The sequence below is a fragment of the Mustela putorius genome, unplaced genomic scaffold (genome assembly GCF_011764305.1).
Source record: "Mustela putorius furo isolate JIRA1106 unplaced genomic scaffold, ASM1176430v1.1 tig00000430_pilon_pilon_pilon, whole genome shotgun sequence".
NCBI classification, from domain to species: Eukaryota; Metazoa; Chordata; class Mammalia; order Carnivora; family Mustelidae; genus Mustela; species Mustela putorius.
Genome location: NW_025421377.1, coordinates 20,030,315 through 20,102,403, shown reverse-complemented (window position 1 = coordinate 20,102,403; position 72,089 = coordinate 20,030,315). Strand labels below are relative to the sequence as shown.

General features: G+C 36.5%; 2 protein-coding genes across 2 annotated transcripts; both read right to left on the bottom strand.

Annotated features, from left to right (window-relative positions):
• Positions 1-41,080: 41,080 nt before the first annotated feature.
• Positions 41,081-56,987, bottom strand: CSN3 (casein kappa). The gene is made up of 4 exons (XM_045079928.1): positions 56,972-56,987; positions 47,183-47,244; positions 42,956-42,991; positions 41,081-41,558 (listed from the first exon to the last, which is right to left on the bottom strand). The coding sequence occupies exons 1-4, from the start codon at positions 56,985-56,987 to the stop codon at positions 41,097-41,099; spliced, it is 576 nt and encodes a 191-aa protein (XP_044935863.1). The 3' UTR covers positions 41,081-41,096.
• Positions 56,988-59,830: 2,843 nt separating this feature from the next.
• Positions 59,831-64,089, bottom strand: LOC123392058 (follicular dendritic cell secreted protein). Its single transcript, XM_045079940.1, has 5 exons — positions 64,026-64,089; positions 62,484-62,553; positions 62,038-62,070; positions 60,849-61,032; positions 59,831-60,039 (listed from the first exon to the last, which is right to left on the bottom strand). Exons 2-4 carry the CDS (start codon positions 62,550-62,552, stop codon positions 60,889-60,891), a joined length of 246 nt encoding a protein of 81 aa, XP_044935875.1. The 5' UTR covers position 62,553; positions 64,026-64,089; the 3' UTR covers positions 59,831-60,039; positions 60,849-60,888.
• Between the last annotated feature and the right edge of the window lie 8,000 nt (positions 64,090-72,089).

Here is a 72,089-nt window from a genome sequence, read left to right as displayed (position 1 = left end):
TTCCAGTTAACATACAGTGTAATATTAGTTTCAGGTGCAGAATTTAGTGATTCATCACTTACATCCAATATCCAATATTCATTTGATGAATATGTAAAATGCTTAGGACCTATTTTTGCTCAGTAGTTGTCAGCTATTGTTGTTACTGTTTTGGAATGTAAATGATAACCTCAAGGGTACTTTACATACATAGGCACGATGGGCAATACTAAAGCCTCCGGGATGGCCATTGCTGGGCTGTTGGTCTATTTGTGAAGAGGATGTCCCTGGGTCAGGCCTAATTTAATGGATTCACTAGAGTCATTAGCATACATGGTCTTTGACTTGTGATGTTCTACTTATGGTTGTTCAATTTCATGGTGGTACAAAACTGACACATATTCAGTAGAATCTGTACTTAAATTTTGATCTTTCCCTGGATTAGCACGATACTCTCTCTTGATGCTGGGCGGCGGCAGGGGGCGGGGGCAGGGGGCGGCGGCAGGGGGCCTCAGCAGGGGGCCGCAGCTCCGAGTCAGCTGTCCAATCACAAGGGTAAACAACGGATGCACTTAAACCCATTCTGTGTTTCACTTTCCTTTTCAATAAATTATGTGAGCTGTTCAACTCTATTATCAGCTAGGCTTTGTTTAGATGATTTTGCCCAGCAGTGGGCCACTGTCGGAGCTGTGCACACCTTTCAGGTCATCTAGGCTAAGCTCTGATGTCTGGTGGGTTTGGTGTATTAAACGATTTTTCAACTTAATGAGATTTTCAACTTAAGATGGTTTTATCAGAACATAACCCTGTCCTAAGTCAAGGAAAATCTGTACTAGATGGTGCTCAAGGGGAAGAGTAGCTCCAGATTTATGCATGTTCTTTGTTTTATTAAAATATCTACGTGTTTGTTATTTTGATAAAACTGCAAATGATCTGACTGATTCTCAGTCCTTGTGTCTTTGAATATTGCCTCTGTTCCTTTGTCTTTAGTATGTTATTGGAAGGGAAATAGGTAATTTCAGACTATGTCCACTGTCCTTTAAATTCTCTCTAATCTTTTAGACTCAGGAGGGTACAGCGGATTTTCAATTCCCTCTACCACTGATCAAAATGTTTTGAATCCATTTAAAGGACGTGGCTTCCTGAGAGTCCCAGGTTTACATGGAGAGACTTCTTTCCAACTATTGGTCTGGAGTGGGCTCAATGCCCATTCTTTTGTCTTCATCTAGTTTTCAAAATTCAAGCCCTTGGGTTACCAAGACCAGCCACATCCTTGAGGGCATCTTCAGAGTCTGTGCACATCTCCTCCCTGGATTTTATTTTCATTTTATTTTTGTATTGTAAGGGTTTCCCTTATTATTACTTTCTTTCAAAATCAGCTACACATTTAAAAGTATATTTATTATACTTACAAATTCAGAATTTCTCGGTCTCTAAAATTTAATATATATTTTTTGATGGTCTTAAAAGTAGGCATAATGTGAAAAGACATTTCAGATTATGTTAGTGGGCCTGACCCTGTTTTTCACTCCTTTTATGTCTTGTGGAGTTTGAATGATGGAAGTTTTAACCCAAACTATGTTTATAGTTTCTGCATTCTACACTTTTACCTTGTCAAAGCAAAAACTGCAGGACAATGTCAAACAGGCAAGGAAGTCTTCATTCAATACTATTTAAATATTGAACTCTGCAGAAACAAAAGGTGAGCGGTTTTTTAGGGCTGGGATGAGCTAGTGGATGTTATAAGGATGTTGATAAATGGAATGTGTAGAGCAAATTATGTAATTCTCGAGTTTGCACATGTTTACTGTGATTTAGCCACTATGTATGTGCTAGTTGGTGCTTATTGAAATAGGATCCTAGCCTCCCACAGAGACTGGGAGATAGAGGCAGTATCTTCCTTGGCTCCTAGGTCCTGAAGAAAGGTATTTCTGGGTTGTAAGGTTGGAAAGAGGCTTTTAAAGACATTTACATCTTAAAGAGAAAGAGAAAGAATTTACAATTGCATGGTTTCTAAAGAGATGTTCTACGACTCCAGGGGCCTGAAGTCAGGAAGAAGCCTGTCTAAAATTTAGTCAAGCTGAGGGGAACATTAAGGTCTTGATCAACCTTATATTTTATCATTGCTCGTTATTGGAATCTTTCTTAGAAGGACAGGCATATTAATGTTTTCATTCATTTCCAAACATGTGAGAGTGATACAAATATGTGCAGGGAACAGATGATTTTCAAAATGATTTATTGAACAAAAGCTGAGAAGTAGACATGAACACACAGAAGTGAGAGAGTGAAACAAGCAGAATTTCTAGAATGGTCTCATTTCTGAAGTGTGACTGCAGTCCATTCTTGAGGCGATATTGGTAAAAATTAAGATGAGAAGTTTAATATTAGGGAAATTATGACCTAGAAAAAATGTTGAGAAATATAAAATTAATTTCTATAATCCTATAAACATTATCTAGTTGGCTTAAAACTGCTGTTTTCCATTAATTACATGAAATATATTTAGTCTATATACCCTTCCCTGCCCCAGTACTACTCTTGTTTTCATGACAGCTCATGATTCTGTTGTAAAATAAAATGTAACTAGTCAGATATTCTGTTTAAAGCATAGCTAGTTGCTATGTTTAAAGCTTATTTCATCATTATAACAACCTAGAATGCTTTCATCCACCTTTAAAAAAAATTGTAAACACCCCCCCAATCAAAAACCTTTATACAAAAATTTGATATTATGTGTTTCAGCAATTCTTTCTCTGAGATAGTCTTAGATAGGCCCCTTGTATCTTAGAGTTTTAGATCATCTAATCTAGACTAGTTGTTTCACTGTTATATTTTGATAAAAGTTTATTTTATAAATTTTTCTAATTTTTTTCTTCTCCATGGATTTTCCTTATTAATCATAGCAGTATTTCCTCATTTCCATCTGAACTTAACTGAGGTGACACCGAAGTTCATGTATTTACAGTAAATTGATTGTGATACTCATTCTTGTGTTTGAGCTTATATACTTGTCAGTTTTCCTTCCTGAAATACTGTTTGGGTCTTTTTACATTATAACCTCATCAGGCTCCCTTTCACTCCCCAAGAATTTTATTTAAAAATGTATAGTTCTAGAATGTTAGAACTGAGTAATTTTTAGTTTGAAAAAGAAACAAAGTGACTGTGATTCAGCTCCCTACTAAACTGTCTGTTGGGATTAATTCTAGAGTTCTAAGCTTTCTGACTATTGGTTTAAGTATTAAGATATGTGGATTCTATTCCTGGTTTTGCCACCATGTGTTCTGCATTTGAACCAGTTCATACTTCTGTATCCTGTATGCAAAATGAGAGACTGTCTGCTCTCTTTCATAGAATTGCAAAAATTCAAAACTTATACATATCAAGAGTAACTAGTTATTAAGTAAGGTGTTTAAAGATATATAGAGCACTATTGAATTTTTGCCTGCAGTGATTTACCTGTTATCAAGATGCTTGAGATGTACCACGGCATTGCTTTCATTATGGGGAAGGATTGGTAAGGCTGGTTGTAGGTATACTGGCTGTAGTCATAGTAGCAGATGGTGGCTGTGTGCTGCTGTCAACAGCAGAGGTGGTTCCAGCTGAGGCTGCAAATGTGGAAGCCTCAGGGGGTTGTGTGGATTGTGCAGAAGGAGTCGTGGCAGCAGTAGTATCATCTGCTGTGGTATCAGTGACCTCCTCAGTGGGGGCAGTTGTTGCAGGTTCTGGGGTGGTAGGGTCCAGTACAGTGGTTAAATCTTCAGATACAGTGGTGGAAGTGGAACCCAATGGAGTTGTAGTGGCAGCTGTCTCTAAAGATTCAGTAGTGCCCTCCTCCCCTGGAGATGCAGCTTCAGTGGTTGAAGAAGTAGGTTCAGCAGGGGTAGTGGTGGCTGCTACACTCATACTAGCAGTAGTTGTGGCATCTGTGGCATCTGAAGCTGCTATAGGAGTTGTGGTTGTAGATGATATAACTGTTGCAGTAGTAGCAACAGATGTAGTGCTGGCTTCTAAGGTTGTGGAGTCACCTGAACCGGTTGTGGCACCTTCAGTTGTAGCGGTGGTAGCTGTAGTGGTTCTATCTGCTGACTCAGTGGTGGTCTTATCCCCCGGAGTTGTAGCATCAGGAGTCTGGGTGGTAGCTTCACTGTTGGTCAGGGCACCAGAGTCAGTAGTAGAGGGAGCACTTGGTACAGCTGTGGTGGCACCAGAAGGAGATGTGGTACCAGTGACTGAAGGTGAGGTGGTGGCACTTGTGGTGGCATCAACGCCTGGAATTGTGGAGGCTGCTATGGTTGTGCTGGTTGCTTCTCCAGTTATTGTGGTTGTAGCTGAAGCAGTTGTACTCACAGCTGGAGATGTGGACTCCGCTGGTGAGGATGTAGGGTTAGCTGTTGGGGTTGTGGCATCAGCAGGTGCAGTTGTGGCAGCTTCAGTGGTTGTGTCTTCTGTCGGTTCAGTGGTAGCTTCTTCCCCTGGTGTTGTAGCATCAAGCGTCTGGGTGGTGGCTTCACTGTTAGTCAGGGCACCAGATTCAGTAGTAGAGGGAGCACTTGGTACAGTTGTGGTGGCACCAGAAGGAGATGTGGTACCAGTGACTGAAGGTGAGGTGGTAGCACTTGTGGTGGCATCAACTCCTGGAGTTGTGGAGGCTGCTATGGTTGTGCTGGTTGCTTCTCCAGTTATTGTGGTTGTAGCTGAAGCAGTTGTACTCACAGCTGGAGATGTGGACTCCGCTGGTGAGGATGTAGGGTTAGCTGTTGGGGTTGTGGCATCAGCAGGTGCAGTTGTGGCAGCTTTAGTGGTTGTGTCTTCTGTTGGTTCAGTAGTAGCTTCTTCCCCTGGTGTTGTAGCATCAGGCGTCTGGGTGGTGGCTTCACTGTTAGTCAGGGCACCAGATTCAGTAGTAGAAGGAGCACTTGGTACAGTTGTGGTAGCACCAGAAGGAGATGTGGTACCAGTGACTAAAAGTGAGGTGGTGGCACTTGTGGTGGCATCAACTCCTGGAGTTGTGGAGGCTGCTATGGTTGTGCTGGTTGCTTCTCCAGTTATTGTGGTTGTAGCTGAAGCAGTTGTACTCACAGCTGGAGATGTGGACTCCGCTGGTGAGGATGTCGGGTTAGCTGTTGGGGTTGTGGCATCAGCAGGTACAGTTGTGGCAGCTTCAGTGGTTGTGTCTTCTGTTGGTTCAGTGGTAGCCTCATCCTCTGGGGTTGTAGCTCCAGTGGTAGCCTCATCCTCTGGGGTTGTTGCTCCAGAAGCCTGAGTGGTTGTTTCACCCACACTGGTCAGCACAGCTGGTTCAGCAGTGGAGGCTGAAGTCACAGGGGTGGAAGTAGTAGCACCTGCTATGGTTGTGCCAGCAGCAGCAGTTGTAACACTGGTGGCTGAGGTTGTGATTGGACCATTGGTGGTCACATCCAGTCCTGGGGTTGAAGAGGCTGCTGCAGTTGTGGTGGTGATTGTTCCCCCAGATGTTGGGTTTGAGGATCCAGCAGTTGTAGTAGCAGTGAGTGAAAAGTTTGTTTCTGGGGTTGTGGAGTCCGTTGCCCCAGTTGTTACCCCGCTCGGTGAAGTTGTGGTGGCAGCTGCAGTGGTTGTGTCATCAGCTGTTTCAGTGACTTCCTCACTCACCGGGGAAGTAGCTTCAGTGGTTATGTCATCGGCTTGTTCAGTGGTCGTCTCAGCCACTGGTGGGGTGGCAGAACTTGAGGCAGCTACGGTGGCAGTACCAGGTGCACTGGTGGTTGTAGAACTTGGTGCAACTGTGGTTGCAGAACTTGGTGCAGCTGTGTTTGTGGCACCAGGTGAAGCTGTCATTGTGACAGAACTAGAAGCAGTGGTAGAAGTTCCGAGTATTTCTGTGGTAGCAGAAGCAAGAGTTGTGGTAGCACTGGGTGATGATGCGGTGGCACCAGTGCTAGTGGCACCAATCCCTAGAGTTATGGGGGGTGTTGCACTTGTGGTACCAACATGTGTGGGGGTTGTGGCTGCAGTCGTGATGGCAACAGTAGCAGGGGGTGTGTTTGCTAAAGTTGTAGTGACAACTTGAGTGGTGGAACCATCTGTTGCTGGGAGAGTGGCGTCTTCTGCTGTGTTTGCTTCAGCTTCTGAGCTCTCCGTGGTAAAATCGGGTGCTGGGGCAGTTGCGGAGGCAGCATCTGTTGCTGAAGTAGTAATTGATGTCACTTGGACTGTGGTGGCAGCCAGAGTTTCAGGTGTTCTGGTGGTTGCATCTGATCCCTTAGTTGCAGTGGCAGATGTATGAGTTGGGGCAATGGAAGTAGACATTTTGCTATTGGCTGTAGTGCTAGTGATGGTGGCTAAATTAGTAATAGCTACAGGTGTTGTGGTAATTGCATTGGTTGGGCCACCAGTTGTAATGTCTTCTGTTCCTGTTGGCCTTGTGGGACGTTTTGGTTTACGACAGGGTGGCTTATGAGACAAATGAGGTCGGTGATGCTGCTGCTGGTTTGCATGGGGATGTTGGACACTTGGCCGTGGTTTTGGTGGAATTGGATAGATTTGATGAGCCGTTAGTGGACACTTATGTGGTCGATTTGGTTGTAGACAGGGATGGAATTTAGGTGGTACATGTAATGGAAATGGTTTTGTGACTTTGTTATGTGGGAGCTTTTTCTGTGGACTTTGAACAGACTTAGATCCTTTGCATTTAGATGATTTCAAGGTTTTTTTGGCAGGTATAGATTTCCTTTTTTTTAGTTGTTTTACAGTTTTGCCTGCTACAGAAGGTGGTCTTTTTTTTCCTTTGAGGGGTTTAAGTTGATTTACACCTTTCTTAGGAGGTTTAGGCAGTCTTTTTTTGGCTTTACTTAGCCTCTTCTTTGCTGTTAGAGAGGTGGGCTGCCTTTTTTTAGATGGTTTTATGGATTTACTCTTTGCAAGAACTGCTTTCCCAGTCCTTTTACCTGCTGTGGGCTTTTTCTGTGTAGATTTCTTTTGAATTTTCTTCTTGGCTGGAGATCTTTTTGGTCCGGCTTGAGCAGATTTAGACCCATTGAGTAGTTTTCCAGCAGCTGGTTTAGATTTTTTTAGGCTTTTCTTTTTGGCCAGAGTTTTTCTGAGAGCTGGAGATTTGCCGCCATTTGTTTGTTTTGACTGCCTCTTGGCAGTTTTAGACGAGGAGCTTTTCACTTTATTTGGTCTTTTCTTGGAGGCTGGTTTTGTTTTTAGTACTGATTTCAGTGCTTTAGGTTGATTCACTTGTTTCTTGGCAGGTGAAGTAAAGTTTTTGGGTTTCTTTGACACTTTATTTTTGGCCTTAGATATTTTCTTTTTTGTTGCAACTTTTTTTGGCTGATTGAGCTTTTTCTTGGCAGATGTAGATGCTGTCTTTTTAGGTGTGGTTAGATTTTTCTTTTTGACTTTTAATACTGCTCTCGTTGCTGTTGCTGTGGCTGGCCCTTTTTTGACTGGCGTTAACTGTTTATTTTTTTGTTTCTTTAGACTTTTCTTTTTGGCTGAACTTTTTTTGGGGGCTGCTTTAACTGCTTTTGCCCGACTCTGTTTTTTCTTGGCAGGTGATGGCGGAGTCTTACGAGATTTAGTTGGTCTTTTCTTTGGAGCTGAAGAAGTTTTGGGGGAACTTTTTATTGTCGTGGACTTAGATTGTGTTTTGGATATAGACACGGTTAGTTTAGAAGTATTTTGAGATTTCTTCTTAGTTACTTTTCTTTTGGGAGTTGATTTAGTTGTGCGTTGTTTTACCCGTTTCTTAGCAGGCCTAGCCTGGATTTTCTTGGACTTCTGTGAACTTTTCTTTGAAGTTGAAGTTTGTTTTGATGCCTCCTTAGCCACTTTTGGGAGATTCAGCTGCTTCTTGGCAGAGGTGGGCAGGATTTTTTTAGATGCATTTTGACTTTTCTTTACAGATAGAGATGGTTTTGGTGCTGCTGCTGTCCATCTTGACTGTTTTTTGGCAGTTGTCTTCTGATTTTTTTTCGGCTGTTTTAAAATTTTACTTGTGCTCCGTGGAGTATTTCGTCTTGTTAAACCAGATGGAAGGGGGGTCAGGCCTTTCTTGGCAGAGGTCAATGTACTTTTCTTAGGCCTGACTTGTAGACTTTGCCTTTTTGATGTCAGGACAGGTTTTTTCTTTTTGCTTGATGTCCTAGGATTTAAAGGTAATTGGCTGGCTGCTTTCTGTGGCAGGGCAGGAGAGGCAGAGGCACGAGAACGGGGTTGAGGTTTCCTACTGACTTGCGTGGATGGAGATCTATTTTGTGAGGTCCTGGCAGGCGAACTTTGTACTGGTCGACTATTGATTGTCTTTGTTCTTGGCCGGCGCTGTGACGGCTGACTCTCGCTGAACTGTAGGAGGAGAGAATAGAAGATATTACCAAATGAAGTATTCATTCAATTATTAGAGAAGCTGTTCTGCTCTTTAGTTTAAAATGTGCTTTGGTTTTAAGTGAAATATAAATTTAGAATAAACTGCACTATAAATTTAAAAGAACAAGGCACTATATGTGGATAATTAGAGAAAATATCTCGGTGTTAACTTTTAGTATTTACTAAGGAAATCCAATAATATACAGAAATCTAATTTGGGGAAATCATTGGTTTCATAAAATACCCCGTTAAATATGAAAACTTGTTTTTTGCTTAAAAATTACAGGATGGAATCATTCTCATCTCCTTTAGGAATTAAGAAAAGAATCAAGTAATAAGGCAATCATGTTACATGAATCTCAGTGAAAGTACTGTAGCTAAATGCTACTTTAGAATTACACAGAAGTATTTGGTGTTGAATTCAGAAAGTTGGATATTAAAAACTGCAACAAAAAATGACCTTCTCTTGCTTGCAAAAGCTTTATCTGAGGAATTAAATCTCTGAGAAGAATATGACAAAGATACAATAATAACGGCCGAAAAGGAAAGGATCCTTGAACAGAGCATGGTTGTTAAAATATCACGGAACAGACACTTAAAGACCATCTGTAATTCTAAAAATAGTGGATACTATGCTCTGATTAAAGAGAGATGTAAGGAACTAAGTAAGTGGTATATAATTAAGTCAGAGGAGCAGAAAAAGGTAGTTTTGTTTTGTTTTTAAAGTAGGTGCCTCTACAAGCATGGAGTACAATGTGGGGCTTGAGCTCATGACTCTGAGATCAAGACCTGAGATGAGATCAAGGGTCAGACACAACCAACGGAGCCACTGAGGCACCCTGATTTGTTTTTGTTTTTGTTTTTTTAAACAAATAAAGATACACAAAACTCTGCAGGAGAGATAAAAGGGTAAAGCAAAAGGCCACAAAATTCAAAAGACCAAAGATCGTTCAAAGACGTACATAAAAACCTACTTGCACAAGCCATGTTTCAGATGAGTCAAATGTGTATAATAATTTCTAGTTCAGATATCAATAGAAGAGACTACCTTCTTTTAATTGTGTTTAAGTCTTGTGTGGAAGAACATGTTGTAGTTTTCGATCATGAGAACATAATAATAGACCCAGAAATTGAATGAAAAACAAACTTGAGACATGGGTGAACTCACCCTCTTTTTCACCTTCACAGGGGAATCTCCTTACAATGAGGTGGTGAGAGAAGTGGAAATCTTGGTCATTTCTTCACAAGTTTACTTCCAGTACTCCAGATTTATCTGGAGATTTTCTCCTCCCTTATCCTCCTCAGTTAGAGTCATTCTCTACCTCTTCTCTCCCTCTTAATTTCCCTTTCGCCTCTCCCTTAGCTTTGTTTCTTCTCCTCAAATTTCAGGTGATTCTTATGGTATTAAAAGTACAAGACAGTTCCTGTTCCTACCTGTCTCATGTGACTCTGTCCTGTTTTTAAAAATACAATGCTGAGGGGCGCCTGGGTGGCTCAGTGGTTTGGGCTGCTGCCTTCGGCTTGGGTCATGATCTCAGGGTCCTGGGATCGAGCCCCGCATCGGGCTCCCTGCTCCGCAGGAAGCCTGCTTCCCTCTCTCTCTCTCTCTCTCTGCCTGCCTCTCTGCCTACTTGTGATCTCTGTCTGTCAAATAAATAAATAAAATCTTTTAAAAAAAAATACAATGCTGAGTGAAATCAGTCAAGCAGAGAGAGTCAATTATCATATGGTTTCACTTATTTGTGGAGCATAACAAATAGCATGGAAGACAAAGGGGAGTTAGAGAGGAGAAGGGGGTTGGGGTAAATTGGAAGGGGAGGTGAATCACGAGAGACTATGGACTCTGAAAAACAATCTGAGGGGTTTGAAGTGGTGGGGGGGGTGGGAGGTTGGGGTACCAGGTGGTGGGTATTACAGAGGGCACGGATTGCATGGAGCACTGGGTGTGGTGCAAAAATAATGAATACTGTTATGCTGAAAATAAATAAATTTAATTTAAAAAAATGCAATGCCATAATCTCACTCTGAACCCCACCTCTGTGTCAGCTCTCAATTTTAGGTAGGTCTTCTTGTATTCGAAAGTATGGAATCTTACCTGGAAACAAATGGCAAAGACCAGGATGAGCCCTGTCAGGACTGAAGTCTTCATCCTGTCCTTTTAACCCCTAGAAGTGAAGACACAAGAGAAAAGATTTATGTGCTTAACAATGGAAAAATAGATTTTACCGAACTGTCTAATGATAAAAAAATGAAAATTTTAGTAGCAAGTTTAAGAGTAAGGAAGGTGTTTTTTTTTCTCTAAAATTAAGCTCAAAATGTGGATGTGAAATGAATAGATGTCTGTGTATGTTTTGAAAACACTGTCATTATTTGAAACCAGTAAACATCAGGTCTTTCCATTTGGTATGCTAATAAGATGATGATTTTTCTTTAAATTCTCACTTGAAAGGAGACCATCATCTTCTATCAGGAGTTATAATAAGAAATCCCTCACCCATCCATTATCCACTACTGCATGTGTATTTACACACACACACACACACACACACACACACACACCCTACTACTTGTTTTCTTCCCCCAAATCCCATCATTTAGGAAAATCACAGAAGTCGTGACATAAAGAGAGTTCTAGGAAGGTACATGATGTGCTGGGTTGAGCGGCCAAGTTTTGGAGCTCATCTCCTATGTGCACAATGTATCGTTTTATTGCTTGGACAGATTCCATGGAATCCTGAGATTCTAGGATGTTACTTACTTTTGCTCTCCCCTTCCTCATTTTTATTTTTTTCGTCTAGAATCCTTTACCTGAAAATGTTTTAGAAACTCTTATTGTATACTTGCCTATTGATAATTCATTTTTAGATGATGTGCACATCACAATTTAAGTTATTGAATGTATCAAGTCTATTTCTGGCCTGTGTTAGTCTAGTTTTTAAGAACCCCATGTTGTTGGGGCACCTGGGTGGCTCAGTGGGTTAAAGCCTTTGCCTTCGGCTCAGGTCATGATTCCAGGGTCCTGGGATTGAGCTCCACATCGGGCTCTCTGCTCAGCAGGAGCCTGCTTCCCCCCACCCCCTCTGCCTGCCTCTCTGCCTCCTTGTGATCTCTGTCTGTCAAATAAATAAAAAGAATCTTTAAAAAAAAAAAAAAGAAAAAAAAAAAATGTTGTTCTTCCTAAAAGAAGACAGTTTTATGGGTGGATAATGTACAATATTTCCATGATGTTGTATTATTAGGATGAGTATACAGGAAAAAAGACTTGTGATTCCAGAATTTTGTGAAAGGAAAATGGAAAATAAAGGCAGCCTGTACCTGCCTTAGGAATCACCTTAGGAAGCTCAGTATACATGAGCTGGTCTCTAGTAGTTCATGGATTGTGAGCGTGTGATGGGAGTCTGAACTGAGTCCGTTTCTGTCATCGTCTTCCTCCACAAAACCGTCTCTTCCTTGGGTCCCTATTTTAGTGAATGGCACAGCATTCACTTGTGTTAGCTTCAGCTAGAATCCCAAGTCAGTCTCGATTCTTCCTCTCATTCTCCTGAGTCCATCCATCACTGAAGCCTCTCTATATTTTACTTTCTTTTTTTTTTTTTTAAAGATTTTATTTATTTATTTGACAGAGAGAAATTACAAGTACACTGAGAGGCAGGCAGAGAGAGAGAGAGAAGGAAGCAGGCTCCCTGCTGAGCAGAGAGCCCGATGCGGGACTCGATCCCAGGACCCTGAGATCATGACCTGAGCCGAAGGCAGCGGCTTAACCCACTGAGCCACCCAGGCGCCCTCTATATTTTACTTTCTAGACAGAGTTTTGAATCCGTTTTTTTCTCCTCATCTTCACCAACAGCATCCTAGCTAAGTTAGCATCAGATCTCACTTGAGCCACTCATTAGCTTAGCAAATATTATTACCTATTAAATAGTAGGCAGTGTTATAGAATATGGAGAGAGAGAGGAGTTCAGTTCAGTGTCCCTGACTTATTAAGCACAGAACCTCCCCCACCCACCTCCACCCCAGCAGCCCTCAGTTTGTTTCCTGAGATTAAGAGTCTGAGGGTTTGTCTCCCTCTCTAGTTTCATCTTGTTTCATTTTTCCCTCCCTTTCCCTATGATCCTCTGTCTTGTTTCTAGAATTCCTCATATCAGTGAGATCATATGATAATTGTCTTTCTCTGACTTATTTGGCTTAGCATAATACTCTTTAGTTCCATCCATGCTGTTGCAAATGGCAAGATTTCATTTTTTAATGGCTACATAGTGTTCTGCTCTGTGTGTGTGTGTGTGTGTGTGTGTGTATGACATCTTCTTTATCCATTCATCTGTCGGTGGAATTCTGGGCTCTTTCCATAGTTTGCACAGCTTTGTTTTTAATTAACTATAGTAGCTGTGATTTTTCTAAAATATAAATCTGATTATTTTAGCTCCCTCATTAAAACCTTTCCCTCGTTTCCCATTGCTCTTATCCTCAAGCCTCCCCTACACTGAAAAAACATTCTTCAAGTGGCTCTCTAGGCCTTTTCCAGCCGCACCTCTCACTGATCTTCAGTCACATCTCTAGGTGTCACCTACATTGTGTGTGTGTGTGTGTGCGCGTGTGAGAGAGAGAGAGAGAGAGAGAGAGAGAGATACTCTTCTCTTTCTCAAAGGTCCTTACATATTCTGTTATACAATTCAATGTAAAAGGCTTTTTATTCCACCTGCTGGAACAACTCCAGTCCAAGTTAGCCAGTGATGTGTTTATTGTCAGTCTAATTCTGATCGGACAGAATGAAATTCTCTCCAGTGTTTGAAGGTCCTTTCCTCTTCTCTTGGCTTTTTTTTTTTTTTTAAAGATTTCATTTATTTATTTGTCAGAGCAAGCACAAACAGGGGGAGCAGTAGGCAGAGGGAGAAGCAGGCTTCCTGCTGAGCAAGGAGCCTGATTTGGGGCTCCATCCCCAGGACCCTGGGATCATGAGCTGAGCTGAAGGCAGCTGCTTAACCACCTGGGCCACCCAGGCATCCCTTCTTTTGGCTTTTGTGAAACCACCTTATTCTTCCTACCTCTCTGAAGTTTTGCTTTGTTTTTAAGGTTTGTGGGTTTTTTCTTTTCCCTACTCACCTACATTATGATTCAGGCATCAGTCTTATTTTTCTCTCCCTCCTCAGCAACGTCTCTGTGTGATCTCCTGCCTCTACTTGGAAACAGCATCTATCTGTATGCTGACTTCTAAGTTTATTGATCAACATTCATCTATCAAACTCTTTCATGGACGCCTCCATTTTGTTGTACCATTATACATTTAACCCAGCCTGTCTGAAATTGATTCGTTGGTGTCTGCTAGCCTCTTCTTGGTTAAGAAACCAGATGTTAACAGAGAAAAGATTTTGGAGTAAGAGCACCCTAGAAGCAGCGTCGTCATCCACACAATTACCTTGGGAGGGGTGTCTCCTTTGGATCTTCGTGAGAACTTGCTTCGTCTTGACTCAGCAGTGCCTCTAAGACTTGATGCCCGCAGGGATAAAGAGAACTAATTGAATGGTTCTCCCATCTAATAAGGCAACCACGCCTTCCCTTTGCACCTCCTACTTTCTGCCTATTGGTTGTGGTACAGAGTCGGAGCTAGGGAAGAAATGTGTATAAGGAATTATTTCAATTTAATCTTCAAATATTTGCCCTTTGGATTTTCTGCCTGGGAACATTGAGAATTCTATCTTTTACTTTGAAGAGATGATGATAAAATCTGATGAGTTAACAAAATGCATAAATTAACACTATAGCTTGTATGGATATCGTTCATTTTAAGAAATTGTTCTTATTTGCAGTTATAAAATAATTTACATATCGTCAAATGTTCCCCAATTTTTGGCATTAGAATGACTTTATTTTTGTAGTTTGTTTCAATATTTCAAAGTGTAATAGAATTGAAGAGGCGAATGTCTGAGAGAATGTAATAAGAGAATATAAATAATCTTTCCTTCACTGCGTTAAAACACTTTCACTTAACATGTAAACTCAAAGTGCCCATGTTAGGGAAATTTGTGAACTATGTTTACTCTGCTTTCTTTAAAAAAAAAAATTATTTGTCAGAGAGAGAGAGAGAGATCACAGGAGACCACAAATAGAGCGAGTGGCAGGCAGAGGGAGAAGTGGGCTCCCCATTAAGTAAGGAGCCTGATGCAGGACTTGATCCCAGGACTCTGGGATCATTACCTGAGCTGAAGGCAGATGCTTAACCTACTGAACCCCCTAGGTGTCCCTCTAAATACTTTTTCAATTGCAGGTGACCATGCAGTGAGTAAATATAGATAATTTCCATTAGGCATACTTGCTTTTATTAATTTTATGTAGTTTTATATTATATATTTTTGTATTTATTAATTTTATACTGGTTTATTTACCACTTTTATGTATTCATTTCTATTACACCACATGCCAGAACAAATGGCAAATCTACTAGCTCTGAAGAAGTGTAGCTGTGAGAAATCACCAGTATATTTGAGAAAAAAAATGCAAAAAAAAAAGTTTTAAAGGCAATCCTAGAATGGTGAAGAGAGGACTGAACCTGGAATCTGGAGATTTAGGTTTAACTCCTAGTTCTGTCATTTTATTTCTGTGGAACTCTGGTAAATTTATTTGCAAAGGCCATTTTCACATCTATAAGATGAGAATCAATCCCGTTCTATTTACCTGCATGTGTTGCTATTACAATTAAATTAGAATATTCATTTACTTTGTAAGTTCTATAGCACTCTATGACAATATTGATTGTAATCTAACTTATTTGTATATAGAATTTTTATAACTTATTATTTATAGATGTATTTAATATAACTTTTAATCTCTGCATTACTGGATTTGAAATGGCAATTTTTAATTACTTGTTCATTCAACAGATACTTACTGGACATCCGTCTATAGAAGGCATTGTGGATTCAATAGGAAGAAGAGAGACCTAGTTTCTGCCCTGAGGGGCTAGGGACTTACTGGAAAGAAATGTTAACACAAACAAAAAAGAGTGACTTTGATCCATTGATATCTGATTAATAGAGAAGGCACACTTCCATGTAGCCATTTCTTTTGGACAAATTTTCTTCATTCAGTACCTTTTCTTCAAGAATCTTAGGAAGGTCAGAAGTCAGGGTTTGGCTGCTCTTGAATAGTTGGGCACCTGCGTGGTAATTGATATCATAATAAGGGCTGTGCAATAACAATGCACAATATTGTCTTTTCTGAGAATTGAGGTAATCACTTTACAGTTAATAAAATTATATATACTTAATACTGATACACTGATTTGACTCGTAATAAGGTTGGCTTCCTTCTCTCTTATGTTTGTCATTACTTTGGAACATTAAACATAATACTCTCCTTTATGACGTCAGTATTATAGGTGTTCCAATTTATGGTTATTATTTTGATTGAATATTGGAATATGGTAGAAAGGACATTGGAAGCTAAGAACTTTGGTCTGCCTATTCCCTAAATTTGAGTTTATACTTAATTTTGTAAGGACAGCTCTTATATGGAAATCGCAACAAATAACATAAACTCTGTGTTTATTTAAAATTATTCATGCCTTCTTCAGGGTGAACTCAAAGATATTCAAGAAGTTTTAGAAAAGTAGACCAAGCTTCTTCCAGTCATGAATAAGATAAATTGCACAGTTATTAACGTGTTATTGATATAGAAGAAAAAGATTATTAATTATTTTACATTTAAACACCAATCAAGATTAAATAAATATAAAGTATCTGCAAATATTCTCATGAGGTTCTTGGGTATTAGCATGATCTTAGACATTTTCCTATCAGATTGTCTTGAAAAAGTAGGAGAATAATTATATGTGGTTCATATTAAGTCATTAGAGAAGGGAGTTTCAGATCAACTTGCCCATCTGATCTAAAATATAATGTTTAAAAAAGATCAAGACAATGTAACCTTTTAGAAATTTTTTTGGTTTTTTTTTTTTAGATTTTATTTTTATTTATTTGACAGAGAGAGATCACAAGTAGGCAGAGAGGCAGGCAGAGAGAGAGGAGGAAGCAGCCTCCCCGCTGAGCAGAGAGCCCGATGCGGGACTCGATCCCAGGACCCTGAGATCATGACCTGAGCTGAAGGCAGCGGCCCAACCCACTGAGCCACCCAGGCGCCCCACCTTTTAGAAAATTTGAAAGGAAAATAAACATACATGTTTTTGAAGAAAGGATAAAAGTGATTGGATAAATAGAAGCGATAGTCAGATTAATTACAAATAGTGGATAGCCATTGAGAAATAGGTGAAATTTGCAGGTATAGTGTCATTTGAGGAACTAAAGTCTAATAAGTAGAGGTATCTTTATTCTGATATATATATATATATATATGTGCATATACATAGTCTACAAAATAGAATTTTTATTTCAGTTAATTTCAGTGTGAAATGTTTGTTTTGTGTTTGTAATGATCTGATAATGCTCAACATTCTTCGCTCACAGTCATCATCATTCAACTCAGCATTATTACCGTGAACAACCTCAAAATATGACCTTTTCAAGGATTGCTCAAGCATGATTTCACACCATAGTTTATAATTTAAGGAAGTAAATGTTTGTTGAAGGAATAAATAAGTCAGAATTTAATATTTTAACACTTGATATGGTACTTGTTCTGTTGAAAAATCATATTTGAAACACCATACTTCAGTTAGAGTTTTGGAACTATTTGGGCTCTTAATTCAACAGTGTTGAAGAAAATTTACTTACAGTAAAGTAAAATTCACTTGTTGTAAAATAAGAAAAATCCATTATCTTGCCCCCAATCCCTATGACCTTATAATGTATAATGGCTTTATGCTATTTTCTTTTAAGAGAAATTTAGAGTTCATTTTTTGTGTTAATATGGTAATTTGTAATTACAGTTACAATATCATATTTCCCTTGACAGAAGAATTGTGTAGCTGCCCTTGGTTCTATATTAATATGTTTTTCCAATCCACACTCTTTTCTTATCATGCCCTTCATACCTAAATATTCATCTGTTCTTCCATTCTTATTTCATCTTGAGACTCAGAGAATGTCTTTCTCCCTTTGCTGTATGCTAGTACTTGCTAGTCAGCTGAATCTAGCAAGAAGTACGCAGGTCAGGAGCTCGGTGAGTCACTTCACACAGGTGAGCCTCCTGGGGCAGAGAGGAGGAAGTGGAGAGTGGAGCTGGAAGTACCGGGAGGAGATTCAGCACAGTCATGAAGTCATGCACGGGCCCTGCAATTTCCAGGTCATTCTGATATGCGTACCATTCCATGTCACACAGAATGATGGTTTTCCTCCTTTTACTTGAATAAATAGCAGTTTACCAAGAGCCAAAGTGACCATGGTCCTTTGTTGCTGAGGGGAACCAGCCCTTGCTCTTAACACTTGTTTGGAGAACCCAAACAGGAAATCCTTGGAGTATCCAATAATCAGCCAATCCACAGCTCAGGCAGACAAAAGAACATGGCTGATTTTAAAGTAGGAGGAACGTGATATCTAGATGAATTTGAATTAGAAGACACATCTAATTGACATCACAAACAAATTAGGCATTTGGTTTTGATGTTTTCTAAAAATAGGCCCAGGCACATTTCATAAAGAATAATTTTGTAAGGAGTGATGTTTTCTAGAGGTGCTACTTTGTAAATGTATAGAGGAAGGATGGTTAGGTCAACTAAAATTTCATAATTATTTAGGCATATCTCTCTATCCCATCTCAGGCATTAATGAACTGGCTTTCTTGCCCACCCGCCTCTCTGGGACTATGAACTTAAAATTAAACTGCAGACAGTAATGGTTAGTTAAGGTAGTTGCTCTGCATTGTCCATTTTCAGTTGAGCTATTGTTCTATACTTCGGTCCAAGCTAGCAGTGTTTTGCTACGATTCTTAAAAACTTGGAGTCTCTCATCAATCTATCAATTCACTTTTATATAACAGAATCTTCCACAAATCTCTTTAAGATAAGCTGACCCTAGTTTGGTCTCCTGCTAAGACTGCTGAAGAACAATACCCTTAAGCTTTCTAGAGGCTTTATGGCTTGATTAGATCTGTGAGGCATACACCTAATCTTTTTTTTTTTTTTTTTTAATTTAAGTATGGTTGACGCACAATGTTATATTAGTTTCAGGTGTCCAACATAGTGATTCAACTTCTCTGTATGTTATGCTGGGCTCACAAATGTAGCTACCATCTGTCACAATACAATGCTACTATAAGACCATTCATTAGGCTGTGCATTTCATTCCTGTGACTTACTCATTCCCTAGCTAGAAGCCTGTTTCTCTCACTCGCTTTCACCCATTTTGTCCATTCCCTCACCCCTTCCCTCTTGCAACCATCACTTTGTTCTCTCTATTTGTACGTCTGATTGTTTTTGTTTCTTCGTTTGTTTTGCTTTTTGGATTCCCCATATGATTGAAATCATATATGTTTGGCTTTCTTAGTCTGATATATTTCACTTAGCATAATACCCTCTAAGTCTACCCATGTTGTGCAAACAGCAATATGTCACACGCTTAATCTTTTAAAGGTCTCTCTGTGTGACCAAATAGTACTTGGAAGTACATTTTGCTTTCTGAAATTTTAATAAAACTTTGAAAAAGTTACATCCTTGGTTCACAACCGTATTTTCCTGACCATGCCTTGGACTTGAACATTGTTGCATTTCTATACATCCTCAACAAAGAGAATATAAAATTTAAAAATGATTGCCATTTACAATAATGTAAGAAATGAAATAAATATTAAATCTAATGATATGTTCAAGTTCTACACTGAAAATCATAAAATCTTATTTTATTAGTTTTCCTTTTTGGGGGTGGGGATGAGGGGCCAAGGGAAAATGAGAGAGAGAATCTTAAATAGGCTCTGTGCTGACAGAGCCCTCTGCAGGGCTCGGCCTCACAACCTTGGCCTCCCAAAATAATGACCTCCCGAAATCAAGAGTTGGACACTTAACTGACTGAGCCACAAAGGACCCCCCCCCAAAACAGTAATTTCTTACATAACAGTTCTTAAAATCAGAAATCTGGTACAGGTATCACTAGACTACAACCACAATGTTGGTAGGCTACATTCCTTTTTGAAATTCTAGGGGAAAATCCATTTCCTGCTCATTTTGGTTTGTGACAGAATTTAGTTCCTTGAAATTATAGGATTAGGGGACCATTTTCTTTTGGCTGTGTCTGAGCACCATTGCTAGCTTTTCTGGTCCAATACATTTCTTGGCTCATGACCCCCTCCCTCTGTCCTCAAAGTGATGCAGTCCTTCTGGTGTCATATATCTCTTACCCACTGTTCTTTCTTTTCTACTTATAGATTTATGTGATTAAATTGGGCTCACCTGGATAACCTGTGATAATCTCACCATTTTAAAGTCCATAATCATATATGCAGAGTCCCTTTTGCTGTGGAGGGTAATTCATGAGTTCTAGGGAGTAAGGGATAGTCATCTTTGGGGCCATTATTCTGCCTATCATAGTTATTAAACAGAATTAAAAATAACCTAATAAAATGAAGCAATCTAACCATATTCATGAATTGGAAGATGATAGTCTAAAAATGTGGGGATCCTTGGTGGTTCAGTTAGTTAATCATCTGCCTTTGGCTCAGGTCATGATCCCAGGATCCTGGGATTCAGCCCCGCATCAGGCTCCCGGCGAAGTGTGGAGTCTGATGCTCCCTCTTTCTCTGCCCCTCCTCACCGCTTGTGCTCTCTCTCTCTCTTTCTCTCAAATAAATAAATAAATAAAATCTTTAAAAGATTACTCTAAAACTGTGAATTCATTTCTATCGTGAATCAAAGCCTGTGTGAGGCCTAAAATATTGTGGAAAAATTGATAAGAAATGAAGGAAAAGAAGAGAAGAACCTTGGAAAAATGGAGAGTTGTTTGAATGAATTTACACATGTTGTCAAAAGAGAAATCTATAGGAATTGTGAAAACAATGTCATTTTACCAAAAAAAAGATATGAAACTAGTAAATAATGGTAATTAAGCTGGAAAAGTGTAAGAAAGGCATTTGATGAGTCTTCCAAGAGATATTAAAGAAAAAATAGTGCTTTAAATGAAGGGACCCAGTCTCAGAAAAGCAAATAATAATATTGTTATATAATCTGTGTTTCTGAATAGTCTTGTTTGGGAAACTGGGTACTTGATGGGTGAGTAGAAGGTCTTTATTGGTCTTGGTTTTTAAGAGAGAATCATAGGAGCAATTCACTGAAAGCAAACAAGTCTGAGATATAATCCCTCTCCTGACTTAGTCTTTCAAGGACACTACATCCGTACATGTGTTCTGGATGGAAGATACGGAAATGGAAGGGAAGTGCAGGCCTTATTAATTTCACAGATTTAATCCCTCCTAACCTGCTTAAGAGAATTTCCCAAATCCTTCTGTGCTTTCTGTCCTGCTTTTCCTTTGAATTCTCTGCTTACTGTCCTCTCCCCCCCCCCCCCCCCGCCACCCGCTTCTAATCCAAACAGGTAGTAACTAAGTTTATTCACTTCCAGTGTACGGAATCTTTGCAGAGAAACAAGTGGCCAGAATGAACCTAATCAGTGTTAAAGCTGTCATTTTGTCCTGATAGCCTATATAGGTTTCTAAGAAAGAGAATTCTAGTTATTCTTTATGTTCTATATCTCTTATCTAGTTAGTTATTTATGTTCTGATCCCCTCTCAGAATTACTTTTTGAGAAAATCCTTCACTTTCTCACTCTTTGCTCTTTTAGTGCTTGTGATGATTCTTCATAATGATTTATCAAATTCATATGTGAGTGTATGTAATTGTATGTTTAAAAGCTGATTTCTGTCCTAGATTTTAAATTCTACAAGGGCAGAGATTGTGTTTATTTTGGTTAACAGTGCATCCCACTCAGTGCTTAGTGCACAGAAAGTCATACATAAATATTTGTGAAATGACTCTTGTGATGTTTATCACTGCAGATATGCAGAAGCCCAGTTCTCTTTCCTCAAATTTCATCCATTATGATGCATAACTAAACTTCTTGTGGGTAATCTTTTCAACTACCTCATCTCTGTTTCTTTCATGGATTTATATTGCTAGCATTTAAACGCGTTGAAAACCTTCCCTGTCTCCATCCGACATTCAAGCTCTGTTTACTGTCTTCTCTCTCTCCTTTGCTTCACTGTCAGTCTCCTTAGAAGACATCAGGCAATAATCTCAATTTGAACTTCTTCTTTAACACTCTATAATCTGCTGTATTCCCCACTTCCCTGAAATTGCTTGTCAGGTTTGAAGTTACTTGTCAAATTTGCTTGTGACATTTTTGTTACTAATTAACAATGGATATTTTTTAGTTTATATTGTAGTTAACCATTTTTCAGTAGTTGATACTTTGACAAGATCGTTGCTTCCTTCTTGTCCTCTGTTGAATTACCCCTTCCTGGCTTTTCTCTTAATCCTCAACTTCCTTCTTGTTTCATTCCCTAAGAGACTGGTGTTCTATGAGATCTCACTGCATTTCTCCTACAGTCTCCTGTAGAATTCCTGCAAGTAGTCACACATTTCCTTGGTATTAACACCATCTGTATCGGATTCCTTCCAGGTCTCTTGTGAAGGATTCAGTGGCTTAATGAATGGTTTCTGTTGTTTTTATCATCGCTCTTCAGACCTGCTGTGTGCCCCAGTTGACCTCCTAACTTTTCCAGGCCTCTTTTCTTCTCCTGAGGGATTGGTAGAGAAGCTTATAAAGAAATCTGAACCAAGAATGTTCTAGAGCTGGGTTTATCTTACTAGAAATGCTGGTAGCTGTACTCTCCCTGGATCCTGATCCAGAACTGTTCTTTTTCAAACCTAAACCAAATGTCTTAATGCCTTTAGATGATTATAAGGGACTGAGTCATTTTTTCCTTTGATAAAGTAATTCAGTTTTTTTCTCGTCCCTCTAAATTTTCTGGGGTAGGTGGATGGTACTGTTGAGGATAGAGGACAACAGTTCATGTAGATGAGATAGCTCCAGGTTCATCTTGAAACAACAGCAACCATATAAGGAGGCAATTCCTAAAAAGGAGAATTTTTTTCTTTGCATATTCTTTCTCAAGACCATATGAATCCTTGCATTTGTTTAGTATAGAATGTGATAATATTATCTTGTAATTTCTAGACTGTCATTCTTTTTAAAAAAAATTTTATCAAAGAAAAACATTTAGTAACATAGTATTAATTATATAGTAATTAATACATATTTCTACAGTTTCAGTACTTCAATCAACTAATTTTGCATATTTTACTCCCATATATTTTTAGTAAAGCTGAATAATCAATGTATGAAAGTTATTCAAGGAGAAAACTACAATCAAAATTCTTCCAGTTGCTTAAAATGTGTTGGAATATTTTCTTAAATAATTTTATTTGGAAAAATATAGAGAACATCTTTGTCATCAACATGATAAGATGAGCATATCAGAATTATTTTATTAGTAACTACTTTAGAGTTTTTTGAAAATATTTTTAATTTTATGAAGTTTACTTTGCCTAGATATTTGTTATTTTATTCTCATTTACCATTTTTTCACATGTAAATATAAAATCATAAGCCAGGACAGATGGTAAAAAATTCTGTGCCTGAGGAAATGCAGGTGTGAGAATTAATGGGTGTATCTGAAAATTCATTGAAGAAATAACTTGTAGTTCTTGGATGGTAAATGAAGCTGTCCTTGGAAGGAGGAATTCTGTATTTTAATCTTGCTGCCACTTAGCAATTTGATGATAGGGAGATCATTTAACTCCATCTGTTAAAAAAGGATGATATTTTCCTAATTCACATTACAAAGTGTTCTTAGATTTAAATGAGGATGTTTAGTAATGAATAAAATACATTGTAAAGTTGTTTGTAAATCTGGTTAACAGCCCTATCCATTTACATATTGAATTGAATTAGTAGCTGTTCACCTTAATTGACTTGAAGGTAAAAATATTGATTATATCTTTAAATCTCATACTTAAAGCATTTTTTTATAATAAATCCCATTCATTCATTCAAAAATAGTGAATAATTTTTCTTTTATGCTGTGACTGGTACTGAGAGTACATCAAAGCCATGATTATGGCACTAATGAAAGATCAAGTGGAAGAGAATAGTCTCCTTTTTTTCAAAGGGATCACTTTTGGTAGACCCAGCATATTTCAACTGGGCAATTCCTCTGCTGTTAGAGGAACATGTCTTCTAATTCACCTTTGCTTCAGAAAGCCTTTTGATTTGCAAGTCTGTAGGATAATTAACAATGTAGTAAACATGTTAGTAACAGAACAATACATAATACTCTCTCTTCATGAGACTTGACATCATCAGTTCAAACTAGAAAGGTCACATACGCTTAAGAGTGTTACACTGATTTGACTCGTAATGTGATTTACTTTTTTTCGCTTATTAGTTTTCCATTTGCTTTAGAACACTAGTCACTATATATTCCTTTATGAAGTTCATAATTATAGTTTTGTTATTCAGATATTGTGACATAGCCAAAAGGATTGTTGGGTGAAAAGATTGTCAGACATCAGAAACACAAGTTGTTTTGTTTAATAACTTTCTAGAAAAGGTTCTTGATCTTTGCTTTAGCTGTTCCTCTGTGTAGCATGCTTTCTTTAACTTGGGGTTCACTTGGCTAACAATATTTGCAGTGGGAAAAAAATCCCTTGTTAACATTATATGTTTATCTTTGTTTAAATATTTTATTATTTCTTCCTTAATGTTAACACTTTCAGATATTTAATCAAAGATAACATATTCAATTTCTTATTAATAAAAATAATTAAAATAATAACTTAGAGTTTATTTAGAAACTCCTTAATATTGAAGTGTCCCAGGGCTTGTTGTTTTGATGCTTCCGTTTTCTATCTATAATAACTACCTTGCTAATCTCATCTAGTCTCACAGTTGTAAATGCCATTTCTATGGCATCAACTTCTAAATATATAATCTTGCTCTTCCTGACTTCCCTCCTATACGCCACACTTAAATATCCAACTCTGTCCTTGATAATGCTATTTAGATCACTGAGAAACATCTCTAAGTCTGATGCTTTCAAAATGGAACTCTTAATCTTCCTTAAACTATAATCAACACCTGCTAGATTTTTAGCTTTCACCATCTTTTCAGCTTTTCAGACCAAATATCTGGGTCATTGTGACCCTCTCTTTACCTCATACCTCATATCTAGTCAATCAGGAATTCCTTTAAAGAGTATCTAGGATCTTTCTTCTTTTTGCCTTCCTCATCCAAGCCACCATCATTGGCTTGGAGAATCTGGTTTATATTAATGGTCTTCTAATTGGTCTGTGCCAGACCAAGTTCTCATAGCAAGGATGTGATAGTTTTAGGTCAAACCATTTCACTGCTTATATTTGCCACTAGTTGTTTATAGCATTCCAAAATCAGAATATAAGATGTTTGTAAAATATCTATGACAAATGTCTTTATATAATGCTGTGTTGCTTTCATTCGTTTCATGTCTAGGAATATATCCCATAGAAATGAATTTGGATCCCAGCAATGTGTGTCATACAGCTGTTTGTAAAAGAAAAAAGAGAAAATATATCTACCTAAAAATAAAATTGGTTACATAAATTATGATGCACTAATAATATAAAGCCTTTTATATATGATGTTGTTTAATGACACAGAACTTGTCCTTATATGTAGAGACCATATTTTATAGCAGTGTGAGATATACACGTTTGGATTAGAAGACCATTTTTTCTCCCTCTGGGAGGAAGGGTAATTGTGTTTTGTTTGTTTTTCCTATTTCCTAGAATTTCAAAATAAATGACTTCTCTTCAAATAATATTTAAAATTAAAATATAAATGACATAAAATACTAATTTTAGTTTAATCCAGTTATTTAAAATTCCTTTACTCTGGGATTCCTGGGTGGTTGTCAGTTAAGCATCGGCCTTTGGCTCAGGTCATGATCCCAGGTTTCTGGGATCAAGTTCCACATTAGGCTCTTGCTCCAGCTGGGAGCTGCCTTCTGCTGCCTTCCACTCCCCCTGCTTTTGCTCTCTCTCTCTGATGAATAAATAAATAAATACTTTAAAAAATAGATAAAATTTCTTCACTCGAAGATTAACTTGCTTTCAGAAAGTTTTATTGAAGGTAATGAGTACTCTTGAGAAACTTGAAAGTACACTGACAAAATGCAGGGAAAAGTCTTATGGTCCTAAAAATATATCACATTTAAATTGAAGACCAGTGCTGCTGAATCACTGAGAACGTTTATCAATATCTAAAATGCTAGGTTGAGCTTGAAGAAAACTTGGAAGAAAATATAGAAAAAAAATCATGCTTCAATAAACTTAGAACTATTTCTTTATGCTTTTCTATTACTTATGTAGGTTCTTTAAAGATTCCAATATTGATTATGATATTTTGTTTCTCCCCTCTTGTTATATAATATTAAGATACTTAGATAAAAATGACAGGATCTTTAAATGCATGTGTTATTATAGTATGTCTATAAATTAGAAGATACTAGTAATATTTCTTAATCTGACATTAATACAGATTTTTTAACTTCCACTCCTGGAAAACTAAAAAATTTAGAGTATGCATTTCTTTTTATATCTTTTCATCCTCACTACTGTATCTTCTTCTGTCTCAAACTACAGTGTTTTAATATTACCTCAACATTTTACAGTTTTATTGAATAACTGCAAATTTCTAATGATAATAGATTTTTCTAATGCAGTATCACATCTTTCATTATATTTCCAGTATTAGCTACTGTTTTTATTTTTTTAAAGATATATGCACCCTATTGTTTATTGCAACATTATTTATAACTGTCAAGAAATGGAAGTAACCTAAGTGTCCATCAGTAGAAGGATGGACAGAAACAATGAAATCTTGCCATTTGTAATGACCTGCATATAACTAGAGGGCATTTTGCTAAGCAAAACCAGTCAAACAGAGAAAGATAATCATCACATGATCTCCTTATGTATGGAATTTGAGAAAAAAACAGGATCGTAGGGGAAGAGAGGAAATAATAGAACAAGATGAAATCAGAAAGAGAGAAAAACCATAAGAGACTCTTGTTCACAGGAAAACAACTGAGGGTTGCTGGAGGGGAGGGAAGTGGGGGACTGGGGTAACTGCTGATGGACATTAAGGAGGGCATGCGATGCAATGAGCACTGGGTATTACACAAGACTGATGGATCACTGACCTCTAACTCAGAAACTAGTAATACATTATGTATTGAATTTAAACTAAAAAAATGAAAAAAAAATGAATGGGTAAGGAAAATGTGGTGTGTACATACAAACACACAAATGGAATATTATGCAGTCATAAAAAAGAGATAGTGCCTTTTGAGACACCATGGATGAACCTAGAGAGTATTATGCTAAGTGAACTAAGTCAAAATGAGAAAGATGAATATCATATGAATCTACTCCATAAGTGGAATCTACCAAAGAAAAAGGAATAAACAAAAAGTACAATCAACAACTGATGGACACCAGAAGGGAAGGGCGTGGGAGGTTTGGGCAAAATGTGTTATTATAGTATGTCTATAAATTAGAAGATACTAGTAATATTTCTTAATCTGACATTAATACAGATTTTTTAACTTCCACTCCTGGAAAACTAAACAATTTAGAGTATGCTACTGTGTTTAATTATTCAGTGTCATAGTTCTCAGAAGCATTCTCTGAGCTTCATAAAGAATCATGGAAAATTCAATTAATTATTTGCCAAGTAAGATAGTTCATGATAAAATTTCACTCAAGTAAAAAAAAAAAATATTTACAGATTATAAAATGAAAAGAGTATTGAGCATCTTAACTGACACCAGGAATGAATATTTTAAATTGGACATTGAGGTTGACTGGCTCTTCTGGTCGGTGGACAGGCACGCTGTGGAGCCAGACATACTTGAGTTCCATCCTAGCTGCCCTGCTTAGTAGCAGTGTGAACTTGCAAAAACAGCTTCCTTCTCCATGTCTTAGTTTTTTCTGTAAAATGGGCATAGTGATAATTCTTATTCCATAGGGTTGTTGTAAGGATTAAATGAATAAATATATGTGAAATACTGGGATGTCTGGGTGACTCAGTTGTTAAGCGTCTGTCTTTGGTTCAGGTCATGATCCCAGGTTCTGGAATTGAGCCCCACATTGGGCTCCCTGTGCAGTGGGAAGCCTGCTTCTCTCTCTCTCTCACTCCTCCTGCTTGTGTTCCCTCTCTCACTGTGTCTTTCTCTGTCAACTATATAAATAAATCTTTAAAAAGATTATATATATATATATATATATGTAAATATATGTATTATATATATATATATGTATATATACATATATATATATATGAAATACTTACTATAGTGCCTAGCCCATAGTAAGCACTGTGGAGGTGTTAGCTATTATTATTATTAGTAGTAGTAGTAGTAACATGGTAGTAATGCAGCAGCAGGGTATGTTCATATGTTCTATTAATTGGGGTTTGGAGAACTACAGAACTTTGGAATAATGGCCCTCAAAATTGAAAAGTATATTGGCAGATGAGGTTGGAAAGCAAAGTAGATTTTATGAGATATTATAAATCAGCATATGCTTCCATATAGTCTTCCATAATTATCTCCCAAGTGATGCATCTGTCACGTATCTTTTTTTAATGGGGTTTCAAGTATTGCTCTGTACAGTAGTAGAAGATTACAGTAAATTATTTTGTGTGTCAGCAAATCAATAGAGGGTTTAAAATGAAAATTTATTAATTAACTGTTACAGTGCTACATATTTGGGTCTCTGGCTTGGTTCTTGATATATACTCTTGAGCACACCTTTTTACAAGCTGTGATTATAGCATTATCCACTGCATGTATTATATTAAAATATAATCATCACTGGGTTATCACTATTTGGAGATGCAGCGATTATTTCTTTTTCAAGAGTGCTGTCAGCTTTGAGGAAAATGTGAAAATCTATATGATCATCATCACCATTAGTGCTGAACTTATTAAAAATTTTTCTTTAAAGTAACTATCTGAGGTGATGGATGTGTTAATTAACTTGATTGTGGTAATTATGTCACAATGTAGGAATGTATCAAATTAACGCATCATAAATTTTAAATATATACAGTCGTGTTTGTCGATTATACCCCAGTAAAACTGGAATAAAGATCTTTTTACATTCCCCCTACCCTATTTGGAATTCATTTGCTAAATAACAAGTATACCTTTTTGATAAATCTGATCTTCGAATCATAATAATTAATACAGCATTTTACCTCTTCATATAACTTTGATTATATCTCATTAGCTTGATTATTTCATCTCATTTTTGTTTTTAATTCCTTATTAATATTGCTTAATTACAGTTTTGTCCCTTGGAAGAGTAATTGAATATTTTTGGCTAGACTTAAAATTAATTTTTGGTTTTGTTGTGTTCTACCAAGAGATCTCCTCTTGTAAGATTTCTCTGTTTTTAACATGTGGGGAAGTTATATCTGCGGCCAAATCTGTGCCCTGTGGGTACTTGAAATGATGCCATGCTCTCAGTTTTTAGGACCCAAAGGTGTACAATCTAGCTCAAAGAGTTAGAAGAAAGGAGATATGTGTAGAGTCTATTTCAGAGTAAGTTTTTCCCTGCAGACTGACTCTTCCAGTTTTGATGTGTGGTGTTACCGTCCAACTAGGCATCCAAGCCAAAAAATGATAAGTTACTTCTTCACCACTATCTTACCAAATATACCAATTACCAAGTTCTACAGGTATTTATTACTTATTATCTCTCGAAATTGTTCCTTCAGCTTCCCCACTAGGCCTTTAGCAGCTCTCACCCCAGGCCTAAATCACATCTAAGGGAATTCTGCTTCCCTTTTCAAACATTTTACGTGATCTCCTAAGAGCAAGTATTACAAATTTAAATGTCGATAGGACCTAGTTAATAGTGAATCCGTGAAGCAGGCCTGGTGGAGACTGAAGGACAGCCTGTCTCATTTATGAAAGCAAGGAATAGCCATTTCTTACTTCAGTTCACTGACACTCAAAGGACGGGTCAGGGATTAGCTGAAGAGCTTTCATCAGAATATATTGCTTTTGTCAGCAAGAAAATCTTACTGCTAAGTAAATGAATGAAAACATGAATAAATCAATTGATATAAAGGAAGCTGAAAAAAAAAAAAACTGTGTGCATTAACAACATTGACTTATGTCCTTCACTCTTGACTGGCCTGTAACAGTTTGTGGATTCGCAGCCGGTTTGCAGACAACTCTGAGTAGCCCTGTTGTGGTTGGCAGTTGTCATGCAAGATTACATGGCCGCAATACCAGATCATTCGTGTTTTGGAGGAAAATCTGGACTTTTATGAGTTCTCCTATTTTTTTCTAAATGTTTTACTTATTAGTAACTAATTCAATTGTTAAAAGCTCTCGTGAAATCAGAAAAATTGAGAAAGTGAAACTTCAACCTGTTCTTTAATGTCCAGTTCAAATAGCACCTTTTCCATACACTTTTCCTTTAATTTTCTCCCGTGATTGCTGCCCTGGTCTTCTCAGTGGGTAAGAAATCGCCTCTTCCATTTGGATTGTGCCATCATTGGTTATATACTTATGCTATGTGCCTGCCTTTAGTCTGAGCTCCCTTAGAGCACTGTTACTATTTGGTTTATTTTTTTTATTTTTACTTTTATTTTTTTAAGATTTTATTTATTTATTTGACAGAGACAGAGATCACAAGTAGGCAGAGAGGCAGGCAGAGACAGGAAGGAAAGCAGGCTTCCCGCTGAGCAGAGAGCCCGATGTGGGGCTTGATCCCAGGACCCTGAAATCATGACCTGAGCTGAAGGCAGAGGCTTTAACCCACTGAGCCACCCAGGCACCCCCACTGTTACTATTTGGAATCTTTTTGTATGTAGTGCTTAGCACAGAGCCTTGCTATTTGTGGATGCTCAAAATATGAGGTTGACTGTGTTAATTTCATATATGCAGTTTTCTGAAATTAACTGTTTACATAGTAAAGCGCCTTGGATAACACTTTAGATGTATAAAAGTTTGTAAGTGCCTAAGAATGAGAAGATCACTTAGCAGGCATCTTGTAGATGTATGCATTCATGGAGCTCTGGAGCAGAGTCAAATTTAAGCCTGTTCTTAGCAGATCCTTATGATATTTCTCACCTATATACAAATTGTCCTTGAAGTCTGTAAAAAGAAGGGACATCTTATCTACTAATTTGGTTTGCTTTTATAATACCCATCAGATAGCGAAGGTGTTCCCATCCAATATGAGTACACTGATTTAAAATTTGTCTGTGGGGTAGTCTTGAGAAAGGGATGGTTAAGATGAAAATTGATAAACCTAAAATATATTCATCCTTAGGAGAAAAATAATCTTTTTTTTTTTTTCAATTCTAAATTGCTGTTACATATATGTCATGTGACACCACATCATAGAAAGGAAGAAAAAATTTGTGGTGGGAAATGGAAATAATAAATGTGACTACAGCCTTCCAGGGGAGCAGTAGATTGATAGGCCTCTCTTCTCTCCCCCACCGCCATTTCCTTCTGTCTTTCTCCTCTTCTCTCACACAGGTACAGGCCCTAAGAAGATGATTAATGGGCGCCTGGATGGCTCTGTTGGTTAAGCTCCTGCCTTCTGCTCAGTTCATGATCCCAGAGTGCTGGGACCGCGCCCTGCATTGGGCTCCCTGCCCAGCAGGAAGTCTGCTTCTTCCTCTGCCCTTCACCCTACTTGTGCTCTCTGTCGCTTGCGCGCTCTCTCTCTCTCATATAAAATCTTAAAACAAAAAAAAGAAGATCAAGCCCTTACTTGCTTCTCAGAGGATATAGAGGTTTTAAGGAAGTGTAATGGTTGTGGAGAGAAAGGACAGGGACAAGATTTATCAGTTTAGTTCTCCTTAGGTCCCAGTCTGTGACTGTGCGGTTACAGTGGTGGTGGGGGAGGGGCTGGTCCCAAAGACATCAGTGACATTGTCCTTGCAAGACAGCATCTTACCGGATCTAAGAAGCTCTTTCTTGGTCTTCCAGTGCTGCTCCAGTGCCACTCCAGCACAGAAATAACTTAGTCTTTTCTATATGAAGATGTATTTACAGACTTCTAGAACCCTCTTGGTATTTACCAGGGCCAACTTCTCATTTGGGGGAAGAAAGCATGTTTATTTTCCAGGTTCTCTGAATAGTATCTCTGCTGCCAGTTTTCTAGTATCCTAGAAATTTCATATCCTGCGTAAGGGATTCCTATTATTCTACAGGTAACACCTGTGTTCATTACCTTTCATAAAAGTAAAATTCACCAAGTTAATAAATGATTATTTTGAAGTCTAAGAGACAGATTTTAGAGGGATAATATAGTGAAAGTCAGTGAATGGGAGATTTCATTGCTTAAGAGGGGAATTAAGAGGATTTAGGGGTTCTTGGGGTGCCTGGCTGGCTCGGTGGGTAAAGCATGTGACTCTTGATCTAGGGGTTGTGAGTTTGGGCCCCATGTTGGGTGTAGAGATTACTTTCAAAAATATTTTTAAACAATGCAGTGACAGTTCTTACAGTGTTTCCAATATGTGAAATGATACGTGGGTGATAGACAAAGAAGAAAAAAGTACAATGTAGTATGCTTAAAGAATTACATTGTATTTTCACTGCTCAAATCTTCAGCGTTTCACACCTTTTTAAAATTTAAATACAATTAGCCAACATACAGTATATCATTAGTTTTTGATGTAGTGGTCAGTGATTCATTAGTTGCGTTTAACACCCAGTGCTCATCACAGCACGTGCCCTCCTTAATGCTTTGATTATTGATTGGGGTATTAAGTCAGTCTTTAGGGGTTATATGCAGTCGTTACCCTGTCTGGGTTCTGGGTAGTGTTATTAGTTGTAGATTCTGAGGCCTTTTATTTAGGAGAAGTGGCTGCTGGAGTTGAAGGAGTAACAGGGCCTGTGGCATTCGATTCTGGAACGGCAGTGGGATCTTCATATTCATATTCATATTCAGAGGCTGAATCATAATCTTCAGTGCCATAGGGATACTCTTCAGTGGTGGGGACGTCTTCAGGCACAGTGTCAGCGGCTGTACTGGTAGCAGTGGTGGCATCCGGGGGAGCAGAAGTGATATCGGTCACAAGCAGAGCAGTGCCAAGGGTGGAGGTGTTCGCTCCTGGAGCAGCCGTGGTGGTTTTCAGAGCCTCTGCAGTGGCCGCAGTGTCAGTTCCAGTGCCACTGGCACTGTGGGCGCTCACTGCAGTGGCTGTGGGGCTGGTCACAGGAGCAGTCACAGCGGTCTCTTCCACGGTGGTACCACTATTGGTGGTGGTGCTGTCAATTGCAGAAGTGGTTGCTGTCGCCATAATGCCAGTCCCAATGGTAGCTGCGTCCTCTTCAAGGATGGTGGTTTCTCGTCCGGTGGTGGTGGGATCAGCAAGTTGGGTGATGAGCTGAGATGCAGAGATGGCAGTAGAAGGTGAGAGGGTGGTAGTAAGAGCTTCTGCACTCGGTGCAATTTGAGTCGTAAGATCTTTTGCACTCGGTGCAATTTGAGTCGTAAGATCTTTTGCACTCGGTGCAATTTGAGTCGTAAGATCTTTTGCACTCGGTGCAATTTGAGTCGTAAGATCTTTTGCACTCGGTGCAATTTGTGTCGTGCTAGTAGTAATACTGGTAGGACCTCCAGTGGCTGTTGTGGTGATATCCGCAAAGACAGTAGTTGGTGCTATGTGTGATGCAGGAGTTGCCACTACAGAATTCTCAGATGGCTGCTTTTTGGGTTGATTTTGACAAGGCTTATGAGGTTTAGATAGAGGAGTTTGAAGCTGAGATGGAGGAGGTTTTATTAGACAAGATACAGGTGGATGAGATTTGTGCACAGGGTGCTTGGGAGCACGTAGGACTGCTGGATCCGCTGGAGACCGGTTAACAGATTGCAAGGGTCTCTTCTTCCTTGGTTTGTTTTTGGAAGCTAGACGCTGGCTTCTGGCAGAACTGCATCCTTGAGACTTGGCTGTGAATTTAGCAATTCTTTTTGAAGTGGACTTGGAGCCTGGTAAATTGTTTAATGGAGACCTCTTAGAAGAAGCTCTCTTTGTTTCACTTTTGGAAACTTTAGATGTTGGCGGTTTAGACTTAGGAACCAGATGGCTCCTCACTGCACCTTGGGAAGATGACGGCTGTTTAAGCACAAGTGCGGCAGCTGGAGCCTTTGGTTTTTTTGACTTTACTGCTGATTTTCGTGTAGTTTTGGCAACTGAATACTTTTTTCCTGTGGGGCTGGAAAATGATGTCTGCTTGGTAATTTTTGACTGTTTCTGCTTAAGCTTAGTAGTTTTCTTCTTTTTTATAGCAGTTTTGGTGGGAGATGGTTGTTTGGACTTAGACTTGTTAACTGATAACCGCTTGTGTGCAGGCTTGTGGATTAAGTTCCGTGTTTTTGAAGTTGATTTTGATTGTGGCTGTTTTTGTCCAATCTTATTAGCTAAGAATTGCTTTTTGGTAGAGGGAGACCTTTTTGCGGCATCTTGGGAGGATAATGAATGCTTGGATGTAGACTTGGAAGGTGAAGATTTTTCAAATTTAGATGCTAGGGATTGGTTTGGTAAAACTGATGAAGATGATTTTGGTTGAGTCTTAGTAAGTGAAGCCCGCCTTGATGGATGCTTTGATGTTTGGGCTTGGGCCTGTCTTAATGCAGCCTCGGCAGGTGAGGACTTGGGTTTTCTGGTTTTGGAAGATGAATTCAGCCTCAGTAGCTTTTGTCTTGACTGGTCATGAGTTTTAAGACTCTCGCTTGTCTGCAAATAAAAAAGTATATGAATTTTTAAAAATGTGTGGCTTTGGTCACAATCAAGTCACATTGATTGAATTTAAAAATATTTACTAGTAAAAATAAAAAAGCAACCATTTTTTGTTTTTTTCAGATTTTATTTTTTAAGTCTACTTTTTGGAGCAGTTTTAGTTTTATAGCAAAATTGGGTAGAAGGTATTGAGAGTTTCTATATACTCCTGCCTCAATATATGTAGCCTCCCCTACTTCCAGGATCTCACATTAGAGTGGTATCTTTGTTACAGTTCATGAACTTACATATGCACATCACTATTTAAAGCCCATAGTTTACATTAGATTTCACTCTTACTGTTACCTTCTGTGGGTTTTGACAATGTGTAATGAGATGTGTTTTATAGAATGCTTTATTACCCTAAAAATTTTTTGTACTTTACCTATTTATTCATTCTTCCTAACTCCTGGTAACCACTGATCTTTTTACTATTTTCATAGTTTTGCTTTTTCCAGAATGTATTATGGTTGGACCTATACAGTATAAAGAAAGATCGGTTTCTTTCACTTAGTAATTTACATTTAAATTTTCTTCATGTCTTTTCATGTTCTGATAGCTCATTTTGTTTTTAAGTACCAAATAATATTATTATTTGGATGTACCACAGTTTATCCACTCATCACTGAAGGATATCTTGGTTGCTTTCAATTTTGGCAATTATGACTAGAACTGCTATAAACATCCGTGTTCACATTTTTGTGGGGACACAAGTTTCTGATTATTTTATAATCCCACTACATGAATATATAGAAAGGGATAAAATAATTAGGGTTCATGGTAAATTTTTTAAAGCAATAAAACATGTCTTATCCTGGTTACAAACACAATGATATTTTACTCTAAGATTTCTTTTTGGCATAAGATTGATATGAACCTCTTTATCTTTTTCTAAATGAGAAAAAAAATTACTTGTTGAAGATCACTAAAAACTTACCAAGAAGAATATAGTAAAGTGCAGGATGATTGTAGACAAGATGAGGATCTTCATCTTTTCTTCATAGACTCTAGCAAAGAAGGAAAGGAAAGGAAAGACAGGAAAAAGAAATTAAGAATAAAGACAGTCCATATTTAATTGTGTAAATAGTATAAATTACTTTAGTAAATCATGATATTAAGACTTCTTGAGGAGCAATACTATCACTAAACAATTGACTGTTTACCCAAAACCTTTCTGCATCCTTTATAAAGTTCTAATAACATGAGAATAATTCAAGTAATTGGGGTTAACAGCATAGTGCTTCTTTAAATATAAGGAAAAGTTCATTATTCAATTAAAAATTATTTTTAAAAAGTTTTAGTTAAAAACATTGTAATTCATACTTTTAGGATGTTTAAGCCAATACTTCCACAGAGACCTGGAAGGGTTGAAACGAGCATTAAAGTTGGCACCCACCTTTTCAGCAGAGTGTCTTAGGCAGAATGAAGCATTCCTACTAAAGCAGTTTTTACTTAACAAAGACAAACTTCCTTTGTGATTTTTATTCAAATTACATTTTATCAAAGGTTGCTGTTTGGCCACAGAACTGGAGTAATTCATAGGTATAAGCTTTGATTAAACTGCAGATAAAGTGAAACTCTGTCTTTTGATGGTATATGAACAGTTTCCATAGTAATTAGTATAATAATGTTAGAAACAGTTCAGTTTGTCTTAAGTTAGAAGACCCTTTCAATGATTAATTTAACTATACATTTGTGTCCAAACTGTGTAAAGCCCAGAGTCTAATGAAAAATCAATGTCCCAAACTCTTATCCGTGTTAGATACCTTAGAAAATCCCCCTCTTTCTTCTCGTCAGATTTTATCTTCTCTTAACCAAGCTGACTTCTCCAGTAGACGTAGTCTCCAAATGAAAACTAGTAAGTGCCCTTTGAATAAATAAACCTTCCATCCTGGATGTCCCTCCTACTTATTTCCTGTTGGGGAGAGAGGCTGAGAAAACTTTAATATCATTACTGTTGGCAAGGGTTAACACTGATTAAAAGAAAGTCAAATCTGTTGACAAAATCCGTTCTTTCGTGGATTCTTTTTGTGGAAATATGTTTCACTGATAAATTTTAGAAAAAATAATTTTATTCCTTAAAAAATTTTTATTATTTTTACTATTACTTGAAATTGTTAAGTTTAGGGGCTCCTGGATGGCTCAGAGGTTTAAACCTCTTTCTTCAGCTCAGGTCTTGGTCTCAGAGTCCTGGGATCAAGCCCCACATCAGGCTCTCTGCTCAGCAGGGAGCCTACTTCCCCCCCTCTGCCTGCCTCTCTGCCTACTTGTGATCTCTCTCTCTCTGTCAAATAAATAAATAAAAACTTTGAAAAAAATCGTTAGTTTAAAATTTATCATTTCTATAGCATGAAATATTTAAAGGCTTTATTCATTCAAGTTCTGTCTTAACATCCCAATGATGGTTGTAGGTGTTTTGTAGTGAATGATTCAAAAGAAAGATTTTTAAATTTGGAAAATAACTATGTTAATGCCAAATACTAATTTTAAAGGAATGTATAAGAGCTTAATCTTGCCTTAAGGAGTTTCTGGGATTTTTCAGTGTATTCCAATAAAATATACACATAAAAGAATACATTAGATCTTTTAAATCTGTTTTTGTTCACCAGCCTGACTTTATAATTATGATTTCAATAATATGGGCACTTGTCCACTACTCAAGTGTATCATATTAGGAGGGGAGCATGCCACCATCTCCTCCTTTTAAGTAGTCTGCTAAAGTTAAGATAATATGTAGTGTTGATACAGCAATTTAGTTATCATTCTGTTGACATTCAGCTTTCTTTCCTTGAAAACTGAGAGTAAGTTATAAAAACATTCTCTCTGTATACTTTTATATTGCTGTGATTGGTGATAATGATTTACTGTAATTCTCTTTTGAGTTTAAACTTGGCTTAATAATATATCGCTCACTGGCTTTGGTGTCTGATTCATGATCCCTAATAAACTGCTAAGGTCAACATTTATTTTTCTTTTAGATTTTAGCAAGTAAAGTCTAGGTTATTTAATCCTCTTTAATGGGTATTTCAACTTCAGTCATCAACAGTCCACTTATTCCTTTATTTACTTATTTGTTTAACAAATGTTTGCTTAGTTCCTGCACTGTATCAGGTCCTACTTTGGAGAACGTAGTTGGTGGGCAGAATATGGTTCCTATGTTCCTAGGGCTTATAGACCAGCAGGAAAAGTAGACATGCAGGTGTAACAGAGTTTGATGAGTACTAAGGGGGAAAGAAATGGCAGGGACAGGATGCTGTGATAGTACCTTAGTGGGTCATTTGATCTGGGAAGTTCAGGAAAGGTTTTCTTAAGAAGGTGATATCCAGTGGGTGGCTGGGTGGCTCAGTTGGTTAGTCATCCAACACTTAATTTCAGCTCCGGTCCTGATCTCTCAGGACTGTGAGATAGAGCAGTGTGTCAGCCTTTGCACCGCGTGTGGAGCCTTCTTAAGAGTCCCTCTCCCTCTGCCTTTGTCCCTTCAGCCTTCCTCCCCCTCACCCCTCTTGTTTTCTCTCTCTCTTTAAAAATAAATAAATAAAGCAAAGCTATGTGGATTCAAATCCCAGCCCCACCTGGGGAAAATTACTTTATTTCTCTTGTGTAACAACAGCAGCAGCAGCAACAACAACGACATGTAATCCAGGGGCCCATATTAAGTGAGTAAATACGTGTAAACGAATAGAAGATTGACTGGTCTACAGTATATATTGTATAACTATTGATTGCACATTATGATTGAATACCATTGTTCTATACCCCACAATAATTCTTATAGTACCTTGTACCTAGTAGGTGATAAATGTTTTTTTTTTTAAGTTAATAAATAAATTTTACCTCTTCCACATTGTTACTTTGTTTTTCAAGAAATGAATGGTTATTAATGGCCTTAGCAAATGAGGCTCAGCCATACGGTGCTCCTGTCTATGCCTCTCTTCCAGACTCTAGAATTTGAGTGAGAGCGCTGGCGAAAGGCTACGGATCATTCCTAATAGCACGTGTGTTGAGAGTTTCAGGAGAAGATTAGATGGGTGACAGGTCAGCAGTTTGTAAGGGTTGAGTGATTTGTTATTTTCTCTGACAGGAAGGGTTAAATATGGAGCCAGCACCTAAACCACCCATTTCTTTACCTTGCAATATGTGTTTAAGGGAAAACCCTATTTTTGAACTTTGAGTATTCACCGATGTTTGTAGACTGGACGACCTCAATTCCAGAAACTTCCTGTGTGTGTGTGTGTGTGTGTGCACATGTGTGTGTCGCATCACATGCTCATGTTTATGTTTGGACAGATGTGAGACTATAGCTTCCAGTCTGGAGGAATCTGGTTATGTAGGTCTAGTCTCCATCAACTTCTGTAATTTTGCCATTATCTGTGTTTGTAGTTGTGGTCATCTGTAGCCTCCCTGTGCCCAGAATTTACTCCCAGGAATGATATAACATTAGAACTACATTGGAGCACTTAACTTTTACCTTAACTCCAGAGTTTCCAGGGCTCTCAAGGGTCACATTGTGGTCCTTTGGATTGGAACACCATAGCTTAGTTCTTTTCTGGTTCCAATGACTTAGTTGCAAGTTTAAATGTTCCAGTGTCATCCTGGAGAAGATGTATTTAATCACTGTTTGTGGACCACTTTGAGAACTGGATAACATTATGAACTTTGCCCTCAGATAAACTTGTTTGCTCAAACTCACACTAAATTTGCCTTGAAATATATCCACAGACTCCTCAATTAAGAGATCCCCTTGCATTCAAATGGCTTTATTGTGCAAGAAAAAAAAAATTAAATGTGACATGAACATAAAATTTGAGGGGAGAAGAGAAAGGAGCCAAATCCATCAAAATCACATTCTTTCTTGAATGAAGGAAGATGAATGACCAAAGGAGAGTTTAGAATAATCATTCGGTTTCATCAAGACCTATAAAAAATGATGACAGTTTAGAGATTTAGTTCATAGTAAGTTAACAGTTTTCATGTACATTTTATTTAAATTATTTGTCTCTTATGTCTGTATCCAAGCCATTTTATCAAATTAAATATTTAAGTTTAAATATTTAAAATTGTCTTATAGTAACTGAAAATAATTGACTTCACCTAGTATTGACATCAAGACAATGTCCTTAACATGTTTCTTTATAAGTGATATTATATACTTGTGTTAACTTAGAAGTCTAGGTTCATAAATTTTGAATAATTGTAACTATTAAAATAATGATCATTTCATTAAAAGCATAATCATGTAATATTTTAAATCAAGGCAATATCTAACTGTTACTTTCTTTCATGTTGTCTCCATTAATTTTCTTACTAAATATTAATAAGTTCCAAATTTTCCCAACATCTTATCTTTTTTTTCCCCTACCACATATGTCCTATTAAAGAGCAAAGAAATAGTACAATTTACAGATACCCTGACCTAAGGAAAACATAGTGTGTTTTCTGTATATTAGACAGTCCATATAGAAGTAGATAGCATAGTAATTACACTTTATTATCCAAAACCAGACAAGTTTTATTTGGTTCCCAGTTTTGAACTTCTGGGCTGTGGTAATTTACTTAAGATCCATGGGACTATTATTTTTCTTTCGTAAACTGAAGATAGTAACATGATCCATATGGTTGCTATAGAAATATTCTGAGATAACTATATAAAGTTTTTATCATTTAGCAAGGACAGGATACTGTTTAAAAGTAAATTTTGGGGGGCGCCTGGGTGGCTCAGTGGGTTAAGCCGCTGCCTTCGGCTCAGGTCATGATCTTGGGGTCCCGGGATTGAGTCCCGCATTGAGCTCTCTGCTCAGCAGGGAGTCTGCTTCCTCCTCTCTGCCTCTCGGCCTACTTGTGATCTCTGTCTGTCAAATAAATAAATAAAACCTTTAAAAAAAAAGTAAATTTTGGCAATTATTGATTTTATTTTTTTAATACAGTTTGTGGGTTGATTAATTTTTACAGTCATTTCACAATATGCATTGTAGAAACCAAAATTAAGAGAAAATAAAAGTTCAGAAAGAGTAATGACTTACCTATAGTCACAGGATGGAAGAAACAGCCCTCTCTGGTCTAACGCTATTCCCCTGTATCACAGGTCAGTGTGTTGTATTTCAGATTATATAATAATATAAATAATGTGATGCACTGAAAATATTTATTGCAAAGAAACTCAAAATTTTGTAACTTTCTCCCCAAATTATTGCACACACCGGTCATTTTCTATTTTATTGAGCTTTCTTTTTAATTTCTTTCTGTAAGTTCAAGTTTTTAGACTTTGCCATTATTCATTGATCCAAATAATAAATGGAAATGTTGGCATCATGGTTAAGGTTCTGAAAGTATTTTTTTAAAAAAGATTCTGAAAGTATTCTTTAATTGTGTATGTGCTTTTTAAATTAAGAATTACAATTCTTCCATGGGCTCATCTTAGAATAGTAATTTTGATGCTTAAACTTCATGGATCCTTTCAGAAATGATGTCTGAAATAAAGAAATGCATGGGAAACATTTCCTTTTGCTTGATTCAAGGCAAAATTAGAGTGCGAGAACATGGTTAAATGTTTAAAATGTATTTAAAGTCATATCCTATATAGTCTCAGAAAATTTATTTTTGAGATAAGAAAAATCACAAATTTAGCATAGTATTTTACTCTGCTTTCTGTGTGTATGAATAGGAATGAACTAAAACTAGTAGATTCTAGGAGCGTTCCAGTGGTTGAAATAAGATTTGATTAAAAAAACTCTAATTTTTCTGCATTTTGTCAAATAAGATGTTTCATTTCTTATTGGAACAGAATCTAGTATATCAATGCTATGGTACCATCAAATTAAAATGATAATGAACCCATTTTACCTGCTCCTATAATTTATCTATTATACTAGTTCAGATATTATGATTGTACTGATAAGTCCATGAATCTTGTCTGCACTATTTACTTTTGTCTTTTGATCACTTACCTGTGTTGTCTTCTTTGATGTTTCCTCAGAGTTTTTAGACCGTAGGTGAGGTAACTGGAATTGTGGTAGTCTCAGGTGTGCTTGTGATGGTGAATTCTGAGGAAGCATCTGAAGTGACTACAGTGTTCACTGTTGGTTCAGTGGTAGGAATAAATGTAGGCTCCACAGAAGCAATAGTATTGATGGTAGGGATGCCTGTCTTAGCCTGAATCTTCTTTGGGGTAATGGTATTAAGTGATGGATGTAGGTGTGGGGGACGTACCACGGTGGGGGGGAAGGCATTTGGCAGTACTTGCCATTGAGGAATTTGGGCATGAGGCCTAACTGCAACTGGTTTTGCATAAAATGGATAAGGCACATATTGATGATTAATTGGTACAACTGGTATGTGTGGGTAGTAAGTAGGCTCGTAGCGAGGATAGTTATTCAGCACATAATGAAATGGGATATACTTGGCAATTTTCTGATTGAACAGGCTTTCATCATTCTTGCGGCACTGTAAAAAGAATACATTATGCAGATGGTATTATTGTAGGCTAGAATATAGAGATATCTTAATGTATTTTAGTGTTTGACATTGAGTAACTACAATTTTGGAAGTAGTGAACTCAGCAACCATATTATTTTTTTATAAGACACAGATTTGTACACTTCCCTTCTATTTTTTGATTTTCAACAAATACTAAAAATAGTATTAGTTTCAAACAAATTAGATGAGGTAATCCATGAGGTAAAACCTCGTTGCCTAGGTCTTGACATATATGAAAAGTGCTCAGTAAATGTTGGACATTATAATAAGAACAACAGCTAGAATAATCTCATAGAGATTTTTGACCTATGGTGCACAAAAATAGCACAAAGAGAGGAATATATGTGCACATATATATTTTCATATATTTGTGTGTTTGTATATATGTATTCTTACTACATATTTGTAAATATTTACAAATTTTATTTATCTAGAGACTAGGCTGAGGGCCCATTTATTTTTTTTCTAAATGAATTATAGCAGAATAGTAAAATAATGTGATGTGGGAGGATTCCTGGATTTGTGCTTTGGATTCTTTTCTTTTGGATTCTTTTCTTATGTTATTCATTAAAGATCAGTTTGGGAGGGGCACCTGGGTGGCTCAGTGGGTTAAGCCTCTGCCTTCGGCTCAGGTCATGATCTCAGGGTCCTGGGATAGAGCCCGGCATCGGGCTCTCTGCTCAGCAGGGAGCCTGCTTCCCCCTCTCTCTCTGCCTGCCTCTCTGCCTGTTTGTGATCTCCATCTATCAAATAAATAAATAAATAAAATCTTTAAAAGAAAAAAAAGATCAGTTAGGGAATTTACCATTTTTATTTGTCTCTGTTGGTTGTGTGCATTTATAAAAATATGTCATCAGGTCTTTCCAAAAGTAAAACAAATCAACAAAATTATACTGCAAAGCAAGTACTTCCCATGAAAGGAGACATATGTAAATGTGTTCTTTCAAACATATGTATGGAACAAGATGAGAAAGTAAATGTAAGTGTATGAGAAGTATTCAGAGACGGATCAGAGAGGGATCTTTCCCCAAGTCTTCAGTGAGGAGAGATGCTAAACTTTACATTTGTTTCCTTTATTCCCAATGTTAAATTCTGGGATAGTTTTCTCAGGCTGCAAAATATACATGAAAACCAAAAGCACATGATTTGGGTTAGAAGAATCCAAGATTTTCATATGAATACTGAGGTTGATTCATATGATTGGTTGGTATTTTTTTCAATGTGGTATTTTTTTCAATGATTATTAAATTATTTTGTGGGGTTTATTAGTTTTTAGGCAGAAGGCACTTAAATATCATAGAACTTTGCATAATATTATACTTCAGAGTTCACGTCTCTACTAGAAATAATTAAAATAAACTTACAGTTGGTTGTTCCTGGTTTTGCACCTCTGCGCCCTGCTGAGTTCACAGAAATAAGAAAGAAGTTAAAAAAAGCTTTGGGCAGAGTCCAGATTTTTTTTGTAGTTTTAAAAATCTTTTGTACAAAAGACAAAACATGATTTCTTTGTTTTTATTTTGAAATAATAAAATATTATAATGCATTCTCCATGGTTATTTAATCTATAAGGCTTGTGAACCACTCAAGCAGTGACAGCAATAAACTAATTAAAATCTTTAAAATCACTACTGCGGAGAAGAAGAATTTAAGTTTGAATATAATATGATCATCTGACTCCTATGCAAAAAATATACACGACATTTGCCTAAGTGAAAAATATGAACATATTTTGTATTGAATGTACATTGGATTTTTTTTGTTTTTTGAATATGTATTGTTAAAAAAAAGCGCGTTGAGTATATTTTTTTCTGCTCTCCTAAGATGACATATGAGGTTTATCTAGATTTTTAAAAATTGCCTTTCACATAACATTAGTGTATAAATATTATATAGGTAATAGTGTTTTTAAAATCATCTTTCATTTATTTTTACAATAATTCTGGATCACAACATGTATAGGGAATCGGGAGTGAGAAAACGATTTACGTAAGCATCTATATAAAGCTTTAAAAACTCACAAAGTCTTTGTAAAGTTTTGAGATGAGGTCATAATGATGTGGGAAACAAAAGCAAAAGAAAAATTATTAAATATTCTTACTACTTATAGCCCATTGACAAGTTCCTGAAACAGGCAGAGTGACATGCCTCTAGGGAATCAATTACCTCAATGCTGACACTTTGTTAAGGGCAAAAGGCAATCTTAGCCTAATCCCCAGGATCCTGTAAGTCTACTTTAGCATATAAAAATTCCTTTGGAATTTCTTTTGTCACTACTCCTCCAAGATTCATCCCCCAAGCATATAACCCACTGATATACATCTGTAGGGTCTTATGACTAAGATTTTATTAGACAGTAATAAATTACCTTTTCCCAGCAATAGATGGCCCCCTCAAAGTCCTGAAAACTTTGTTTCCAAAATTTCTTAGAGACGTACACTATCCCTAACCCCCTCTCAGCTTGAAAGTACATAATGGGCCACTCCTCATGACCCCCGTGCAGCTCTTTCTGCCAAGTCCTGTCCTGATGCTTTAATAAAACATCTTTTTGTACTAATTTGTCTCAAGAATTCTTTCTTGGCTTTTGACTTCAAACCCTAATGTCTTTACTACATCAATAACATTATTATTAGTTTTTTAAATGATCTAGTTTAGGGCTTTCACACATACTCTTTGGATGAAAAGACTAGAAACCTTTTAGAAGATGTAGGTACAGAAAAATCAGAAGTTTGATAAAATATTAAAATTCAGGGTATGGTGAGATAGAGATTTCTTTACTCCAAATGTATTATATTACTAGTTAAAAATTTAAAAGTCGGGCACCTGGGTGGCTCAGTTGGTTAAGCCACTGCCTTTGGCCCAGGTCATGATCCCAGGGTTGTGGGATGAAGTCCCACATGGGGCTCCTTGCTCAGTGGGGAGCCTGCTTCTCTCTCTGCCTCTGCCTGCCTCTCTGCCTGCTTGTGTTCTCTCTCTTTTGCTCTCTCTCTCTGATAAATAAATACATAAAATCTTTAAAAAAAATTTTTTAAAAAGTAATAGAAATATTATAGAAAGTTTGCCTACACTCAAAAATTCTGATAATCTAGACATTCATCTAGTATCAATTTGTACATATGTTCCTGGTATATGTTCATTTTAGTGCAATTCAAAGAGCATGATCTCATATTATTTTCAGTTTCCTCCTGTTTTATTATAGTTGAAAAATGATTAATAATTATGTCATGAAATGTTTATTGTTAACCATTAAGCTTCTTTAAAAATCTGTTCTATTATAAATAGATGAATAACATCTTTATACCAGTGTCCTTTTTAATAGTTTTCATAGAGTCCTTAAGATAGTTTTTAAAAAATGTAACTTTAGCGGGGGTGGGGTGGACAAAAATTATTTGATTGGGATTATCAGATTGCTCTACTGAAGAGTTTTGCTGACATATAATGCCTCCCATAAGCTGTAAGGGTATGCAACTCATTCCATAATTGTTAATAATAAATATTGTCCTGACTATATTTAGAGAGAAGGAATAAATTAACACATAAGAGATACTATCACAAAATACATAAATTTGACTACTCATAAGATTGAATGGCAAAATCTATAAACTTTCACTGTTTTTTTAAATTATGTGTTCGTGTCCCTGGGGCTATGTGTTTGGGAGCTAGAGCAGGCTCAAGTTGCTCAGAAAGAAGTTGCCATAGAGCAGGAAGTTGTGGATCATGTGATACAGCGATTTATATTAAGAAATATATATTTGGTCTTTATTCTAGTTTCTAGAAAGTCCCAACCCTGATCCTCCAGGGACAGGAAAGGGAATGGAAGTTGAATGGTTCCCAATGGTCAGTAAGTCATCCTTATGTAATGAAACCTCCTTAAAAGCCCAAAATGATGAGTTGGGAGAACTTCCAGTTTGGTGAACACATGGACATTCGGGGAGAGTGACTTTCCTGGAGAGGGCACGGGAGCTCTGCACCCCTTCCCACATACCTTACCCTACGTATCTCTCCCATCTGACTGTTCCTGACTTATATCCTTTTATGATAAACTGGTAATCTGGTAAGTAAAACACTTCCAGAGTTCTGTAAGCTACGTGGCTAATTAACCAAACCCATGGAGGAGGTTGTGGGAACTTCCCATCTATAGTCATTCTTCAGAACTACAGGTAACAGGCAGGGCTTGCAACTCATGTCTTAAGTGGGAGATGTTGTAGGTCTGAACCCTTAACCTGTGGAATTTGACAGTACCTCTGGGAAGATAGTGTCAGAATTGAGTTGAATTCTTTAGCACTCATGGTGTCCAAAAATTACTTGGTGTTGTATGAGAACCCACTGTCCCCAATACACATTGGAATTGTGTCCAGGAAAATAATTTTCTTATTTAAATTTTAATTCCTGCCTTTCAAAGAGAAAACCCAAGTTTGAAATGTGCTGGTGGCCACAATAAAATGGAATTTCAAAGAATAAATGAAATAAAATAAATTTGAAAGTCATAATCCAAATTTTTAAAAAGTTTGACTCTAAGAATTTACCTAAAAAATTACTTAATAGATTTTAAAAACAAGTGTAGATTATAGTAATAAATGAATTATGAAACAAGGACTAGTGCATTTCAAAATTTATAATCTAAGAAATGGTCATACAGCTTCTTCTGTTTGTTTTCTTGCTCTTGCTATTGGCAAATAAGTGCCTGGGATCCCTGAATGAACATGAAAATGAAACAGAACAAAAGCCAAAACAACAATGAAAGCAAAAAAAAAGTCCAAATCCTTTTCCTTAGTTTCATAGCTTTAACGTACAGCATGAAATTAAAGAAAATACCTGAAAACCATAGAATTTTTTATGGATATTATCCCCGGGGAGGAGTCAGTTGCCATTCATGGGAAGAATATAACAAAAGACATAATGTTTGAATGGTGAAGGCAGATGTGTCAAGGTCTTTGATACTGGTGGAAAATCTTTAACCAAGCTCCTTAAGTTTTAAGGATTTAGTCCCTAAAGAAAATGGATCTGTGTAAGATAGGAATTTAAAGGAATTTCTGATCCTGAACTATGATTTATATATTGATTATTTAAGAATTATTTTAGAGCATTTTATAACTTAAAAATATTTCCACTATTTTTCCCCAAAATGTATTTTCTGTATAGTATGAGAATTTTAAGAGTTTTTTCATACAGAATAAAGTGTTATTTAATTCCTGAGAGCCAAAAGCATATGCAGAAGAATATGACTTTAATTTTGTAATATAAAATAAATAAAGTTGCTTTGAGAAAAATATAGCTAGAATGCATTTTTTTGTTCTATGAAGTGTAACTGCACTTATAAATTTGCATAATTAGAATTTTTAAAAAAATATTTGACAGAGAGGAAGAACAAGCAGGGGGAAGAGCAAGTAGAGGAAGAGGAAGAAGCAGGACCCCGCACAGAGTAAGGAGCCCGATGTGGGGCTCAATGTGGGGCTCAATTCCATGACCATGGGATCAGGACCTGAGCCGAAGGCAGACTCAACTGACTGAGCCACCCGGTAGCCCCAGTTAGAACTTTTAAATAAAATTTTCTTAAAGTCTCACTACAAATTGATTAGATGAAATTAACTCACCAAAAATGGCACGGCTAAAGCAACGATATTCACAACTAGGAAAAAACTCTTCATCATTGCACCTAAAATAAAAATTAAAAAAAAAGTTAAATTAAAAAGCTCTTTTATAATTTAAAAGTGAGTTGGGACAATTTTTATTTGTTTGTTTGTTTGTTTTTGCTGAAAGGGAAAAAAAAAGCTAGATTTATGGGTAGATTTAGCCAATGTGGAAAATCTATTTTATCGTAAGCTTTAGAGAAACCAAACGAGATTATCAGGGATACAAACTTCTTTTTATTTAAGATTGTTTGTTTGTTTGTTTGACAGAGAGAGAGACAGCGAGAGAGGGAACCCAAGCAGGGAGAGTGGGAGAGGCAGAAGCAGGTTTCTCGCTGAGCAGGGAACCCAATGCAGGGGCCCCAACCCAGGACTCTGGGATCATGACCTGAGCAGAAGGGAGACCCTTAACGACTGGGTCACCCAGGTGCCCCAGGGATACAAGCTTTACCAACACCTAGCATCAGTTTTAGGAAGAGAGTTACAACATACACAAATCAGGGCAAGAGGAAAGAAAGAGGAAAATGCCACAAGTGGTTTTATGCAGATAGACGGTTTCAGTTAAGAGAATCATCAAATTCTCTGTGTAGGAGACGGCATATAGATGGGATTTGTCCATGGAGAGATAAATAGGGACAAAATGTTCCCAAACAGGGGAGAGGAGAGAGAGGACAGGAAAGAGGGAGAAGAGAGGAGAGAGGAAAGAAGAGGAAAGAGGAGAGGAGAGAGCGGAGGCAGCCTTTGGGATATCCATGGACATTTTGAATGGAGTAGAGTTTTATAAGAAGAGAAAGATAAAGTTGAAAAGAAAGTTTAGGACAGGAAAAGAGAGGCCTTGAATGCCAGGTGAAAGAGTTGGGCATGGTTTTTTAAATAATAGAAACTAGTTGAATCATTTTAGATTGAAGAGTGTTGAAAGTGTACATCCCTTTGGAGGACTGCATTCTAGCCCAGGCCCTATCTGCTTGTTTAACTTTGGCCAAGTAATTTCCCTTGCCTGGACCTTCTCTTTCTCAACTATAAAATGAAAGTTTAAGTTGTTTCTAAAATTCTGTAATTCCTTGATCGATCTAATGGGAACATATAAGGGGGGGATGGATCCTGAAACTGCGTTCTTTATAATACACTTCTGTAGTAATCATAAATGATGTTATTGATGGTTTTAATAAGAAATGTAAATATGATGATTACGGTAGCTTTGAATATATATAAAAGAATTAGCCTTGGGGCGCCTGGGTGTTTCAGTCGTGAAGTGTCTGCCTTCGGCTCGGGTCATGATCCCAATGTCCTGGGATCAAGGTCCCACATTGGGCTCTCTGCTCAGCGGGGAGCCTGCTTCTCCCTTGTCTACTCCCTCTGCTTGTGTTCCCTCTCTCGCTGTCTCTCTTTCTGTCAAATAAATAAAAATCTCAAAAAAAAAATAGCCTTATCCTTAAAAAGGAATATAGGGTTGTCACACCTGCTTATTTTACCCTTTTTTCAATAAATTGTCTTTTTAGAAAGATTTGTGTAATACTTCAAACTTTTAGTATTTAAGCACATACTGTACTTGTGAAGCAAATACTAACTACATCTTGTTACAGCTCCTGTTACTGCCATACTTGTAATAGACTTTAGTCTTGCAAACAGAGTTTTACAAAAGAGGGTCACACAGGCTTGGAAAGGGGAAACACATTAGACTCTATTTGCCTCCATTCCCAGCTAATAATGATTAAGAAGGCTGTCTACTAAGCTGACTTCAAACTGTCAATGGGTATCGTGGAACTCATAGAATCAAATCCATACAACCTACAGCAAACTCAGATTTCATTGAGAGGGTTGGGGTTCCTTAGCAATTCTTTACTTGCCAGTTAACTTTTTCATTGAAATATATTTGACATATAACATCATAAATTTAAGGTATACAACATGCTAATTTGATACATCTATATATTGTAATATGATTGCCATTGTAGTGATAGTTAATACCACCATCATGTCCTATAGTTATTCTTTTTCTTTCTTTCTTTTTTTTTTTTGGAATGATTAAGACCAAGTCTTAGCAAGTATCATGAATATAGATAGCAATTTTGTATTATAATCACCAGATAACTTTTAAAATTATAGACTGAACAATAAATTTCTATGGCAAGTAGGACTCCTGTCTAGTTCTCCCAAAATTATAACACACACACACACACACACACACACACACAACACACACACACAGAGGCAAATGTGCGTACAAAAAATACTCTGTAAATGATTATAATTCCTTCCTTTTTAGCATAAACAGAAACCAGAGAGGTAAGGCCATACATTACCTATCATCTATTTAAACCAATTAATACTTGAATTTGCCTTCATCACTTGGGGAGGTAGAAATAATTTATGAAATAGTAGAGCTATTCAGCTTTCATAAGGATATAAAAGGCATGTTTTAAAACAATAATTATAAACAAAATTGTCACCTTTACATATTTGAAATTATGGGATCAACCTGGATTGTTATTACATGTCATTTGCTGAAAAGTTAATCTTCCACATTTGTAGAAATAGGTTCTTTGTCTTAAATACCTTCTTTTTAATTTTTTATTTTCTATGATTTTTTAGAAGTTTTAATCTAAATTCCTGTTAACAAGTAGTGTAATATTAGTTTCAGGTGTACCATATTCTGACTCAGTAGTTCTATACAACACCCCATGCTCATCACAAGTGCACTCCTTAGTCCCCATCGCCTATTTCACCCATCCTCCTCCCACCTCTCCTCTGGTGACCATCAGTTTGTTCTCTAGAGTTAAGAGTCTGTTTCTTGGTTTGCCGCTCTACCTTCTTCTTTAGAATTTACATTGTCATTACTAATTTACCAGTATCACAATTTGACCTTTACCCCAAAGTGAAGTTAAAAATAAATTTGATGATAACATCATTCAGAATCTAAGGTTTAGGTTAGAAACTAACGTCAAAATCAAATAAGACATATTCAAACTTAACGATAAAAGCTAAGAGGAAGAAAATGTACTTCTAAAATAACTTTGGTGATACTATTACTGACTTCTGTCTGGGTGTTTCAATATGATTACCTTTCCTTGTGCTTCTCAGGTCTTGCTTGGCAGTAAGTTGAGTTGCCCTCTCAGTTGTAGGGAAGACCCAAGGCAAATAACCGAAGACTTATTAAAGGGTATTAGTGCCTTGCACCACGTGATTTATTTTTCCTCCTATATTTCACCGAATAGGAAGATGACAAAAAAGAAAGATTTGATGACAGCAGGGTCATCTTTGGGTCAATCTTAGTTAATGAAATTCAGAAGGGGAAATAGAGTTGTCATTCATAAAGGTTGAAAAGAAGACTAGTCACACTTTTTAAAGAATAAATTTTTATGTTTCTTAAAGAGATAAAGAAGAGTTATAAAAAATTAATTGCATTCTTAAGTAATCCAACCTATTTGAATTTAAACTGAACTTAAACCTATTTGAAATTAAAGTATTTGAGTTAAGTAATCCAACCTATTTGAATTTAAATGAAAAGTAGCTAACCACAACATTCCCATATTTTGAAGATTTTTTCACTTAAGAACTTGTGTATCAACTGATACTACGTATATTATGAACTCTAGTTGGTCTTTACAGAGTTATATCTATTGATTTCTAAAAATTAGAAAAATGATCATTTCTTATGCACCCAAGGATAATTTCTAACAAGTCAAATTACATGTGAAATATTTTAATCAATATAACATATTCATTTGCATCTGAGCTACAACATATAGTTTTCAGTCAGTTCATGGTATAAACATTCAATATATATTTGTTCATTCCTTAAGCTCTTATGAACCAAATTTTATTTTAGATTTTTAGATTTTAGTAATATAGGTAATACTCTGGATATACAAAAGTAAATTATTGAGTTGAGGATAATTGTTCTGTTTCAGGGATAGCTCATTCTAAAATAGGTAGTAAGTGTCATAAAACCGTGAATATGGGAGGCATTTTGGTAAAATACAGCTAACCAAATAATTTGCCTCAGAAAAGGGTATTTTCTTTTGTTTGCATTTCTCTGGGGGAAAAATTGTTAATTGTGCTATGAGGTCTTGGCAAGACTGAATCAAGGTAAGACTACCAGAATACAAGAAATAATACTGGCATTGTAGCTCTGCCTGTATTCTTGTCTTTTTCTTAGAACTGTTTCATGTCTTAGAAAGTTAGGAACGGTATTCAGAATCTTTGAATGAGTGCTTATTGAGTTTGTACAGAGTGAGTTGGGATTTTCTATTTCTCAGAATAGTTGGCTTCTGCTGTTTGAAGAAAGATGGCAGAGATTCAGACTGCTCAAACAAGCTGCTAGAATAAGAAGACCGGCCCTTCTGTATGGACTGGTCAATCTCCAAATCATGAGAGTGTTCCTTTCTACATGATAATTTCTCAGTCATTGGTTTAGGGCCATAGAATGATACTGATTTTCAGCTGAGTCTTTAATTTAGAATTACCAGAACTTTAGTTATTTAAATTTATTATTATTATTCAGAAGCGTCAGAAGCTCAGAAAACTTTAATAACATTGTTTTAGTGAGAAAATATGTTTCAGTAATTCTATTTCATCTGGGAATGCTAGGGATCCTTACCCACACCAAGAGAAAACCATTTCTACAGTGGGATCACCAATCCACCTCAAACAGTAATCTGACCTTTTTTTTATTGAAAAACTGGACATTATTTGTTGAACACTTATATTAGCTCAGGTACTGTTCCAGCCTTAAGGATAAAGTAGTTACCAAAGCAGGCGAAGATCCTTGCCCTTGTGAAGCTCATAGTCTAGAATTTATTCGAATACCAGTGACACTGAACATTCCCCGTGTATGTGTTGACCTTAGGCCGTCTAGAAGAGCTAAAGAGTTTTGAATGACTGATGTAGATGGACTAGGTGAAGTCTATGTTGGAACTGTTCAGACCCCCCGGTGTTTTCCAAAGAAAAACAAAAGGAAGATCAGAACTCCCATGATGTGAAATCTCTCAGGTAGCTGGGATAGTGGTAAACAAAGTCTTAAAGCTTAGAGTGTTTGCAGTTTGAAACTAGCCTTGATGTAGTCATATATTCAATTCAACGGTCACAGTCTACTCCTGAAACATGCATGCCTGGTCTGTAGGAGGAGGACCAGGAGGGCTTCTTAATCAAGCTATGGCTTCTTCCTGTTTAGGTCCTAAATCAGTGTCTGTCTGTGTAACTGCATACTGGAGCTGAGTAAGAGATGATTATGGTTCATAAGTTCACATTCCAAGCACTATGAAATAATCATTTTCTGATAAGTAAGATGGTGATTATTGAAATCTGTGCATTCTTTTATCTATAACAACTTTTTGTTCTCAGCATTTTTCACATCTGGTATGTACTTTCTCTCTCTCTTCTTTTCTTTGGGTGGTATTCACAGCATGTGTTTTTATTTTTTTCTGCCTCATTTTGTTTCTCAGCTCCTTTATTAGTACCAGGCTGATGTCAATATTCTATCATGTGCTTGAAGTACAACAATGTATTTTTGACACTAGTTGCAATGTCAATAGCTAACACAACTTCTACATGATTAATTCATAAGGCATCAGAAAATTAATATTTTAATGCAGAAATTTGTATGCTTTGGAAACCTTTGCTATATGTGAAAATTCTGGGAAAGTAATGCAAAATGCTCTTAGACTTTTTCAGCACTCGCAAAATGGAATATTGCTATTTTGCTCTCCTAAAGACAATACATTTAAATAAACAGTACACACATACACAGTTATTAAAAACAAGGCACTTTGAAGAATGTAGTAGTCAGTCACAGTCTCTGCTTGCAGAGAGCATGTACAGAGATAATACTTTCTGTTGGACATAAGTAGGAAGACCCTTTTGAGGCTTTGAGAAGACATTTGATACCATCTGGAGCCCAGAATGAGTGTTGTTATGACTTCAGCGTGCACATATAAATTTATGCTTTAGTAAACTTTAGAATCCCAGAGTTTCTGGGTTCACTATAATAACACAGATTAAAAAATAAAAGGTAATAAAGAAAGCTTTCAGTTTTGTAAAGCATAATATATCCAATATGACCCCAGGACTCTCTGTAACTCTGTGCTTTATTTACTCCAATAGATCTTTTATTCCTCTCATACCTTTCAAAATACTTAGCCAGGTCATGACTTCTATGTAGCCGAATCCAGTGCAAATGGATTTGGAAAAAAAAAAAAAATCCAGTGCAACTTCTTTTAATCAGTCTCTGGATCTCTGGAGCCTTTGGCATGGTGATTGTTATTTCTGACTTGTAATGATTTATTCTTGTTTTTTTTTTTTTTAACCTCTCAAATTACTGGCTGCTTTTAATTTGTCTTTTGCTTCCTCTTATATTTCTCAAACTCTTAAATTTGGGAAAACTTTAATAATTCTTTGAGAGTTTACCTCCCTTCTCCAATTTTTCCCTCTCTCTAGTATCATTGTAGTTAACCTACTCATTCCTGTAGTTTTAAATATGATACACATTCTCTTCATTGAACTTCAGATTCAGGTATCTGGCAGTTGCTTTAACATCTCCATTTACGTTTGAGATGGACAGCCCACATTTATCATGAACAAAACAATGTTTGATTTCCAGACACATCTTTTTTCTCATCCAAGTCCTCTACTAGCTTTTTCCTTTTTAGTAAATGACACCATGATACTCCCTGCGGCTGAAGACAAAGTCCTATGAGTCATCTTTTGTCCCCTCCTCAAAAACCCGTTTGAAGAGTTATAAACCCTGTTTTAACAATATACCTGGAATCTGCCGGCACTTTCTACAGTCTTACCTTTATTGCCCTAATCAGTCCCAGACACTGGCATCCCACACTTGACCATATCAGTACTTTCTGGTCTCGCTACTTTTATTCTTGTCACCTTACAAACCTTATTTACACAGTTATAAAAGTGTTATTTTTTGAACATACACCTGATGTGATTATTCTCCTGCTTAAAGTCATTCAGGGGCTTCTAGCACTCAGGTTAAATTCTAAGCATTTTATCAGTGTCTATTTGTTTCTACATGATTTATTACCTCTCTATTCCTCTTTTCTCTCACTCTGTGTCAGCCTCAATACATTTCTGTTTCTAGAAGGTACCATATTACTTGTGTTCATAGTCTTTGAAACTTACCCTAATTCTTCTCAAATAGTATCTCCTTTATATTAAGTTTCAGCTCAGATGTCTTCTCAGAGATATTTCTTGGTACCTTTTCTAGTCCTTTCTTTCCCTTCATCACTCCATTATTTTCTCTTACTTTTTTATAATCTATTACAACATGAAAGTATTTTCAAAATTTATATACTTTCATTTGCTATTCTCTGTCTTCTTTCATTAGACCCTAAGCTCCTTACTGCATAGAGTCATGTCTGGCACATTTTAGACACTCAAATGTTTTTTGCACAAATTATCAATTATCTGGATATTTGTTTAAATTGCAAATTTTTATGTCACCACACACTATTGAGTCAGAAGTTTTAGAGGAGGAGTGTCACTAGAAATCTGCATTGTACATAAGCACCTCAATAGCTTTTAATACACTTGAAAGTTTGGGATTCACTACTTTATTCTGGATGATGTCAGAACCTGGGCATGAAGAGGCTGGACGTAAGCAGGTGTATTATCTGTTTTCCCTGGAATTCTGATTTACTTCACTGAGGAGCCAAAGCTATGTGGATAATACACGGGTGTTCTAGGATTGATTTTCCGGAGAGCATTAGAACTGACTCCCCTCTGATGGTGGAGCTGAGCTCTTACTGAGCTCTCACTTGGAGTGATTGCTGTTAGAGATCAGTGTGCCCCTGGTTGTATTTCATTGCTCTGCTGAAGTCTTGGATAGTTAAGAGAAATGAGTGCATTCTTAAGCTGTTAGAGGGAGGACCCTTTAGCTGCCAGTACCTTAATTTTCACCTTGTTCTATTGCAACTAATTTCTTTCAACTGTCTTGATTTGCGTGAACTTCAGCCAGAAGTTTAACCAGAAGAAAAACTCTGCTGTGGTATTACTAAATTCATGTGGAATTCTGGAGGAAATACTACCTCCTGGACGTCTTCCCATTTACTAAGGAAAAATCTCATCAGGTGATATTTGTTCTCTATATCCATATGAAAAATAAGCAGAAATGTTATGTACAGAACAAGAATATAATATTTATTATCTTCTCTTTTTTCCCCTCAGGTCAGAGGGGATTCCTAAGATTAAGAGAAATGTATATTAATTTTTTATTCATTAGAAACAGGTTCTAAATGATTTTATTTTCCATCTTCTATTCTCTTTTACTTTGACCAACGAAGACAAATATCATTAAAAATACTAATTTGAGGGATGCTTGGGTGGCTCTGTTGGTTAAACATCCCCGTCTAGATTTCAGCTCAGGTTATGACCTTAGGGTCCTGGGATTGAGCCCTGCATTGGGTTCTATGCTCAATGCAGAGCCTGCTCGAGATTCTCTTCCTCTCCCTCTGCCCCTCCCTCTGCACACACACATGTTCTCTCCCTAAAATAAATGAAGAAATAAAATAAAAAAAAGTACTAATCTGAGTAGAGTTTATCCATTCAGTAGACGTCTATTGAACATTTTATTTGTGCTTATATACTTGTCAATTACCTTTTTTTATCCGTTAAGGTTCAGCTCAAAGTCATCTGTGGGACCTTTCCTAATTTGTGTAGGCAGAACTAGTTTCCCTTCTGCTTTAAAAACAATCTCTCCTGAAAACAAAGCAAAAAAACCCCCAAAACCACACCAAACCAAAAAACCCCAAAATAACTCTGTGAGTACTTTATTGGAACACTTACTACATTTACTGTAATTGTATGTATGTTAATCTCTTTAAGATCCTTAAAGGTGGAAAAAAACCCGATCATTTTGTCCAAATCCCTAGCATTTAGCACAATGAATGACACAAAATAAATAATTTAGTTTTTTAGTGAATGAAGGAAATCTGGAAGATTATGTGGGAAAATATGAGTATTCTCCTCAAAAGAACTAAAACAATAGTGGAGATGAATTTAGATTTGCTTATTTTTCCAGAAGCCTTTTTCAATAATTAGTATACATATACTCCATGTGAATGTCGTACTTAGTGTCTCCGTAGCTGGTCACATTTTAAAATAATATAGGTGTCCAGGGGCACACTAATTTTATTAACCGTTTTAGAAGAGATGGGGATCATTCTGTTGTCAGTTTAGTTTGGGAAGAATAGTTAAGCAAATGATGTTTCAAAGAATCTTCAAGAAACAGACTTTGGGACACAGTGTTTGTGTGGATCTTATCTCCATAAATCAACATGAGATTACAAAAGAAAATGGAGGCTTAAAAAAAAATTAGAAATGAAAAGAAAACGGCTCAGGTCCTGATCCCAGGGTCCTGGGATCCAGTACCGCATGGGGCTCCTTGCTCAGTGGGGAGCCTGCTTCTCTCTCTGCCTCTATCTGCCACTCTGCCTGCTTGTGCTCTCTCTCTCTCTCTCTCTGACAAATAAATAAATAAATAAAATCTTAAAAAAAAAAAGCCCCAAAACAACAAAAAAAATACAGTAGTTAAAAGTAAATGACAGTTTCTTCTTTTTTTTCCACTCAAGGAAATTACAGTGATATAATTTGAGGTGAATAAAATCTGAGAGTTAAGGACGTATATCAAAGACTTAAGCAAACAAAGTGAAGGAAAGACAGTAAATTAGAGATTCGTCCTTCCCAAACTTTAGAGTAGCCAAGCTTTGCCTTAGGCCCCTTTTCAGAGCTTTGATTTCCTACCTTCATTTTCCTCCATCTTGGTTTCCCTGGACTGCCTTTTTCCTCAGTATTTCAGTGGCCTCCAATCTGTCAGCTGTAAGGCTGGGAAATAATTGTTATAAAATTTCTTTATCAAATTATATTAAGTACAGTTTGGTCCTTTTGCTCTCTCCCTCCCATAGTTTTAACTGGGATCCCTGACTTTAATACTAAAGAATGAATATTTAATGTTTGAGGAACTTCTGACCCTGAAAATGACCAAGGGAGACAGCGGTTTCCCTATTCAAGTTATGCCAAGAGGCTCATTAGGTTGGCCTTGATTTGTAGTCAACTTACAGGTCATGGCAGAGTTTCCCTTATTGATGTTAGGTTTTTTAGCTATGAACAATTTTAACTTGGAGTAGAGAAATGTAATCTTTGTTCTAAGAGAATTTTTCTAATTGCCTGACCTGTGGAGACAAAGGTTGCCATTGTGACACAATAAAAGGCTCATTGTGCAAGTAGAATCTTATTGGATACCTTTTGTCTTTTACTGTAAGAAAGTCTATTTTCATCACCACCTGCTACCTGTTCTTCCTTTAGGGGTTTGTTTCTAGAATTTCATCATGAGATTTATGGAAACTGAATGATCAGGACAAGTTGTTCTTCAATGAAGTTTGCGAAATCTTTGCTGTGTTCATTTACTTTATATGAAAGGGAATATATATTTCGTTAAATAGTATCTGAACTTGGTTTTTCATGGCAGACGAATGTTAAATCCTGTGAAATTGTGTGTGTGTGTGTGTGTATCCTCAAATTGCATGTATAATTATATATATGTATATGTATATGTATATGTATATATATGTATACACACACATAGTGATTTTTGCATTGTCTTGTGACAAATAATGTTATTCATGACTTTATTTTATTTATTTATTTTTTAAAAAGATTTTATTTATTTATTTGACAGAGAGAGATCACAAGCAGGCAGAGAGGCAGGCAGAGAGAGAGGAGGAAGCAGGCTCCCCACTGAGCAGAGAGCCTGATGCGGGGCTCGATCCCAGGACCCTGAGATCATGACCTGAGCCAAAGGCAACAGCTTAAAACCCACTGAGCCACCCAGGCGCCCCATGACTTTATATTTTATGGACCCTTTATATTTTATGGACCCTTTATATTTTATGGACCCTATTTCTGTAACAAAGTACGGAGAGATGCAAAGTTACCCAATTTGTTTTGCTAATGCTATAATTGAGCAAGAGAGAAATGTTACCATTGATATATTGATTTTAATAAGTTTTTTTCCACAAAAATTAATCTGCTAATTTTCATGTTGATATAGGTCAGAGTATGAAAAAACTCTTTTGTTTAACATTAGGAATTTGAAAGTTTTCTTAATATATTTTATTTATCAAACATTCACTGTGTACCCTATAGTCAGCTTAAGTACTGGGGGGTAGATATATTATTGTGTTACTGTAGGAACTTACAGTCTTTTTGAGAAGGATACAGAAATGTAAGTGGATGATTTTATTAGAAATTATAGTAAGATTTATAAAAAAAAAAAGAGGAAATAAAACATGGTGGAAGAAGGTCAAAGTGGTGAGTTATTCTGTTTGGAGAGATAGCAGAAAGTTTTTCATGAAGGTCACGATATTGGATTTGGATCTTGAAAGATAAATTTAAATAGTGAAACAGAGGAATGGACATTGCATAAGTAAAGCCATAGCAGTGTGAGAATGAAAGCCAGTTGTGGGGAATGGCAGTAGTGTCTTATAACATCTGGGGCCATAAGAGAGGCTGGCTGATGCCACGGGAATTCAAAAAGAAGCTCAAGGTTCGTATGTAAGAGGCCTTGAATGCCATGTGGGGGAAATGGATTTAAGGTGCAGGTAAGTTGAAGCCTTCCGAGGTATTTGAGTAAGTCAGAAATATAAGTCAGTGTTTCAAAAGGTAATTCTTTTGATGGTGTGGCATCTGGATTAGCAGAGAAGGAAGTGTGTGGCAGTTATATTTATTAGTAGGGGTTTGATTTTTCCTCCTGAAATAAAGTGAAAACAGATGGACTTAACTAGACATTGGTACTGCCATTGTGGAGTCCTGGACTCAGAATTTATTTTAGTATATAGGCTGCTAGCAAAAACATAGGAGTTGGATAAGCTTGGTTTGTATTTCTTTTCTGCCATGTTCTAGGTTTATGTGTAGGTCCACAGGATTCTCATGATCTTTAGTTTCCTCACATAGGAAATGTGATTACTGAACAGAGATCATGTGATGATTTGGTGATCTAATCATTCAAAAAAGCACCTTGTAGCCTACAGGCATGATATCAATGCTGTTTTTAAGATCTTACTCATAAGTTTTTTGAAGTTAGAGAAAGTACTTGGTTGTTTTTTATATCCTTTGCCAACACATCAAGTTTATATCCTACAGTATATAATTACAGTCTCAACTGAGTAATTGAAGCACAATTACTCAAAATTTTTTTTAATTAAATTGACCTCTGGCTCTTATTATTACAATTGGTGCAGTTAATATAGTTGGTGTAATACAAATACCAGCACAGGTTGCTGTATAGAATTTTTTATTCAAGGTACTTCCAGGACTTGATTTTGATCACCTCCATCCCCATATTTTCCATAGACTGGTTAGTCATCAAGCAATGTATATTAAGGGGCCCCTGAGTGGCTCAGTTGGCTGGGCGTGCAGTTCTTGATTTCAGCTCAGGTCATGATCTCAGGGTCATGATATTGAGTCTGTCCTTATGATTCTCTCCCTCTCCCCCTCCACCCAAACTACTGGCTCACACACACACACACACACACTCTCTCTCTCTCTCTCTCTCTCTCAAAAAAAAAAAAAAAAAAGAAAGAAAAAGAAAGAAAGAAATGTGTGTTAAAGTCTGTTAGAATTTATTTTGCATTTCTACCAGCAAAGCACATTTAGAAAATAGGAAACCAGGTTCTTCTCTTTTATTTATTGCAGCCCACTAAAGATCATCAGCGAGAGAATACTGTATGCTATTTCAATTACATTTATTTTTATCTTATTAGCAGGAATATTGATTCTTCAAGGAAGTGGCTCACATTCCATTTTACAGCGACCTGAAATAAATGATAAGCATTCAGTTATTAATCCCAATGGGTAATTTGCTTGTGAATTACTTTTTTTTTTTTTTTTCTTTTTAATAATGACTATCACTTCAAAAGTAAATCTGGTTCAAGGACTGGGAAGTTTTCCACTCAAGAAGACTGAGAAGGTTCAGGAAAGATGGCAGAGACCTTTAGTGGTAGCTATTAGCTGAAAGTTTTTTCTTTCCTAAAACAGCCCTCTGGGTCCTAATGTAATCTGCAGTCTACATTCCTTCAATTCATCTGGTTGCTTTGTTCTTGATAGGAGATGACAGGGGCCTCTGTTATATATGAGATAATTCAACTTTTAGGATTAATTAAAATGTGACCATCAGAAGCTAGGTTTGAGGTTTTAATATTAATTAGAAAAACACATGATTTTCTAAGGAATAGGCTGAAGTCTGCCTAGACCCTAGGTCCGAAAGTTTATTTATTGTGATATCCTCTTTGGTTGAAATTTTACTTCTTTTAGACCTCTGACTTAGTGCAAATATGCACAAATGTTATGATAGTAGAAAATATTTTAAGAGTTAGAAATCTTTTAATAAAAAAAGGAAAGGACTTATTTCATAGCAAATGAGGTTTTTAAACTTCTCTGCCCCCTTGATCATGGAAAGACTCAAGTGCCTCTAAATACAGACCTAACAATGTCTACCAGAGAAAAAGATTGAAACAAATTATAACTTAAAGGGGTAAGTGGGAACATTGTAACATACTTTTTACGTGGAATAATATAATTCACAGACAACTTAAAAAACATGCTTTGTATTGGACATACTTACCACCTATTTCATGTTAGATTGTAGTGGCACTTTTCTTTCTTTACTGTCCATTAGGAGGAGGGCCGTTGAAAGGTATCGGGAAAGGAGGGCAATACCTCCACCATGGAAATCTTGGATCCAGGAATGGTGGATATGGGCCAAATGGGCCATAGAACGGGGAAGGTGATTCATTGCTTCCACTGGCCTGTTGAAAGGAATTGAAAAGGCTTGTTTTACTCTTTATGACTGAAAGAGGTAAAATAACCTTTTAACATGGGTCTTCACTTTTAAGGAGAGGTTTTAGAAATTCTGGGATCATTTACCTTTTCTGTACATACAATAAGCAGGGGTTAATTAATGTACATCATTTTAGAAAATTTTAGGAAATTACTTCGAGATACCCATATCTTTGTACTTTTCTACTCATAGCCCAGTTTTATGATAACTGCTTTTAACTTTAAGACCAAGAGGGAGGAGGATTGATGAGGTGACATCATATTTCTCCCTTTGCTTTTATATAAGATCTTTACCCAAACCCTGTGTTAGATACAGTCTCCTCTTCATCTCTTTTCATTCTTTCCTCTTTCCCCCTCTGTCTTCTGTCTATATCCCTATCAGTTTTGGTATCTTTAACACTGTTTATAGTTTTGACTCCAAAATAATGCTTCCTTCCATATAAGATTTCTAGGAGTACAAATGAATCCCTAAACAAGAACCCCCCTCTTCAAATTTTATTTTCTTTTTCTTAAAAATTTTTGATTAACTGTTTAGACCAAAATAATCCTTTAGTGAATTTGTCCCTGGTGGGATCATCAGAGCTGGTCCACATCTCCTAATTCTTAAGTTTTAATTATTGTTATTATATTTTTACTTTTTCTAGAATGAGTTTTGTAGAGTTAAGCAGAGTGGAGGCATGAACAATTATGAGCCTCTATTGGGTTAAATAATTTTAACAAAAATATAATAACCCTGTTATCACAAAGTGATTCAAGTTTTAGTTTGGGTCCCACTCTTACCTGAGATGCTGATAAAATTCCCTTTTTACAAACAAATATCAAATTCTTGAAGTTTATTCTGTGGAGTGCTAATAATACCTAAACTCTTTACGGTTTTCTCTAGAATATGAGAAGGTTGGATAAAGGAATTTAAACCACAGTTACGGATATTTTACATGGAAATCTTACACGGAAAAAGAGAAAATATAACTTACACTTCGTTCTTCTCTTTCCTGGTTTTCAGAGACCTAAAACTCAAACAGTGAATTTAGTTCAACTCATGTTGATAAAACATGCAAACTGAGAAATAGATGTATTATGTGTGAAGGAAATAATTTATCTACTACCTAATATTATTTTATACTATCCATTTTTTAAATCTAGAATCTGAGTGTCTAGAAAATATAGTAACCATTTTTTGCAGAGTGTCAGTATATTTTCTAAATGATTAAAATTCACTACTACAAACTATATAGAATTGAAGTGAGCACAGAACAATATATGATTCACAGTATTTTCTAGAATATCATGTTAAAGGGGCAGACATTAGGCATGTTTATAAAGTAGAAATACAGCATGTGGAGGAAAAAAAAAATCCCTAAGATTCATGAATTAGAAAAAAAAATCATAAATACTCTGGAATATAGAAATGGATACTTACCGGGATACCAGCAGTTACTGCCAAGATGACTGTGATCAGAAGGAGAACTTTCATCTTACTCAGAAACATCCTAGAAGTTGGGAGAAGACAAAATATTAGCGTCAATTTGGAAGATCCAGCTCTAGTACAGATTATGTTCTAACAACTCCTTGGCTTGGGTAAATTCTTTAATCTTAGGGTATCAATCTATTTATTAATGGAGTACATTGTTGTTTGGATAAAATCAAAGGTACTTTGCAACTTTATAACTATGTTACATGAATCTTTTAAAAATAAATTTTGCATGTCATTTCAGAATAATCTCTTTATATGGTAATAGTTTCTGGAATGAAATACAGCCTCAGGGTATACAGAGAATGGTATCGTGGGGGTAGGCAGTTATTTACTGAGCTCAGGAAGTTCAAAACAATGTAATAATGACTATGAAATTAACATAGGTGACACAAATTTGATTTGGTTCTCAGGCAACTCCCAAAATTCCATGCTGTTTAGAGGGTTCTATTTTTGACATTTGGGAAAGGACATTTCCAAAGCATTTCATTTTATATTTTAAATTTGATTGTAGCCTCTTTATCTTATGATACAGATTGTTATAATGCACTAATTATAATTGCTAGTAAATTTTTGAGAAAAATGAGTTAAATTATTTCTACAATTTTAGGTCAACACATTACAAAGTTTTCTGAAGATTATTTAATTTAAACTTTTACATTCAGGAAAATGTCAATTGCCCATGTTATTATTATTATTTTGGGGTGTTTCAAGGTGATTAATGGAGATGCTAGGGGGATTTAATCACCTCCTGATGCTTCCTAAATATCTATGAGACAAAAGAACAAAATATAAAAGAAAAATTATAATCAAGTTTTGAACTCTGTCTCTTTTTTTAGTTCATATTAATAAAAAATCAAATTGGGATTTAAAAAAATACCAAATGAATGTTACGATTATAATAAGATAAAGGATTAAAATTCCAGTGAAGCTCAGAATTCTATAGAAAGACTGGCAGAACAGGCAATTTTACACACATACACACACACACACACACACACTCCTCACAGACATAAATAAACACACACAGAGCGTATCTTCTCAGGCTGAAGCATTATACTAGGTACTGTCAGGGGTAAAATATTAAAGCATAATACCCCAAATGATTATTTAATTACTAAGTTTACAAAATCAAACAACAATTGTGTACAGTTTGAGTAATTTTAATTTTGACATTTTTTTTTCATTTTATTTCTTTTCAGTGTTCCAGAATTCATTGTTTATGCACCATACCCAGTGCTCCATGCAATATGTGCCCTCCTAATACCCCCCCACACGCTCTCCCAACCCACCTCCCTCCCCTCCAAAACCCTCAGTTTGTTTCTCAGAGTCCACAATCTCTCATAGTTTGTCTACCCCTCCAATTTCCCCCGACTCACCTCTCCTCTCCATCTCCCAATGTCCTCCGTTACAGGACATGTCTGTCTATCTATCTATCTATCTATCTACCTGTCATCTATCCTAGTTCACAATATTTTAGAGCTCTCTTACCTCTCAGACTTTGCAACCAGTTCCTTCTCTTGGATATCTTGTAAGAAACAGGCAGTGTCTGGCCCAGGAATATTACAGCTATTATATATACTCAGAAGTGAATGGAATGGAGAAGTTTGTGGCTTGAAGGCCTCTCCCTGGGATCAGTTATTAATCAGTTGAATCATCAGCTATCACAATGTGTTGAAATTGAGAAATAAGCAACATTTACAGTTTCATCGAAACTTTAGATGAGTGACTACCAGATACATCTATCTGTGGTTTCTTTTCAAATTTTATTCATGTATATTCAGAGCTTTTTGTTTCACACGATGTTTCCCCATGCTCTTATTTTTTAAAAACTTAATTTCCATAATTAAAAATATTTCATAAACATCCTATTGGCATTGATTATGATTTATTGGAAAACATATTTGGTAGTATAATTTTAAGAAAATAAAGAGTATTAAGGAACACCTGGATTGCCTCAGTTAGTTAAGCATCAGACTCTTGATTTCAGCCGAGGCCATGATCTCGGGGTTTATGGGACCGAGCCCCACATTGACTATGCTGAGTGTGGAACCTGCTTAAGATTCTTTCTCCATCTCCTTCTGCCTCTCTCCTGCTCTCTCTCTCTCTCGCAAATAAATAAATCTTTTAAAAAATAAAATGACTCTAAAACTAATTATCTCTGGAACTGGTAATGAAGTGAAATGAAATTTATAAAAGTCATCATGGTGTCTGACTTCACAAGTGATGGTTTCACAAACATAAGGGCTGAAGCTTTGAGTAAGTGAGACCTATTCCTGCCACACATCTTCAGGGTTCCATAGATAATTATGTTCCTCAGCTAATGTAAAGGTGTATGAAGATACATTACATAGTAATTGGAACCAGATTAGGGGCTTCCTATGTTAGTTAAGTCTGAATGTAAGTAGTGGAATTTTGAAACCGAGCAGTATCAGGAGGGAATGATTGTTCTTTCTGATCAGTGATCTAATTTCACCCTCCACATCAACCCACCAAGCTCTGAAAAGCTGCAATTCTGGATAAATTCAGGCCATAGAAGCAGTCTTACTTTCATGTGTTAAATCTTATGTTCAAATGACTAGAATCTAATAAACAGAAAAGAGCTCTGCCTAAAAGAGCAAAAATTATATATACAAAAATTCCCTCTGCAATGTCTTCAGCATGTGGTTGTCTTTCAAAGGGCAAGGTTAACCTAGGGAAGAGCAACTAGGATGTTTTGCTTAGAAAGGATGTTTGGCTTTCAGAAGCTGGACAGGTTGGGGGCACCTGGGTGGCTCAGTGGGTTAAAGCCTCTGCCTTCGGCTAAGGTCATGATCCCCTGGGATCTAGCGACACATCAGGCTCTCTGCTCAGCAGGGAGCCTGCTTCCTCCTCTTTCTCTGCCTGCCTCTCTGCCTACTTGTGATCTCTGTCTGTCAAATAAATAAATAAATAAATAAATAAATCTTAAAAAAAAAAGTTTAAAAAATTTAGAAAAAAGAAGCTGGACAGGTTATCATATGAAAGGGAGCTTAGGTTTATTTTTTTATTTTTGGGCGGTTATCAGATGGCAGAAGAAAATGAATATATCAAGATATTAATATGAAAACAACCAAAATACCCATTGATGGATGAAAGGATTCAGAAGATGTGATTTGTGTGTGTGTACACACACACACACACACACACACACACACACACAATGGAAACTACTTGGCCACAAAAAAAAAATGAACTCTTGTATGGATTGACCTTGAGGGTATTATGTTGATACAAGTTAGGCAGAGAAAGACAAATACCTGTGATTTCACATATACGTGGAATCTAAAAAACAAGCCAACAAACAAAATAAAATCAAACAGAAGCAGAGAACAGCTTGGTGATTGCCAGAGAGGAGTGGCATTGGAGGGTGGGCAAAATGGGAGACGGGGTTCAAGAGGCACAAACCTCTAGTCATAAAATCAATAAGTGATGAGAACGTAATGTACAGCATAGTGACTACAGTCAATAATATTGCACGGTATCTTACATAACTTAATATGGTGATGGGGAAGCTAGGCTTACTGTGGTGATTAGTTTGCAGTATATACAAATACTGAATCATTAGATTTTACACCTGAAACTAGTATGTCAATTATGCTTCAAAAAATATTAAAAATAATCTGTAAGGAAAAACGTTTTGAAAGTTAAAAAGACCTATCTACCTCCAGGTATTCAAGGAGATGTAGAGTAACTATAGGCTATGGTGTAGGAAACAGAGATTTTGGAATGGTTAGATGACCTCTCTTGTACCTTTTCAATTATAACACTCAGACTGGGTGGTAAGTGGAGATGAGAATACCTACGGGAACAGGTTTAGGAGTTAATGCAATAAAAAAAAGCCCCTAGGCTTATTCTCATTAAAGGATTACAATTAGTGGTAGGGAAATGCACATTTTACGCCACCCTATGAGAAGACTTATCAATGGATTAACTCAGTAAGAAGCAGAGATACCTACTTCCACATCTTGTGGCTCACAAAGTTTGTAGAAATTCAATACATACACATTCTTTAGGCATTTCTGTTCTCTCTTTTCTTGTCATTGAAAACCATAAGAAATGACTATAAGAAATAACCTTTGATAGACTTGCATACATATCTGGTACTCAAGAGGAATTTTTTATTTGAAAAAAGACTGTGACATTTTACTTCTAAGAGAATGGATGCAGATAAATCTCTGAGTTATCTTCAAAGCCTGTAAGTGTTATATATTCAGCTTGAAGTGTCCCTAGTGACTATGATTCCTGCAAAAGAATTAGAATCCTATTGTCAAATGTTGTAGAATCTCAGTGGTTGTCAGTTCCACAATCTGCAATGCACACATAACTTTCAGTTTTGAAAAGGAAGGTGGTCATAGAGTTCTCATGCCTGAAGTCAGCACCAGCAAGTGCCAGAGTCATGGCCAGACAGCCCTGCGACCACCATACTGTTCCTAGGAGTGGGTCTAGCTTACCATGGCACAAATTATATGCTTAAGAAATACTTATTGAGTGAATAATTTAGGCTCATTAGAAGTTGCTTTGGATACTTCTTTATGCTCTTTTTCAGTCATAACAGCTTGAAACTCAAAAGACCGATAGCTGAAAAGCTCCATTAACTGTCCCCAAACTCATGAGACATGATTTTATCAGCATAATTTGAATTTTATGCCAAATTCTATGGATAATTTGATATTTCTCACATGACTCAAATGATGGAAATTGCCATATTTGAAATATATTACAAAAAGCTTAGGTAGCCATTCTGCCTGCAAAATATGTTACCTTATTTTCCTCAGAATCAAACCAATTTTGGTTAAATACAAAATTTTAAAATGAATGACTTCCTTCTATGAACTATTACATTTTTCCTAAAATGTTTGAATAAAACCTAAATATTTTGGTACAAATCATGGTTTACAGTGCTGCTACCCTGTCTGTGTTACACAGAGCTCTGTAGATACTGCCTGTGGTTTCTCCTAATAGACATTTCCCCCTGATACATGCTCTTCATGCAGAGATTAAGAAAGTGGCCTGTAGAATCATGAATCCAGGATTTGAATCATGCCTTTCCAATTACTTGGGCAAATCGGTTAACCTTTTATAACCACCCATTTACTCAGCATTAAAAAAATATTAACAACATTTTTCCTGTTTGTCTCCTAGCTTAAAAAATATAAATAAAAATCATGTTTTCTATGTGGCAGCATATTGAAATCAAAAGTTTTGAATTTGAACCACTTGTTTCCTTCAGGTGTATATCTGATCACCATGTTCATGATCCAGAGTTTCAAGTTTTTTCCCCCTTTATTTTTCTCTCTGAATTATTAAAATATGAGAAGCCTTTTGTATTTAATAGAGGCTCTAATTACACTAAGTTCTAAGGGATATAGTATAATTAGAAAATGTTCTATTAGTTTACATTATTTAAGGTAACATTATCAGAAAATGCTGATGTGTTAGAAGCTAACAAATGCTTTATATTAATACTTTATATTCATTATAGTCCTATAGGATAAACTCTGTAATTATCCCCATTTTACAGATGAGGAAAGTGCAGCTTGGAAAGTTAGATTTCAAAAAAAGAAAGAAAACAAAAAGAAAAAAGAAAGAAAGTCACTTAACGCAAATCTAGGAAACTGTGGAACTGGAATGAAGAGTTGTTTCCTAACCATAACACAAGTAACAAGAAATGAATTAGAGGAAAAATCCACTTAGTGAATTACAAGGTGGCTATAGAGATTTTAAATAGCTATATAATCTGTAATTTAATTAATTAATTTATTATGTATTTATTTATTTAAAGATTTTGTTTATTTATCAGACAGAGTGAACATTCAGGAAGAGTGGCTTGTGGAGGAGAAGCAGGATCCCCGCTGAGCGGGGAGCCCAGTGTGGGACTCAATCCCAGGACGCTGGGTCATGACCTGAGTCAAAGGCAGATGCTTAAATGACTGAGCCACCCAGGTGCCCCTAATCTGTAATTTTAAAAATTGTTTTTATATAAGAAGTGGTTATATGCCAACCCCTTTGGATATTAGGCTACAACATATAACAAAGATGGTCTTTTAATTTTATATACTTAAAAGTATAACTGTATGTTCAAAAAGATAACTTTGATATGGACAAGGGAAGTTTTGAATCAGCCACAAAAATAATTTTTATAACTGGACAACCTTGAAGGCAAATGTTAAACTGTTTTTAAGATATATCAAATATACATAATTCTTAATGGAAATTGATATGATAATCAAAATGTGTTGATGGCATTTTCATGTCTAATTTTTTGAGAAAATAAGTAAACAAGGCTGCTCATCTGCTGGCTTTTGCCATTTAAGGTATGAAATTATCAATGGAGGAAATTAGGTTGTGTTCAAACTAAGTTATAGTCATTAATTTACTAATTTATTAAGCATTTATTTTGCTGTAGCAACAATCAGGCACTGTGGAAGTCACAGGCACTCTGGTACTCGGTAGCAAAGACACTGTTCATGGCTTACTAGAGCTTACAGCTTGTTAGACAAAATACAAGTAAGTAGAATTTATAAATGAAATGATTAAGGGAATATGGATATTGTAGAACTACAGAACAGGCACCCCAGGCTAATATAAATGATTTATGAAAGAGTAAACCAGAAAAAATAAAGACCTAAGTGATACAATATTAGCCAAATGAAGAAAAGGAAGAGTAATATTCCAGGGAGAGGGAACAGAGTGTGAAATTTTAGATATCAAGGGCTCATGGCATATTTTATGAAATGTAAAGAGGTTTATTTTGGTTGGAATATAATGATCAAAGTGTTTATGACTGATATATTAGCAGGACCAAGTAATATGAACCTTTAAGCCAATTAAGAGAGTTTGGTGTTTAAGTAGAGACCAATGGGAAGGTGTTGCGTGGTTTTAAGCAAAGGAGTAACATGATAGAGGTTCCTTTTTTGAATGAACACTCTGTTTTGGTGGAAACTAATATGGAACTGATAATATATTAATCTTCATAAGAGATTATTATGGCCCTCAGGAAGGCAGAGACAGTAAAGATAAAGATATTCAAAGATATTTATGATGGAAAATCTGAAGAATATAAACTTTACCTTCTGTGACAGAAAAGTTTATATTGAACTAAACCTCCTCCTAATACAATTATATAAATTCTGGATATAATATGAAAAACAGTAGTTGGAAGGCATTGGTGAGTGACCAAAGCAGGTAGAAACTTAAGGAAATTAGACTCTTCCAAGAAAGATTGAATATACATTTAAATCACTTTTCCCTCATAGACACTCTTCATCTGCAGGGTGTGGGGTTGGAGGCTTCCTGAGTAAGGAAGTGATAGTCTCTGAGACATCAGAGAAGGGAGTTTGGGGATGCCAAAGTGGGGAAGTCCCATAATGAAGGGAATGTCTGAAGTGGAATCCTCAAAATAGGTATATAAAGTCTTCCTCATTTCTTGGCTGACTACTAAAATATGCCTATGCAAAGCAAGACATCAAGGATCCCAGGGAAAAACAATAGCTGGAAAGTTGAAGAGCAGAGTAGAGATTTCAGCAACTTCCTTTTGTGGTGGACTTGAGTTAGGAATTAAAAGTTCCATTACTTAGAGGAGATTGATAAATACCATAAGTTTTCTATTCAAATACTGTAAGGGCAAGCCATAGGTGTAAATACCATGTTGATAGGACTTAGTTTTGCCCTAGCCCTGAAGATAAAAGTGAAATGAATTTATGAATGTTAAAGAAAAAAAAGCCTCCACTAAACCAGTGTGGATCCTCCACTGTATTAACTATATTAGCACAAAATTCATTCTTCAAGGGAATATAACAAAAGGTAGAGCCTCTATTATATATCATTTACAAAGTCAACATATAATGAAAAGATTACTAAGTATGCAGAAAAAATCCAAATTATATTACTCAGAGTTTTCCAGAGAAATTGAACCAGTATAATATATCTCTTTTCTGTATCTACAGTAGATCCTCAATCAACATGGGTCCACTTAAATGTGAATTTTTTTAATAGCAAAGTACTGTAAATGTATTTTCTCTTCCATATGGTTTTCTTAATAACATTTTTTTTCTGTTGTTTATTGTAAAAATACAATAAATAATACATATAACATACAAAATATGCCCTACTTAGGTTATCAGTAAGGCTTCTGGTCAACAATAGGCTATTAGTAGTTAAGTTTTTGGGAAGCCAAAATCATATATGAATTTTTTACTGTGGGTGGGGTTGACACCCCAACCCTCATGTTGTTCAGGAATCAACTGTGTATCTAAATCTATATATCTTTAATGAGAATTATTATGAGAAATTGACTCAAGTCCCACAATCTATCATGTGCAAGCTGGAGACCCAGGATTGCAGTGGTGTAATTCAGTTTCGGTCCAAAGGCCTGAGAACCAGGAGAACCCATGGTAGAAGTACCAGTTTAAGAAACAGAAGATGAAATGAGATGTCCCAGTTCAAGGAGGGAGGCAGAAAAAAGGGGAAAATTCCTCTTCATTCTGTCTTTTGTTCTATTCAGGCCCTTACTGACTTGGATGCTGCCTACCTACATTGGGCAAGGTAATCTACTTCACTGAGTCTACCAATTTAAATGCTAATCTCTTCCAAAAACACCTTCACAGACACACCCAGTAACATTTAATCTTAGTGCTCTGTGGCTAGTTAAAATGACACATAGATTAACCACTACACAAGGAAATGTTACCCATTCTCAAAAGTAAAATCAATCAGTAGACCCACAGATGAGTTGGGAGTTGAAATAAACTGGTAAGGATTTTAAAATAACTATAATTGAACATGTTGGAGATTTATGGGAATATGATTAAAATATTGACTGAAAGGTTTAGTAATTTCTGGAGAGGTAAAAAAGAAAATTGCTAAAAAATCAAATAGTAATCCAAGACCTTAAAATTTAAAAAAAACTTAAAAACTCAATGGATGATATTAATAGCAAAAGCAGATTGACTGTAATTGATAAAAGGACCAGTGATCAATAGAAAATTTCCAAACTGAACAACTGAGAAAACTAAAATTAGCAAAGGCTCACTGATCTGAGGAAGAGTATCAAGTAATCTAATATGTATGTTATTGAAGTTCTAGAATGAGAGAAGAGAGAAAATGGAACAGAAAAATAGTCAAAGAAATACTGAGAAGATATTTCCAAATTTTATCAAAAATCAATGCAGATCCAAGAAACTCAGTGCAACAGGAAGGTGGGTTAATACAAAAGTAACTACATTTAAGTCTGCTGCAGTCAGGTGCTAATACCAAAGATAAAAAGAGAATCTTCCAAGCAGCTTAAGGAAAGAAAGACATATTGCATATTAAGGAAACATCATAAATGATAGCTGATTTTTCACCTGAACCAATGGAAGCTAAAAGATAATGTAATAGGCATTGAGTGGCTCAGTCGGTTAAGTGTCTGCCTTCAGCTTCAGTCATGATCCCAGGGATCCAGTCCCACATCATGCTCTCTGCTCAGTGGGGAGTCTGCTTCTACCTCTACCCCTCACTCTTTTTTTTTTTTTTAAGATTATTTATTTATTTATT

Coding starts and splice junctions, on each gene's coding strand:
- CSN3 (XM_045079928.1), bottom strand. Junction 42,992..47,182: donor CTTTAGCCGTGCCATTTTTG/GTGAGTTAATTT, acceptor CTGTGAACTCAG/CAGGGCGCAGAGGTGCAAAA. Junction 41,559..42,955: donor AAAACCAGGAACAACCAACT/GTAAGTTTATTT, acceptor TTCTTTTTACAG/TGCCGCAAGAATGATGAAAG.
- LOC123392058 (XM_045079940.1), bottom strand. CDS start 62,552: ATGTTTCTGAGTAAGATGAAAGTTCTCCTTCTGATCACAGTCATCTTG. Junction 62,071..62,483: donor CAGTAACTGCTGGTATCCCG/GTAAGTATCCAT, acceptor TTTGAGTTTTAG/GTCTCTGAAAACCAGGAAAG. Junction 61,033..62,037: donor AGGAAAGAGAAGAACGAAGT/GTAAGTTATATT, acceptor TCCTTTCAACAG/GCCAGTGGAAGCAATGAATC.